The 72,089-nt window shown below is 38.7% G+C and overlaps 3 protein-coding genes across 4 annotated transcripts; 1 reads left to right on the top strand and 2 right to left on the bottom strand.

Moving 5' to 3' along the window:
- Positions 1–33,740: 33,740 nt before the first annotated feature.
- LOC109242259 (putative ripening-related protein 1) lies at positions 33,741–34,624 on the top strand. The gene has a single exon (XM_019409114.1). The coding sequence runs from the start codon at positions 33,837–33,839 to the stop codon at positions 34,404–34,406; it is 570 nt and encodes a 189-aa protein (XP_019264659.1). The 5' UTR covers positions 33,741–33,836; the 3' UTR covers positions 34,407–34,624.
- A 488-nt stretch (positions 34,625–35,112) lies between these two features.
- Positions 35,113–44,193, bottom strand: LOC109242265 (AT-hook motif nuclear-localized protein 5-like). 2 transcript variants are annotated; one of them, XM_019409122.1, is made up of 5 exons: positions 43,146–44,192; positions 42,393–42,460; positions 41,366–41,497; positions 35,785–35,946; positions 35,113–35,688 (listed from the first exon to the last, which is right to left on the bottom strand). In XM_019409122.1, the coding sequence occupies exons 1-5, from the start codon at positions 43,627–43,629 to the stop codon at positions 35,467–35,469; spliced, it is 1,068 nt and encodes a 355-aa protein (XP_019264667.1). In that variant the 5' UTR covers positions 43,630–44,192; the 3' UTR covers positions 35,113–35,466. The 2 variants fall into 2 exon arrangements, with proteins under 2 accessions (XP_019264667.1, XP_019264668.1); XM_019409123.1 differs by lacking the exon at positions 41,366–41,497 and having other exon boundaries at positions 43,146–44,193.
- Positions 44,194–51,384: 7,191 nt separating this feature from the next.
- Positions 51,385–54,931, bottom strand: LOC109242257. Its single transcript, XM_019409113.1, has 2 exons — positions 54,658–54,931; positions 51,385–52,525 (listed from the first exon to the last, which is right to left on the bottom strand). Exons 1-2 carry the CDS (start codon positions 54,854–54,856, stop codon positions 51,555–51,557), a joined length of 1,170 nt encoding a protein of 389 aa, XP_019264658.1. The 5' UTR covers positions 54,857–54,931; the 3' UTR covers positions 51,385–51,554.
- Between the last annotated feature and the right edge of the window lie 17,158 nt (positions 54,932–72,089).

Genomic DNA, 72,089 nt, shown 5'->3' with positions numbered 1-72,089 from the left:
GGAATGATTGTTAGCTTAAGAATAAGGCCTTAGCAACATTCGAGGACGAATGTTTTTAAGGAGGGAAGATTGTAACACTCCTCAAATTTATAAAAATTTCAAGACTCGCTAAATATAGAATTAAAATTTTCTTCTTTTTTTCTTAAATTATACTCATATTATGGATTTAAATCCTTGAGATTGACTTTTGAGCTACTTCTCTATTTATAAATAATTGAATATACAATTAGGATATTAATAATCTTAATATTATTAATTAGTAAAAGTGGGTATCATTAATTATTAGTTAAGTAAAAACAAAATAATAATTTTAATAATAATAATAATAATAAAACATAGAAAAGAAAAGGGGCTTAAAGCCTTGGAAAAGGTAAGAAACCTGTTCATTCAAAAGAGAAAAGGTTTAAAGCCTTAAAAGTAATACAGAACTAAAGTTCTGTTTAGTCACGACAGCAAAACATAGAAAGCGCTAAAAAAACCTTACGAACGGCGGCAGCCTGAAAATTCTCCCGCACGAAAAATTCTAGGGTTCTTTTCAACTTAGTTATTCTTGAACTCAGGTATTTAAAACTCCATATGGTCAGTTATCATACAGCGGTAATTGGTAAGAAGTGAATAGTTAATTCTCTTCTTCTTCTATAGCAACAATAATTTTCATGTTTAGGTGTAAACCTTAAAATTAATTAAAATATACAGATTATTGTAGAATTAATTATTTGAAGGGTATAAATTGGACTGGGATCTACGTATTGGCTCGGAAAGTTTTGAGGTGAGTTGATACAATACTTTACTAAAGTAGTTTAACTCACAAAAGCACGCATACAAGGTGTTTGATGAATTGCTTTAAAGAGTTTATATTTACTTAATTAGAGCTAATGAGTACCTATTAACTTAGAATTGTTCTAACAAAAGTTTAGACGATTTATTATGATATACGTGCATAATTTTTCAGATTTTTGGGTTGTTCTTATATGCTATTTTCATGTTGAAAATTTATGAAAAAGCAAGAATCTTTAGAAATACTTTTACATGTTTATTTCATTCTCTCAGCACCTTGTACAGGTTGGGCGGAGCTTAAAGAAGCAAGCCCCTATCAAAGAAAGCCATTGCGCCTTATGCCATGCTTTACATTTAAGGATACCAGCATGAGCATGTACATGATGTTCTATAAAGAAAAGAACTAGACTTGAAAAGTCACAAGAAGAAGTTTTAGAAAGAAAAGATTTTTGGGAGTATCCTTTATTCTGAGAAGGGGTCATCGTCCAGGCCGAGGGTCCTGACCAAGGCGTTGACCTCCTGAAACTACTTGTGCCAAAGTAGGGAGCACATGAGCCGAGGGTCTCGTTGCTGAGAATTTACTTACCCATGCTAAGGTATGATATATGAGCGCTGAGAACCATGAAGCGAGTGGCACCTCGTGGATTGGGCCTATTCGATCAGGTTGGGATCGAACCCGTGCCGATCACACGGTGACTGAAACAGAACTAAGTCGGGATAGTTGGAACTCCCAAAGTATAAAGTGAAGTATTTTAAAATGAAAAGAATTTCTTTTAGAATATTCATAAACTTCTATTATGCAATTATTTTAGAATTATTCTTATAAGTTTTATGTTTTACATGCATTTACAACCTTTGCTCGTAGTGTATATGTTACTAAAGTTTTCCCCCTGTTGTTGAGACTCATTGAGTACAATGGATGGTACTGACGTTCTCTTTTGGGAACCTATGTTGGTATGCGGTACAACGTAGGAACCGGTTTTGCAGGCGAGCAGGCTACTGGTTAGGACTTCCTTCTCTTCCAGTGCTATTGGTGAGCTCCGCTTTTGTTCGTGGAGTATTCCTTGGAGTTATCTTTATTTAATTATTTCTTTGTTTACTTAGAGAACTGGACAGAAAATCTCATATCCTGAGCAGTGCATCAGTTTATCAGTAGAGGCTTCATAGACATACACGTTGGGTTAAGATTCAGATGTTTTTCATAATAACTTAGTAGTAATTCAATAGTTACTACGAATAAAGTTTTGGAGTTGATTTATTTAAATATTTAAATTAATCAAAAGTATTTGGTTAGAGTATTGCCTTGTTGCGTATAAAGTTTGGAGTTATAATAGATTTGATAAGCAGAGATGGTTCGCTCGGTCATGTTTAGTGATCGAGTGCCGGTCCCGGCTTGTTCAGAAAATGGGTCGTGACAAACTTGGTATCAGAGTCTCAGGTTTACGGAGTCCTAGGGGTCTATGAAGCTGTGTTAGTAGAGTCTTGTTTATGTGTATGAAGCGCGCCATACTTATAAACAGGAGGCTACAAGCATTTAGGAATAGTCTCATTTTTTTTCATACTTTAGATCGTGCAGTAGAGCCTACCTCTAAGAAATTATCTAATGCATTCTGATGTGCCAGAGAATTTCGGCACATTTAATACAAATTTCTTAGATTCTAGCTTGTTTTAAATGCAATTATCTTGTATACTTATGTAATTTTAGTGTTTTTGCAGTGAATGAGGTTTAAGGACATAAGAGCATGAAAACAAAATGAAAAAGCTACAAAAAGACAAGAAAAGAGCAAAATGCATCGCAAATGTAGAAATGCGGACCGCAAATCCAACATGCGGGCCGCAGAATGCACCTGGAAATCGCAAACCACAACAGTTAGATGGCCTAAGTCCAGTGCAAGAAATGCGGTCCAATATGCGATCGCATAACGTATTTGCGGGCCGCATAATGGACCGCAAACTCGTCATGAAGGTTGTTGAAGGTGCAAAATGCGACGCAAAATGCGATCGCATATCTGCAATGCGGACCGCAAAATGTGAATGCGGTGACGGCCTGGAAACTAGGGTTTGAAATGCGATGGCCATGTCAAGAATGCGAACCGCATGTCTGTTATGCGACATATATGCGGTCGCATATTTAACCGAAAAGGGTATTTTTGTCCTGAGTTTTGACCCACTATAAATAAATTTATTGGGGTTTTGTGGGGCATCTTGTCTGATTTTGGGGCTACAATAGAAGGCTTTAATATTCCTCTCTTTTGGAAGCTTTTGAAGGAAGAATCTTGCACTTTGTAAGCTTTATGGCATTAAATATTCTCAACCCTTTGTATTTTAGTATGTGTAGCTAACTTTAAATACTAAGGTTGTGGACCCTAAATGGGTGTTATGTTAATGGGTGTTTACCATTGAATATATATATAATGGTTGGTTGATATTTATTTACTTCTCATTCTTCATTTATTGTTGGTGGTTTTTTTTATATCCGTGGTTTTCGGGTATCGCTTTTGCGAACCCGACTAGCTGTACCCACCGGGTCCCACTGTTTCAAGGCGGGTACACCACGGTTAGTTCCACGGGGCCCTGGAGACGTGGCCGGTTTGTAATGCCTCCAGTGGCCCTGCTGGGGCTCGAACTGGCGACGTGAAGGACTTTGTCCTCAAGCCTTTACCAGCCGAGCTACCCCTCAGGGTTTATTGTTGGTGGTTGAAAATATTAACAAGTGCCATTAAATTCTTGATTTGCTTGGGAAAGTAGGTTAGAATTTGGTAGAAGTAAATATCAAAGACTCAAGGCGTTAAACATTGTTTAATAGAATCGCTTAGGAATAAGTGGATTTTATTTGGCATATATTAATTTTTCTTAATTGCAACTCTTTTATATTTGGAAAAATCATAAAGAGGAAATACTACCCAACTATTGGAAAATATTGGGTAGTCAATTAGAAATCATTTGCATATCAAAAGAACCTTCCATTAGAAATATATCATATTAACACCGATAGCATTACACTTCATTGAAGGGGACACAACCTTGATTTCTTTAATCAAATTAATTACATTCTCAATATCACAATTAGTTATTTCTTCAAATCACAATCATACCATACTCTTGTTACCATTAACCGGATAGAATTATGACATAAGTCGAGTGACACACTAATCGAGTAACCTTTTCACACCTATTCCCTGTGGGATATGACCCCAACCTTGTTGGGTTACTATATTTGACACCGACCGCCTTACACTATTTAATTAAAGTGTAATTTGAGCGTATCATATTTTGGCGCCGTTGCCGGGGAATACGGTTTTGAAATTACTAATTAGTGTGTGCTTTACTTTACGTCTTATTCTATTCCATCACACTTTGCTTGTTTTGGTTGGTGTTGATAGGAAAATATGGCCGAATATGAAGAAGAAATGGAGGCGGAAATGGAAGAAAATCCTTTTGCGGACATAGAGGAGTACATTGAGGATACAAATGCTATTGTACCTCCGGTCGTCGGCACTGCAACTTTCAAGGTGGAACATGGTTTAATCCTTATGCTCAAAGCGGAGGGGTTTTTTCAGGAATTCCACTGATGATGATCCGACACAACATCTTAGAAACTTCTTGGGTGTGTGTGCAATGCACAAGCAAAATAACGTCATTGCTGATGCCCTAAGGTTGAGGTGCTTCAAGTACTCACTAGTTGGGGACGCAAGGAAATGGCTTCAAAATCTGCCACCAAACTCCATTCATTCTTGGCCCGAACTTGTCCGGGCGTTCTTAGCTAAATGGTTCCCGCAAAGTAAGAAATCTGAGCTCCGGGATAAAATCTTCTTTTTCAAGCAAGTACCGGAAGAACATCTACATGAGGCATGGGATCGGTTCAAATTATATTTGGTGAGGTCTCCCAATCATGGTTTTCCGGATTCCATCTTATTGGAAAAATTCTACATGGGTTTAGATCCGATGAACCAATCTATAGCCAAGAATGCAGCTGACGGATCTTTTATGGACAAGACATTCACAAGGGTCACACAGATCCTTGACAAAATGGCACAACATAATTAAGCTTGGCACTCCGAGGACACCATAGGTGGAATTGCATATGGTTCTCCCTCCTTGACCAACCTAATTAAGGAGAATCAAGAGAGAGATCAACTAATCGCAGGGCTTGCCACAAATGTCAATGTGTTGACAAAAATGTTCACGGAAAGTCAAACAAAAAAGGTGAATGTGGTGGAGGATGTGCAACCTATATCAAATGAAGATTTTGAGGAAGCAAACTACATCAACAACCCTAAAGGAGGGTATCAAAGACAACAATACCAAGGTCAAGGACAATAAAATCAATGGAGACCAAACCTGCAAGGGCAAGGCAACCAACAATGGCGAAATAACCAAGGTAGCTCAAATCAAGGAAATTGGAATAACAACAACAACTTCTCAAATCGGAGTTCAAATCCTTATGTTCCTCCAAAGGGTCAATATTCAAATCAAGGTTCCTCAAGTGATTCCAAGTTGGAATGCATGCTTGAACGGGTATTGCAAAATCAAGAGAAGTCCGACACTTCTATGAGGAACATGAACGAGCTTGTTGGCTCTCATACCGCATCCATTCAAAAATTGGAGATGCAAATGAGAGACCTCTCTAAGGAACAAAATCCAAAGCAAAAAGGGAACACTCCCTAGTGACACAATTGTGAACCCAAGGGGTAGTGGGAGTGGCCCAACTTCTCATATCATGGCAATTACTACTCGGAGTGGGAAGATACTACAAGGAGAGGGTGAACAAGCAGTTGAAGTAGAAGAGTCCGAACAAGGGGTTGAGGTTGAAGAGCCAAGTGTTGTCGAAATTGAAAAGATTCCGGAAGAGTTGCAAGTGCAAAAAGAGAACCGGGGAGAGGTAAAGGAAAAGGTAAAAGAGGCACCAAAAACTGTTCCACCTATTCCTAGACCTCCTCCTCCATTCCCTCAAAGACTTGCTAGGAAGGTTGATGATAGCAAACTGGAAAAATTCTATGACATTATCAAGCAATTATTGGTAGCATTTCAAGAGATGCCGGGGTTTGCTAAATATTTGAAAGATTTGATCACAAAGAAGAGAACCACCAAGAATGAAGTGGTGAACGTGACTCACCGGGTTAGTTCCATCATTGCAACATCCACCGTTCAAAAGAAAGAAGATCCGGGAGCTTTCACCATTCCATGTACTATTGGGGCACGTGATTTTGCAAGAGCCCTTTGTGATAATGGGGCTAGCATCAACTTAATGCCTCTTGCCATCTTTAAGCCAGCAGGGTTAGGTATGCCAAGGCCCACAAGTATGAGATTGCAAATGGCCGATCGTTCCATAAAAAGACCGGTGGGAATTGTTGATGATGTGCTTGTTAAGGTGGGAAAGTTTCATTTACCTGCCGATTTCGTAATCTTTGATTGTGCGGTTGACAAAGAGATCCCTATCATTTTGGGGAGACCATTCCTTGCCACGGGAAGAGCACTAATGGATTCGGAATGGAATGAGATCAAATTCTGTGTGAATGATGAAGAGGTTACATTCCAAGCAAGCAAGGGTATAAACTACCACATGAGTATGAAAGCATCTCGGTGATCGATGTTGTTGATGATGCGGTTGAAATGAAAATGGAAGAACAATGCCTCGGCGAGGAATTTGCGGCTATTTTGGTGAACTTCGATGCTGAAGATATAGAAGGATATATGGAATCGGTAAATGCATTGGAGGGGCTTGGGTCTTACACTTATGCTCCAGCAAAGCTCTCTCTCGACTTGGAGAATAGAGCCACTCCTCCCGCAAAGCCTTCTATTATCCAACCACCGCAACTAGAGCTCAAACTGCTTCCACCACACTTGAGGTATAAGTTTCTTGGCTCAAATGATACGTTACCTGTAATTGTTTCTTCTTTGTTGAATGATGTGCAGGTAGAACAATTGTTGGATGTCTTGAAGGAGCATAGGCAAGCTATTGGATGGACAACTGCGGACATCCAGGGGATTCCGCCTAGAATTTGCAAACACAAAATCCAATTGGAGAATGATACTAAACCAAGTGTGGAACACCAACGACGGTTGAACCCATCCATGCAAGAGGTGGTAAAGAAAGAAATCATCAAGTGGTTAGATGTCGGGGTAGTCTACCCCATTGCCGATAGTTCTTGGGTGAGCCCGGTGCAATGTGTGCCGAAAAAGGGAGGCATGACCGTAATTGAAAATGATAAAAATGAGCTCATCCCAACAAGAACGGTGACCGGTTGGAGGGTGTGTATGGATTATCGGAAGCTCAACAGTGCCACATGTAAAGACCATTTCCCTATGCCTTTTATTGATCAAACGCTTGATCGGCTAGCGGGAAGGTCATTCTATTGCTTCCTTGATGGATATTCCGTCTACAACCAAATCAACATAGCATTGGGGGACCAAGAGAAGACAACATTCACTTGTCCTTATGGAACTTTTGCCTTTAGTTGGATGTCGTTTGGTTTGTGCAACGCTCTAGCTACTTTTCAAATATGCATGATGTCCATTTTCTCCGACATGGTGGAGGACTTTCTAGAGGTTTTCATGGACGATTTTTCGGTGGTAGGCGACTCTTTTGAGCATTGTCTTAACAATCTTGGACAAGTGCTCAAGAGATGTGAGGAGACCAACCTTGTGCTCAACTGGGAGAAATGCCATTTCATGGTGGATGAAGGCATTGTGTTGGGGCATAAAATTTTAAAACATGGCATAGAGGTTGACCGGGAAAATATCGAGATTATTTCCAAGCTTCCTCCACCTACTTCCGTTAAAGGTGTCTGAAGTTCCTTAGGGCATGCCGGGTTCTATAGGCGTTTCATCAAGGATTTTTCCAAGATTGCAAATCCTATGTGCAAACTCCTTGAGAAAGATGCCAAATTTGTGTTTGATGAGAAATGCCTCAAAGCCTTTGAGGAATTGAAGCAAAGGCTCACCACGGCACCTATTATTGTCACACCCGATTGGTCTCTTCCTTTCGAGCTCATGTGTGACTCCGCTGGTGTAGCTATTGGAGCAACGCTTGGCCAACATCACAACAAGGTTCTCCACCCGGTCTATTATGCAAGCAAGACACTCAATGGATTGCAAAAGAATTACACAGTGACTGAGCAAGAACTTCTTGCCATTGGTTATGCCTTTGAGAAGTTCCGGGCTTATTTGTTGGGATCCAAGGTGATAGTGTACACAGATCATGCTGCTCTTCATTATCTCATGGCAAAGAAGGATGCAAAGCCTAGTTGATTCGGTGGGTCTTGTTGTTGCAAGAATTTGATTTCGAGGTCAAGGATCGCAATGGAACGCAAAATCAAGTAGCGGATCATTTATCAAGGCTTGAAGAGGCAGGGAGGACAAAGGGAGATCTTGAAATCAACGATGCATTCCTGGATGAACAAATATTGGCACTATCTAGCACTTTTGCTCCGTGGTACGCCGATATTGCTAACTACCTGGTTAGTGACCTTATTTCGGAGGGATTGGAATCCTATCAAAAGAAGAAGTTTTTGAGAGACTGTCGGCAATACTATTGGGAAGAACCATTCTTGTTCCGGGTTTGCGCTGACAATATCATCAGAAGGTGTGTTCCAGAAGAAGAAATTATGCCAATTCTAAAGGCATGCCACAACTCACCGGTTGGGGGTCACCATGGGGGAAATCGAACGACGGCTAAGGTGCTTGAATGTGGTTATTATTGGCCGTCGATCTTTCATGATGCCAATAAAATGGTCAAGTCTTGTGACCAATGCCAAAGGAAAGGATCAATCTCCAAGAGGCATGAGAGGCCAATGCACTTTGTGATGGAGATAGAAATCTTCGACGTATGGGGAATTGATTTTATGGGTCCCTTTGTAAGCTCTTGTGGGATGAAATATATCTTGGTGGTTGTGGACTATGTGTCCAAATGGGTTGAAGCAATTGCCTTACCAAACAATGAGGCAAGGAGTGTGACCACATTCTTAAAGAAAAACATATTCACTCGGTTTGGCACTCCTAGAGCCATTCTTAGTGATGGTGGGTCTCATTTCTGTAACAAGGCTTTCACGGGGCTACTAGAGAAATATGGTGTCAAGCATAAGGTGGCCACACCTTATCATGCCCAATCAAGTGGTCAAGTTGAAGTTTCCAACCGGGAGATAAAGAGCATTCTAGCAAAGACCGTCAATGCAAACAGGACCGATTGGTCAAGGAAGCTAGATGACGCATTGTGGACATACCGCACGGCATACAAAACTCCTATTGGCACTTCTTCTTATCGGTTAGTCTTCGGAAAAGCTTGTCATCTACCCGTAGAACTAGAACAGAAAGCCATGTGGCTCTAAAGAGGTTGAACTTGGACTGGGCTGAAGCTGCAAATTTGAGATTAACACAACTCAATGAGATGGAGGAATTCCGTTTCCATGCATATGAAAGTGCAGCTGTGTATAAAGAAAGGATGAAGTTCGTCCACGACAAAAAGATCTTGAAGAGGGAGTTCAAGTCAGGTGACTTGGTTTTGCTCTTTAACTCAAGGCTCAAATTGTTTTCGGGCAAGCTCAAATCGAAATGGTCCGATCCGTTCAAGGTGGTCAATGTCTCTCCTTTTGGAGCTGTGGAATTAGAATCGGAGGATGGGCTCCGAACCTTCAAATTGAACGGTCAGCGAGTCAAGAACTACTTGGGCACAGATGGAGAAAAACATTTGGTAGAGCAGTTGGCTCTCAAAGATGGTCCATGCCCGACCAATGGGCGAATCCTAAGGAACGCCAACTTCGTCGTGCCGCGACGTTAAATCAAGCGCTTCATGGGAGGCAACCCATGTGTGGTAACACCCTTTTTGGCCTTTAAATTTTTTAATTTTTTGTTAGATAGATTTAATTGAGCAATTTAAAGTGTGTGTTAGAGTGCAAGGGATTCAAAAGATCAAAACATGGGGTAAGATTGCATGAGAAAGGGTAGAAAAATCACCTTGGGAAGTTTGCTACACATATGCGGTCGCATTTTCACTATGCGGACCGTATTTTGGTCGCAAACCCACACAGTGTGTTTGACTAAAATTGGTAATAAAATTGCGACAAGGTGGTGCACTTTGCGGACCGCATTTCCACTATGTGATCGCATAGTGCACCGCATTTTTGACCCTCCAGCAACTCACCTAAATCCATCGCATAACACTTATGCGGTCGCATAGTGTGTTATGCCGTGACTTACCCACCGCAAATCATTCAGGTATACCCCTCGCATCTCTTCATTCAAAACAAAAAGAAACCTTTTTTTTATTTATCAGAAACAAAACAAAACAAAAAAAAATAAGAGAAAGGGAACGGAGAAGGCAAAACGACTAAGTGCATCACGTACGTAAGGCAACCTCTGTGAACTAATCATCCAAGTGTGCTCATAAACCCGTCACTGCTATGTTTTCCTTGTCCCAATTCCATTCTTGCCAACTTTGGTTTTTACATTTGTTCTTGTTTTTGTTTCTCCTATGTTGTTTCATGTTTCTTTTTTGTTTCTTCTTGCGTGTTTTGTAGTTATATGTCTGTTCATAATGTGATTTTGGTTAAGTAGTGTGTTTTGGGGTGCTGGGTAGTACAAATTAGGACCGCCATTGTTGAGGGTTAAGTTCAATCATTGGGAACGATGAAGTTTGCGGCTCGCATAATCAAAATGCGGTCCGCATTTCTGCCGCATAAGTAAACCCTAGCTGGCTAAAGAAGATGACAAAATGCGTTGACTTTGCAACCGCATAATTGATATGCGAACCGCAAAGTCACCGCATGCTGAGACAGTAGACCCAGTCTATTAACATGCTGATTGCGGCCAATTTGCAATCGCAAATCCAACTTTGCGATGGGTTTTGCGATCACATTTTGTGTTTGTTGTTTTCTGAGGAATCAAGTATGCGATGGATATTCGAACTACATAATGGTTATGCGATCGCATAACCAATCGCATACTTAGATCATTTCAGCGGTTTGAAAGTTTGGGACACGTTTGCGATCCGCATAGTGGTTATGCAATCGCAGAACCTGTCGCAGACTTAGAATTTTTTTTATTTTCCTGTTTCCTTTTCATTTTTGCCTACTATGTTGCTCACATTTCACCTCTGTGCAGATATGGCTCCCAAGAAACATACAACCTCTGCTCAAAAAAGGGCCTCCTCCAGTAGTCACGCATCACAAGCAAAACGATCACGAACTGACCCTAATGTTCCACTTCCCTCCCAGTCTGATGAGGAGGAGACCTTGCCCTCAGTTGACCTACAAGATGAGTCAAGAAGGAAAAGCGGAGATGACTTCCAGCTCCGATTTAGGGTTGACGGGTCCAGGGCACTATATAGAGAAGAGCTAACCAAAAGGAAAATCCTGGCCGAAAAACAACTGAAATTGAATGGGATACAAGAGCAGTACCCCCACATATGGGAGAACATCAAAGCAAGACAATGGGAGTGTTTCACGGAGCTGCCTGATGACTATAATGAGACTCTTGTCCGTGAGTTTTATGCCTCGTATGGAGCCTCCAAAACTGCTCACCACAAGCCCAATAGGGTTTTCTGTGACACTGTACTGGTTCAGGGGAAGAGTGTGTTCTGCAGCGGTGAGACAATTAATGAGCTTTACTTCCCTGGCTGGAGACCTAGCACAGCTGAGTATGCTGCCACATGGGCAAATCGGGAAAATGAGCGTAGTTGGATTGCTTCGGTGATAGCAAAGGGGACCCCTGCTTGGCTCAACCCTGTGCACAAAATATACAAGGAGGATCTTACATGAGAGGGTAGATTTTGGCTTAGCTTTGTCACCTCTCGACTGATACCGTCAAGAAATGAGACTAACATAGGCATTGAGAAAGCTCTTCTCATTGCATGTATTATGGCGGGTATCAAAATTGATGTGGGTGCTCTTATCTTCTGAGAGATAGGGATCCGGGAAAAGCAGCACTATACTTCACTTCCATTCCCCTGCTTGATCACAGCCCTCTGTAAGGCTGTGAAGGTCCCTACCATGCCACACACTGATAAGACTGGGAAGGCGCAGGAAGGATGCCATCAGTGATGTTATTGCTCCCCCAGAGGTTCAGGCTCAGGTTCCAGCTGATGTAGAGCCTTCAGAATCCCAAACTCCTGTATCCCCTCAGGCTCCAGTTGCATCCAACTCCACTTCACAGCCCACCTCTCAGCCCACCATTGCTCAGCCTTCTGCTGGCCTGCCAGCCGTCTCGAGGCTTGGTCTCATAGCTCAGCATGCCAATGCTAAGGTAGACCAGCTTTTGAAGAATTACCTAACCTTATCCGACAGGCCTTGACTCCCATACAGTCCTCAGTGACAGCACTCCAACAACAACAAACATCTTACGGGGATCGCCTGCAACAGCTTGAGGTGAGGGTTGAGAAGATAGAGCGGGGTGAGGTTAGTGACTTGCCAAAGCTCCAGGAATAAGTTGCCACTATGAAGACGGAACTCCACAAGATGCAGTCTCTGGAGTTCGATCTATCATCCTTCCTGCCCAAGGGAGGTGAGCAGGGAGCAGACACAGCAGCACCTGGCCTGGATCTTGACTTCTCCACACTGATGACAGATATTGCACCTAAAACTGCCGGAGCTTCCCAGCCTCCAGCTCCTTCTACACATATTGAGATTCCTTCTGAGGAGGATTTCGGGCACTCTACAAAGTTTGAGGGTGAGGAGGGAGACGAGGGAGAGGATGAGGAGGATTCATGGTATGAGGAGGATGAAGGCCCTCAGGAGAAGGGTAAGCAGATTGCTGCTCCTACAGTTGAGGACGAGGAACAAGCAACAATTCAGGTAGCAATAGAACATTCGCTAGAAGACTTGGCCGCCCCTGCAGATCCATCGGCCACTCAGCCATCAGCGGGCGAGGCTATCAGCTCACAGACCCCAGCTCCAGTATTGGGTCAGCCAGAGATCCCTCCTCCATCAGTGGAGGTCACTCCTCAGACCGAGATCTCATCGGTCCCAGCTTCAGCATCATAGGATGACCCCACCATCACTCAGCCGGCTTCCGACTCCCATAGCGCTTAGTGAGCCTCTGGGAGCCCCTAAACTCTATTTTCTTCGTTCTTCTACATTGGGGACAATGCATGCTTTTCAGTTGGGGGTGGTAGCCTTGTATATATTTTTGTGAAATTGGCAACTGTTGTACACGTTTAGGTTTTTGTTGTACATGTTTATGTTTTTGTGCTTTATAAGCAAACTTCTGCATTTATTTGAGTTTTGTGATTCTGTATATATTGGTGTTTGTGGTTTTAGTACATAAGTTATTCTTGTATATAAAAAAAAACAAGTAGATAGTTGCATGTCCATCTTTAGTAATTAGCAATGAATTCCCCTTGGTTTTTCTTCGCCGGGTTCTTTTCCAAGGGTGTAATAGTAGAACCAGGACAGTAGAATGAAGCATGTTGACCGGTTTGGTGTAATCGTCTAGTCTCGAGCATGTGTGTCTGTATATAGCCTATACCCTTCCATTAATATAAAAAAACAAAAAGAGAGATATCAACTGTGTGAACTTGAGGCTCGCTCTATGACTCTATGTCTACCTAGAGTTATACCTGTATATATGATGAAAGCTTTGAGTTGCCAAGTGTTGACTCGAGGGCTTCAAACTATGTGAGCCAAACAGTTCGTGTGACATGTGTGTGATTCTTTGTGTAAATAATTCTTGTGTTTACTTCTTCCATCTAGAACTTGCTCGGTTGGTTTTGATGCTTATAATAATTACATTTTGTTGGAGAAATGACCTTAGGCCGTCTTTGTGATTTTTGGAAAACCAGTTAGCCTTTCAAGCCACCCATTGTACAGATAGTATCACTAGTCACCCCATTTGAGCCTTTAACCTTTTCTTTGGTTACCTCATTACAAACCTTTCCCTTTTTTTAAAATAATTCCCTCTTTTGAACCCGTCCCTCCTTGAACATTGAGAATGAGGCTAAAAGCCTAAGTTGGGGGTGTGGTATCAAGTCGGAAATTGGCAAGGTTGTGCAGTGAGTGTAGGAAAGTGTACCTCAAAATGTGAAACTACTCAAGCTCCAAAAGAAAAATAAAAAAAATAAAAACAAAAGAGAAAAGAAAAAAAATTAGGAGTTGTGAGTATATATACATTAGGAGTCTTGAAGAGAATAAAAGAGGTAGTTGAGGTGGCTAAATGGTGGAAAAGTTGAAGCTAATGAGGGCTATGTGGTTTGAAAAGAAGCAAAGAGCAACAAGAAAGAAAAATGTGAGTAGTGTTCAAGGAGGATGTAGTCACTTGTACCCAAATGCTTATCCGACCCTTTCCTAAACCTACATTACAAGCTTTAAAAAGTCCTTATGGGATCTCCATCTGAACGTTCTTAGAATAAAGGGATGAATTAAAATAAGGGAAAGCCTATGGTATGGTATGTTGTAACACTTGAAACTCTTTTTGAGAGTGAGTGTATTCGTAAATTCGTCCCTTTTTGTTGTCATTGTAAGTAATTGTTAGTTTGGGACTTTCTTTCTAGTAAGGGCACATGAATTGTGAGGTTGGACAGAAGTTGAGCTTTTGAGTCAAATTCAAGTGCACTCAGCTGTGGGTAACATTTTGTCAAATTGGTCGAGGCTCAAAGTTTCACAAGTTGATTAGTTTCTTTGTAAATATTGATGGTTCAGGAAGGGTAAACAATCGAAAATGCATGCTTGTAGTACTAACAACGAACACCGTCCACGGTCACTATTGTTTCATATCTGTTAGATGTAGCCTAGGATAGGATAGTGTTGTTTTAATTGCTTGAGGACAAGCAAGAGTTTAAGTTGGGGGTGTTGATGTGCCGGAGAATTTCGGCACATTTAATACAAATTTCTTAGATTCTAGCTTGTTTTAAATGCAATTATCTTGTATACTTATGTAATTTTAGTGTTTTTGAAGTGAATGAGGTCTAAGGACGTAAGAGCACGAAAACGAAATGAAAAAGCCACAAAAAGACAAGAAAAGAGCAAAATGCATTGCAAATGTAGAAATGCGGACCGCAAATCCAACATGCGGGCCGCAGAATGCACCAGGAAATCGCAAACCACAATAATTAGATGGCCTAAGTCCAGTGCAAGAAATGCGGTCCAATATGAGATCGCATAAAGTGTTTGCGGGCCGCATAGTGGACCGCAAACTCGTCATGAAGGTTGCTGAAGGTGGAAAATACGACGAGAAATGCGATCGCATATTTGCAATGCGGACCGCAAAACGTGAATGCGGTGACGGCCTGGAAACTAGGGTTTGAAATGCGATGGCCATGTCAAGAATGCGAACCGCATGTCTGTTATGCGACAGATATGCGGTCACATATTTAACCGAAAAGGGTATTTTTGTCCGAGTTTTGTCCCGATTTTTAACCCACTATAAATAGATTTATTGGGGTTTTGTGGGGGCATCTTGTCTGATTTTGGGGCTACAATAGAAGGCTTTAATATTCCTCTCTTTTGGAAGCTTTTGAAAGAAGAATCTTACACTTTGTAAGCTTTATGGCATTAAATTTTCTCATCCTTTTGTATTTTAGTATGTGTAGCTAACTTTAAATACTAAGGTTGTGGACCCTAAATGGGTGTTATCTTAATGGGTGTTTACCATTGTATATATATATATAATGGTTGGTTGATATTTATTTACTTCTCATTCTTCATTTATTGTTGGTGGTTGCAAACATTAATAAGTGCCATTAAATTCTTGCTTTGCTTGGGAAAGTGGGTTAGAATTTGGTAGAAGTAAATATCAAAGACTCAAGGCTTTAAACCTTGTTTAATAGAATCGCTTAGGAATAAGTGGATTTTATTTAGCATATATTGATTTTTCTTAATTGCAACTCTTTTATATTTGGAAAAATCATAAAGAGGAAATACTACCCAACTATTAGAAAATATTGGGTAGTCAATTAGAAATTATTTGCATATCAAAAGAACCTTCCATTAGAAATATATCATACTAACACCGATAGCATTACACTTCATTGAAGGGGACACAGCCTTGGTTTCTTTAATCAAATTAATTACATTCTCAATATCACAATTAGTTATTTCTTCAAATCACAATCATATCATACTCTTGTTACCATTAACCGGATAGAATTACGACTTAAATCGAGTGACACACTAATCGAGTAACCTTTTCACACCTATTCCCTGTGGGATTTGACCCCAACCTTGTTGGGTTACTATATTTGACATCGACCGCCTTACACTATTTAATTAAAGTATAATTTGAGTGTATCATATTCTTTGATCCAAAACTTGCAGAAATGGCTCGTACTCGCAACTCTGACACCGACACTCAGGATGCTGCTCAAGAAACTATTGCTACCATTGTGGCTCAAGGTAGAACTAAGAAGGCTTTAACTCAGAAAAGGAAGGGTAGATCCACAAAAGGGGTCCAAGTACCCCGAGTTGAACATGAAGAAAAGGTGGATAATGATGAGCAAGTACCTCAGGATCCAGTGCTGCCCCCAACAGCAGCTCCGGCTCAGACAACAATATCCCCAGAGGTGGGTCAGATGTTTAATATAGTCAACAGTGCTATGGAGATTTTTAAAGCCTTCATGGCCAACTAGAACGAGAGAAGAGATGAGATTCCACCTCAATCAAATAGACAGAACAATTCTGAGTCCTCAAGAGTGAATGAATTTTTGAAGTTGAATCCTCCAGTGTTCCTATCACGATCCGGATTTCCCACCCTCGGGGGTCGTGATGGCGCCTACTCGTAGAAGCTAGGCAAGCCACGAAATGCAGAAATCTTAATTCATTCATTTTAATCCTTTTAACAACTCAAAATAAACAGGCGATTAAAATTTTATTAATTGTGGAAGATGAAATCAAGCGGAAGACTTAGACTAATATAATACCAAAGTAAATGTGAAAATGCCTACATGTGCCTCTACCCAGAAACCGATGCCACAACATCACGGACTGTCTATGAATACTACATCAAATGTCTGAAGAAAAGAGATACAGTCTGCCTCGGATACAAATGAAAACAGAACATATAAGTAGATAGAAGAGACGTCGGGCCTGCGGACGCCTGCAGGACTACCTAGGGATCTCTGGACTGAAGGCTGGATCCAAAGCTACTGCTGCTGACCCAGTACTGCTCCGGTGTCACGACCCCAATCCCGGTCGTGATGGCGCCCAACACTAATGCTAGGCAAGCCCGACCAATTTAAATACTCTCAACCCAGATACGCAGTCCGTTAACAAATAATACGACTAAAATGGAAAATATCAAGGTTCCAATCCGAAACTAATAAAATAGTATGGAAAATAATAACGAATATCCCAACATTCCCCAATAGATCTGGAGTCACGAGTCTAGAGCCTCTAAATGTAACAGAGTAATATATTCATAGTAATAAAAAAAGTCTAGGATAGGAAAAGACAAATGCAATAAAGGGGAGAAGTCGGGTCCTGCGGACGTCAGGCAGCTACCTCAACAACTCCTAAAAAATCCAAGAAGACAGCAAACAGCTCCACTAAGTCTCCGGAGCACCTGAATCTGCACACATGGTGCAGGGAGTAAAGTGAGTACTTCCAACTCAGTGAGTAATAAACATATATAATGGAGAAAGTAAGAAATCCCGAAATATTACAATATAAAGCTATAATCAACGATTCAGCACGTTAAACGATGAAACAACAGCAAGCAATGACAATTAGGGCCAACAACTATAAAATGCATGAATGCAATGCAATGCACATGACCGCTGCGGCGTGCAGCCCGATCCATTTGGGTACCCGCGCTCACTGTGGGGGTTCAGACTCCGGAGGGGCTCCTACAGCCCAAGTGCAATATCATCGTAGCATTCGCTGCGGCGTGCAGCCCGATCCACACTCAGTCCAGATATATATATATGCATGCAAGCCACTCGGGCACAGTCAAAATGTCCATTTTTAGTTTCAATTATTAGGAATTATAGAGCTAAGTGTGTAACCTTTATTTATTTACAAACATTTCAAGGCAGTGTCTAACTCAGGACTGATATCGTGAAATATGCTAAGTATCATGGGAACAGTGATAAGGATCCCTGAAGGATGCAAATGATAGGCACAAGGCCCCAAACATATTCATAAAACCCAAGTAAGATGATTACTACCAATTTCTAGTCAAGAACACAGTACGAACATCAATCGGAACGGACTATGTCAAATCCCCAGTCACAATCGACCCCGCACTCGTCATAGAGTACATGTCTCGCCTCAATATAGCGTCACAATGTGATATACCGGGGTTTCAAACCCTCAGGTCATCATCTACATCTATTACTCACCTCAAGCCGGCCACAAATCTAGCTCGCTATGCCTTTGCCTTTCGAATCAACCTCTTCGCATGCCGAATCTGATTAAAATCACAACGAATACGTTACAATAGGCTAAAGAAACATAACCCAATCGAAAAGACTCGAAAAACACCAAAATTCACGAAGTTGGCAAAACCCGAGCCCCGGGCCCACTTCTCGAAAAATTACGAAATTTACATCACCGGATTCCTCGTCTTGCCACGAGTCCGTACATATAAAATTTACCAAAATCGGAGCTCGTTTGACCCTCCAAATTCCATTTTTACATCACAGCTTTCCAAGCCCTAGCTTGACCCGTTTTTGATGAAATTCTACTGATCTCTATGATAAATTTACCATAAACTCGAGTAATTAAGCCAAGGAACTTACCTCCACTCGATTCTCAGTCAAAACCCTCGAAAATCCTCGCCCAAAGCTCTCCAAGTCGCTTAAAAATGGTGAAAACTACCCCTTGCTCGCGGATGAAATTTAACATTTAAAACCCTTCTGTTACCAGCAAATTTCGCTTCTGCGGTCCCGCTACCGCTTATGCGGGACCGCTTCTGCGGCCAAAAATCCGCTTAAGCGGTTTTCACTTAAAAACCGCCTATTCGCTTATGCGATTCAACCACCGCTTCTGCGGTTCCCTCAAGTCCGCTTCTGCGGTACAGTGTCCGCTTATGCGGACCCGCTGGTGCGAGCCACCTTCCGCTTTTGCGGAATTTCCCTAGCCGGCCAACGATCGCTTCTGCGACCACATACCCACTTCTGCGGTACCGCTTCTGCGGTCCATTTCCGCAGAAGCGGAAACACCAGATGACAGCAAAAATCTGACCTGCAATACACCTCAAAACTCTCGTTTAACCACCCGAATTCACCCCGAGGCCCCCGGGACCTCAACCAAAAACACCCATACATCCTAACACCTCATTCAAACTTGTTCTCATCCTCAAAACACATCAAACAACGCTAAAACCATCAAATCACATCGAATTCAAGCCTAAGTTTCTTAAAAACTTCCGAATTACGCATTCGATCAAAAACCCGACCAAAACACCTCCGAATGACCTGAAATTTTGCACACATATCCAAAATCACCTAACGAAGCTACTGCAACTCTCGGAATTCCATTCCGACCCTCGGATCAAAATCTCACCTACCAACCGGAATTCGCCAAAATTCAACCTTCGCCAATTCAAGCCTAATTCTACACCGGACCTCCAAAATCACTTCCGATCGCACTCCTAAGTCACAATTCACCTCCCGAAGCTAACCGAATCACCGGAATTCACATCCGAGCTTTCTAACTAATAAGTCAACGTTCGGTTGACTTTTCCAAACCAAACCTTCTTTAAAGAGACTAAGTGTTTCATTTGCTATCCAAACCAATTCAATTCAACTCTAACTCACCCATTGCTGATAATAAAACATGAAAGAGCAATAAATGGGGGAAACGGGGCTGTAATACATGAGACGACGGGTTGGGTCGTCACATCCTCCCCAACTTAAACAAACGCTCGTCCTCGAGCGGGTCGAGAAGCATACCTGAGGTCTCAAATAGGTGAGGATATCTGCTCCGCATCTCCTGCTCAGTCTCCCAAGTAGCTTCCTCAACGGGCCGACCTCTCCACTGCACCTTTACCGAAGCTATATCCTTTGATCTCAATTTCCGAACCTGACGACCCAAAATAGCCACTGGCTCCACATCGTAAGTCAAGTCATCATCCAACTGAACCGTGCTGAAGTCTAACACATGGGACGGGTCCCCAACATACTTCCGGAGCATAGAAACGTGAAATACTGGGTGAACTCCCGACAAGCTGGGTGGCAAAGCAAGCATGTAGGCCACCTCCCCAACTCTCCTAAGTATCTCAAAAGGACCAATGAACCGTGGACTCAACTTTCCTTTCTTTCCAAATCTCATAACGCCCTTCATAGGCGAAACCTTCAACAAGACCTTCTCGCCCACCATGTAGGATACGTCTCGAACCTTCCGGTCCGCATAACTCTTCTGACGCGACTGAGCTGTACGAAGTCTCTCCTGGATCACTTTCACCTTCTCTAAGGCATCCTGAACCAACTCTGTCCCCAATAGTCTAGCCTCGCCGGGCTCAAACCAACCAACCGGAGATCTACACCGTCTCCCATATAAGGCCTCATACGGTGCCATCTGAATGCTGGACTGATAGCTGTTGTTGTACGCGAACTCTGCAAGTGGCAAGAACTCAGCCCAAGAACCTCCAAAATCAATAACACAGGCACGCAACATGTCCTCCAATATCTGAATGGTACGCTCGGACTGCCCGTCCGTCTGAGGATGAAATGCGGTGCTCAACTCTACCTGTGTACCCAACTCTCGCTGAAAAGTCCTCCAAAACTGGGAAGTAAACTGAGTACCCCTATCTGAGATGATAGAAACTGGGACCCCATGCAACCTAACAATCTCCCGGATGAAAATCTCTGCCAACCGCTCCGAAGAATAGGTAGTACACACCGGAATGAAGTGCGCGGACTTGGTCAGCCGATCCACAATCACCCAAATCGAATCAAACTTCTTCGAGGTACGAGGGAGACCACTCACAAAATCCATAGTAATCCTCTCCCACTTCCACTCGGGAATATCTATCCGCTGAAGTACACCACCGGGTCTCTGATGCTCATATTTGACCTGCTGACAGTTGAGACACCGAGCTACATAACTCACTATATCTTTCTTCATTCTCCTCCACCAGTAATGCTGCCTCAAATCCTGATACATCTTCGCGGCACCCGGATGAATGGAATACCGCGAGCTGTGGGCCTCCTCTAATATCAACTCCCAAAGCCCATCCACATTGGGCACGCAAATCCGGCCCTGCATCCTCATCACGCCATCATCATCAATAGTCACATCTCTGGCGTCATCGTGCTGAACCCTGTCCTTAAGGACAAGCAAATGTGGATCATCATACTGGTGCTCTCTGATGCGGTCATACAAGGAAGACCGAGAAACTACACAAGCCAACACCCGACTAGGCTCCGAAATATCTAACCTCACCATCCGATTGGCCAAAGCCTGAACATCAACTGCAAAGGGCCTCTCCCCAACTGGAATGTACGCCAAGCTACCCATACTGACCGCCTTCCGGCTTAACGCATCGGCCACTACGTTGGCCTTCCCCGGATGATACAAAATGGTAATATCATAGTCCTTGAGTAACTCAAGCCACCTCCGCTGCCTCAAATTAAGATCCTTCTGTTTGAACAAATGCTGAAGGCTGCGATGATCAGTATATACCTCACAAGATACGCCATATAAGTAGTGCCTCCAAATCTTCAACGCATGAACTATAGCAGCCAACTCCAAATCATGTACGGGGTAGTTCTGCTCATGAGGCTTCAACTGACGAGAAGCATATGCAATAACTCTACCCTCCTGCATCAACACACATCCGATCCCAACTCTCGAAGCATCACAATACACAGTGTAAGAACCTGAGGCTGATGGCAAAACTAACACTGGAGCTGTGGTCAAAGCTGTCTTGAGCTTCTGAAAGCTCTCCTCGCACTCGTCTGACCATACGAATGGTGCACCCTTCTGCGTCAACTTAGTCAAGGGCGAAGCAATAGAGGAAAAACCCTGGACGAACCGGCGATAATAACCTGCCAAACCGAGGAAACTTCGAATCTCCGTGGCTGAGGACGGTCTGGGCCAACTCTGCACCGCCTCTACCTTCTTTGGATCAACTTGAATACCATCACTGGACACCACGTGTCCCAGAAAAGCTACAGACCCAAGCCAAAACTCACATTTGGAGAACTTTGCATAAAGCTTCTCCTCCCTCAACCTCTGTAACACCACTCTCAAGTGCTGAGCATGCTCCTCCTGGCTACGCGAGTACACTAGGATATCATCAATAAAAACGATAACAAATGAATCCAGATACGGCCGAAATACGCTGTTCATCAAGTGCATGAACGCGGCTGGGGCATTAGTCAGCCCAAAAGACATAACCAGGAACTCATAGTGCCCATATCTAGTTCTGAAGGCAGTCTTCATAATATCCGAATCCCTGATCTTCAGCTGGTGATAGCCTGAACGGAGATCAATCTTCGAGAATACCCTTGCCCCCTGGAGCTGGTCAAACAAATCATCAATACGAGGTAGTGGATACTTGTTCTTCACTGTCACCTTGTTCAACTGTCTGTAATCAATGCACATCCTCATTGTGCCATCTTTCTTCTTTACAAATAGAACCGGTGCACCCCACGGTGACACACTAGGACGAATAAACCCCTTATCTAGGAGTTCCTGAAGTTGATCCTTTAGTTCTTTCAACTCTGCTGGTGCCATGCGATACGGAGGAATAGAGATGGGCTTAGTGCCCGGTACCAGATCAATACCAAAATCAATGTCCCTGTCCGGTGGCATGCCCGGCAGGTCTGCTGGAAACACATCAGGGAAGTCCCTCACGACGGGGACGGAGTCAAGACTAGGAGTCTCAGCTCCAATATCTCTCACGAAAGCCAAATAAGATAGACAACCTTTCCCAACCATCCGCTGGGCCTTTAGAAAAGAAATCACCCTGCTGGGAACATAATCAGTCGTACCACGCCACTCAATCCTCGGAATACCCGGAATAGCCAACGTAACTGTCTTAGCATGACAGTCCAGAATAGCATGGTACGGAGATAACCAATCCATACCCAGAATAACATCAAAATCAACCATGCTCAACAGCAATAAGTCAACTCGGGTCTCCAGACCCCCAATAGTCACTAAACAGGATCGGTATACATGATCTACAATGATAGTATCACCCACCGGGGTAGATACGTGAACAGGCAAAGCAAGACAACCTCGGGTAGTACCCAGGTGATGAGCAAAATATGAAGATACATAGGAATAGGTAGATCCGGGATCAAATAAGACAGAGGCATCTCTGTGGCAGACTGAGATAATACCTGTGATAACAGCATCTGAGGCAATGGCGTCCTTCCTGTCTGGAAGAGCATAGAATCGAGCCTGACCACCGCCAGTCCGGCCTCCACCCCTGGGGCGGCCCCTGGCTACCTGACCTCCACCCCTAGCTGACTGGGCGGGTGCTGATGAAACAGGAGCAGAAGATGAGGGCTGATCCCTCTGCTGAGACTGACTACCACGACGCCGAGGACACTGTCTCCTCATATGACCGAACTCACCGCACTCGTAGCAACTACCCGGCGCTGGAGAAGGGGACTGATGGAAACCCCTCACTGCTGAAGAACCCTGGGCTGAAGAGGCAGGTGTAGAGCTCTGAGCTGGAAGGGCACTAAGTGAAGTCTGGCCCTGCTGAAATCCCTGATGACCACGGCCTGAAGAGGCCCCACTGTACTCTGGACGACCTGACTGAGGAGGCCTGAAGGAACGGCCTCTGCCACGCTGGAACTGGCCCCTAGACGGAGCACCACTGAAACTACCTGAACCTCGAGGCCTCTTTGCCTCTCTCTCCTCACGCTCCCGACGGCGAACCGTCTCAATCTCTCGAGCCATGTCAACTACCTCCTCAAACGAGGCACCCATAACCCTCTCTCTGGTCATCAAAATGCGGAGTGAATAGTTGAGGCCATCCACGAACCTCCTAATCCTTTCCCGATCTGTCGGGATCATCCAAGTGGCATGCCGAGCTAGCTGCGTGAATCTCAACTCGTACTGGGTCACAGACATGTCCCCCTGAACCAACCACTCGAACTGACGACGCAGCTCCTCCCTGTGAGACTGCGGTACGTACTTCTCCAGAAAGAGAGTGGAGAACTGCTGCCATGTAAGGGGCGCTGCACCAACCGGCCTACGCCTCTCGAAGTCCTCCCACCAGGTGAATGCAGACCCTGAGAACTGGAAAGTAGTAAAAGCCACACCACTCGACTCTAAGATCCCTGCAGTGCGAAGCATACGCTGACACTTATCCAGAAAACCCTGGGCATCCTCGCCCTCGGCACCACTGAACCTCGGTGGCTGAAGCCTGCCGAATCTCTCAAGGCGACGCTGCTCATCGTCCGGCATAACTGGAGCCTCATAGGCTGCAACTGGTGCAACTGGAGCAACTGGAGCAACTGGAGCAACTGGCGGAGCTATGGCTGCTTCCGGTGTCTGAAGTCCCTGGGTAGCCTGCTCAGGTGTGTGAGCAACAGGGGTCTGATGTCCTCCCCCGGTCTGGGAAGCAGCTGCTGCAGTAGAAGCTGAGACCGCCTGAGCCAGGCCAGTACAAACTGATAGTATCTGTGCCAAGGTCTCCTGGAGACCAGGAATAGCAATAGGCACTGCTGGTGCCTGCACAGGTGCTGCTGGGACATCGACAACTGGAGTCTGGTCCTGAACTGTGGCAGCTGGTGGGTCAGCAGGTGCTGTCTCTGCTGCCCTACCTCGACCACGACCACGACCGCGTCCACGGCCTCTAGTGGGTGGTACTGGTGGTCGACCATCGCGTCCGGTAGCACGAGTTCTCGCCATCTGCGAGAGAATAGAATACAGGAATTTAGTTCTCGAATCACAAAGCCGCACGACAAGAATTTCAAGAATATGGAGTTTTCCTAAAGGTTCTGCAGCCTCTCGAGGAGAAGTACAGGCGTCCCCGTACCGTTCCGCGAGACTCTACTAAACCGGCTCATGACTCGCGAGGCCTAGTAACCTAGGCTCTGATACCAACTTGTCACGACCCCAATCCCGGTCGTGATGGCGCCCAACACTAATGCTAGGCAAGCCCGACCAATTAAATACTCTCAACCCAAATACGCAATCCGTTAACAAATAATACGATTAAAATAGCAAATATCAAGGTTCCAATCCGAATCTAAATAAAATAGTACGGAAAATAATAACGAATATCCAAACATTCCCCAATAGATCTGGAGTCACGAGTCTAGAGCCTCTAGATGTAACAGAGTAATATATCCATAGTAATAAAGAAGTCTAGGATATGGAAAGATAAATGAAATAAAGGGGAGGAGTCGGGTCCTGCGGACGTCAGGCAGCTACCTCGACAACTCCTGAAGATAAAATCCAAGAAGACAGCAAACAGCTCCACTAAGTCTCCGGAGCACCTGAATCTGCACACATGGTGTAGGGAGTAAAGTGAGTACTTCCAACTCAGTGAGTAATAAACATATATAATGGCTGAAAGTAAGAAATTCCGAAATATTACAATATAAAGCTATAATCAGCGATTCAGCACATAAAACGGTGGAACAACAACAATACCAGGACAAGTAAGACAAATAGGTATAAATGCATGAATGCAATGCAATGCACATGACCGCTACGGCGCGCAGCCTGATCCATTTGGGTACCCGCGCTCACTGTGGGGGTTCAGACTCCGGAGGGGCTCCTACAGCCCAAGCGCAATATCATCGTAGCATTCGCTGCAGCGTGCAGCCCGATCCACACTCAGTCCAGATATATATATGCATGCAAGCCACTCGGGCACAGTCAAATTGTTCATTTTTAGTTTCAATTATTAGGAATTATAGAGCTAAGTGTTTAAACCTTTATTTATTTACTAAACATTTCGAGGCAGTGTCTAACTCAGGACTGATATCATGAAATATGCTAAGCATCATGGAAGCAGTGATAAGGATCCCTGAAGGATGCAAATGATAGGCACAAAGCCCCAAACATATTCATAAAATCCAAGTAGGATGATTACCAAACAATTTCTAGTCAAGAACACAGTACGAACATCAATCGGAACGGACTAGGTCACAATCCCCAGTCACAATCGACCCCGCACTCGTCATAGAGTACGTGTCTCGCCTCAATATAGCGTCACAATGTGATATACCAGGGTTTCAAACCCTCAGGTCATCATCTACATCTATTACTCACCTCAAGCCGGCCACAAGTCTAGCTCGCTATGCCTTTGCCTTTCGAATCAACCTCTTCGCACGCCGAATCTGATTAAAACCACAACGAATACATTACAATAGGCTAAAGAAACATAACCCAATCGAAAAGACTCGAAAAACACCAAAATTCACTAAGTTGGCAAAACCCGAGCCCCGGGCCCACTTCTCGAAAAATTACGAAATTTACATCACTGGATTCCTCGTCTCGCCACGAGTCTACACATACCAATTTTACCAAAATCGGAGTTCAAATGCCCTTTCAAAATCCGTTTTTACATCACAACTTTTCAAGCCCTAGCTTGACCCGTTTTTGATGAATTTTCCACAATTTACATGTAATTTCTACCATAAACTCGAATATTTAGACCAAGGAACTTACCTCCAATTGATTCTCAGTCAAAGCCCTCGAAAATTCTCGCTCAAAGCTCTCAAAACCGCTTTAAAATGGTGGAAACCAACTCTTGTTCGCGGATGAAAACAATATAAAAAAAACCCTTCTGTAACAGTTGTTTTCGCTTCTGCGACAATTTCACCGCTTCTGCGGTTTCCGCTTCTGCGGCCTACTCACCGCATCTGCGGTTTTCCTTCAAGTCGCCCAGGACCGCTTCTGCGGTCCCAAAACCGCTTCTGCGGTGACCGCTTTTGCGGAACTTCGTCCGCTTCTGCGGAAAGCCCTGGTCCCTCAAGGACCGCTTCTGCGACCAATACGCCGCATCTGCGGAACCGCTTATGCGGTCCCTTTTCCGCAGATGCGGAAATGACAGAACCAGCAACTTCAAACCTGCAACAAACTCCGAATTCTCCGTTTAACCACCCGAATTCACCCCGAGGCCCCGGGGACTTCAACCAAAAGCACCAATACATCCTAAAACCTCATTTAAACTTGTTCCCATCATCAAACCACATCAAACAACGCTAAAGCCATCAAATCACATCGAATTCAAGCCTAAGTTTCTTAAAAACTTCCGAATTACGCATTCGATCAAAAACCCGACCAAAACACCTCCGAATGACCTGAAATTTTGCACACATATCCAAAATCACCTAACGGAGCTACTGCAACTCTCGGAATTCCATTCCGACCCTCGGATCAAAATCTCACCTATCCACCGGAATTCGCCAAAATGCCAACTTTGCCAATTCAAGCCTAATTCTACTCCGGACCTCCAAAATCACTTCCGATCGCACTCCTAAGTCACAAATCACCTCCCGAAGCTAACCGAATCACCGGAATTCACATCCGAGCTTTCTAACTAGTAAGTCAACGTTCGATTGACTTTTCCAAACCAAACCTTTTTTAAAGAGACTAAGTGTTTCATTTGCTATCCAAACCAATTCAATTCAACTCTAACTCACCCATTGCTGATAATAAAACATGAAAGAGCAATAAATGGGGAAAATGGGGCTGTAATACATGAGACGAAGGGTTGGGTCATCGCATCCGGTATCTGCACAGAGTGCAGAGTGTAGCATCAGCACAACCGACCCCATGTGCTAGTAAGTGCCTGGCCTAACCCCGGCGAGGTAGTGACGAGGCTAGGACCAGACTCCAAATAAACCTGTCCAGTTATATATATATATACAGCGGAAAATAAACTAGAACAAACAATTTAAAGCTGGGAAGGGGAAACATGCTTCGGGGAATAACAGATAAAATAGAATCTCAAGAGAATTATCAAGAAACCAAAAATTCAACTTCTATCAAGGATAAGGAAAACAAAGGCAATTTACACTTCCGGTTCACATCTCGTTGCAGGCGTGCAACCCGATCCCATTCATCATATCTCGTGGTAGGCGTACCACCCGATCCCGTTTCATCATATCTCGTGGTAGGCGTACCACCCGATCGCATTTCATCATATCTCGTGGTAGGCGTACCACCCGATCCCATTTCATCATATCTCGTGGTAGGCGTACCACCCGATCCCATTTCATTATATCTCGTAGTAGGCGTACCACCCGATCCCATTTACAAGCCAACACAAAATCACAAGGAATCCGGCAAGAGAACAAAAGCAATTTAATAACTTCCCGGCAAGGCAACAAAAAAAAAGCAATATAATATCTTCCCGCCAAGGGAGCAACAATATCAAGACAAACATCCCGGCAAGGGAGAATCAGCTATAACCAATCCTAACTCAACTCCTACTAAGCTCAATTAGTATCAACACTCAATCATAAATGAAATCCACGAAAATAAACTAAAAATCTTTGCTCAATATCGAGAATCATCATTTAACGCATCCGTAGTAACATTTAAGAACACAACATCTATCAATTCAAGACTCACTGTCATGCTCGACACCAACATATAGATACTCGTCACCATGCCTATACGTCGTACTCAACAAGAAGCAATTAGCAAATAGGACACAACTCCTAATCCCTCAAGCTAAGGTTAGACCGGACACTTACCTCGAACTTCCACGGCCAACTCAATCCCCAAATACCGCCTTTCCTTTCGAATTTGGCTCCAACACAATCGTATCTATACATAATTGACTTAATAACATCAATAAATGCTAAACAATCCAATTCCAATGCTTAATTATAACTTTCCAATCATTCTTTCCAAAAACCCAAAAATGGACCCCGGGCCCGCTTGGTCGAAACACGAGGTTCGGACCAAAATCCAATCGCCCATTCACCCACGAGCCCGAATATGTAATTTGGTTTGAAATCCGACACCAAAACGAGGTCAAATTCCCAAATAATCAAAAAGCACTAACTCTACCCAATTCCCCAATTTTCTACCATTAAAACCCTAAGATTATTGATTAAAGTTGATGAAAAACATTAGATAATTAAAAGAAATCAGTTAGTGAGTGCTTACTTGTGATTTGGGAAGAAAATCTCTTGAGAAAATCGCCCTAGTTCTTCTATTTTTTTGTGAAAGTTTGAAAGAAAATCGCTGAAGTTATTTTTTTAAAAAGACTCACTGCCCGACTTCCGCATCTGCGGCTCAGGGGTCGCATCTGTGCAATCGCATGTGCGGAAAAATTGTCGCTTCTGCGGAAATGGCTAGGCCCCGCTGGGGCCGCACCTGCGAGAAAGGACCCGCTCCTGCGGAACCGCATCTGCGGAAAATTATCCGCATCTGCGAAGAATTCCGCACCTGCGATTGACTTCTCGCACTTGCGTGTCCACATCTGCGGCCCAAGAACCGCAGGTGCGGTTACACCAGAACAGCTATTTCTGCAACTTTTCTTAAGTCCAAAACTTTCCGAAACACATCCGAAACACACCCAAACCCTCATGGCTCCTAACCAAACACACGTACTTACTCAACAACATCATACAAACTTATCCGTGCAATCAAATCGCCAAAATAACCTCTCAAACAACGAATTAAACCTCAAAATCAAAGAATTTTTCTCAAACTTCATAAAGCATCAAATTTTCCATTTTAAGTCCGAATCACGTCAAACGGATTCCGTTTTTCACCAAATTTCACATAATCATCTTAAATCATATATAAGACCCGTACCGGGCACCGGAACCAAAATACGGGCCCGATACCATCATGTTCTAATCAAATTTCATTTCAAAATCCTTCAAACAATTTCAAAAAACAATTTTCTTTAAAAATTCATTTCTCGGGCTTGGGACCTCGGAATTTGATTCCGGGCATACGCCCAAGTCCCTTATTTTCCTACCGACCCTCCGGGACCATCAAATCACGGGTCCGGGTCCGTTTACCAAAAATGTTGACCGAAGTCAACTTAGATGCATTTTTAAGTCAAAATTTCAATATTTCACAGATTTTTCACATAACAGCTTTCCGGCTACACGTCCGTACTGCGCACGCAAATTGAGGTAAAGATAAAAGAGGTTTTTAAGGCCTCAGAAACACAGAATTTAATTTAAAAGCAAGTGATGACCTTTTGGGTCATCGCAGTTCCATGGTTCTATAGTTGATGAAGATCCAATGTTGTGTCTGGAGGGTGTCAAGAAAGCCCTCCGAGTGATGAAAGCATTTGATGATGAAGCTGTGGAGCTGGCTGCTTACCAGCTTAGAGATGTGGATGGCGCTTGGTTTGATGTGGGAAAAGGAAATAGATGTAGAGGATGGTCCGCCTACTTGGGAAGAATTTGAAGAGGCCTTCATGGCTAACTTTATCCCGGTAGAGGATAGGGAAGCTAAGGCTACAGAGTTCGAACAGCTCAAGCAAGGGAATAAAAGTGTGCAAGAGTACTACATGGAATTCAAAAGGCTAGCTAAGCATGCTCCTCACATGGTTAAGACAGAAAAAGCAAAGATTCACAAGTTTGTTGGCGGTTTGGCTTACCACATTAAGGATACGACACCAGCTGCAGCGGTGGGAATGACAGCTTTATCCTCTGTTGTGGGATTTGCCAAGCACTTAGAAAAAGACAGACAACAAAGGAGAGAAGAAATAGAGCATAACAAGAAAGCCCGGACAGCGGGCAGGTTTAATGGTACATCCAGCGGAGGTGGAAGGGATTCCTCTAATAAGGAGTCATTAGCACCAGCTCAGTCCAGTCATCGGTCTGGTGGTGGGTCTTCCTTCAGACGTACTCAGAGTTATGGAAACCAGTCTCGCTAGAATCAGAATTTTAGGACATCATCCTCACATAGCCAGAGTCATGGTAAGCAACATTCACACCAACAAGGTCTTTGTGGAACATGTAAGCGGCAACATTCAGGTCAGTGCAAGCTCGGGTTTCATGGTTGCTATCATTGTGGAGACATTGGTCATATAAAGGCCAACTGCCCAAAGTTGCAACGTAATTTCAGTGGTGGATCAACTTGTCCTTCTAGTTCCTCAGCTACTGCAGTTGCACCATCCCAGGCTCGCGGTTCTCATAATCAGGCAGGGCATGGGGCAGGCAGGGGTGCAGATCGAGTTACTCAGGGAGGGGGACAACCCCGTTTGTTTGCTACACTTGATCGTCAGAGTGCAGAGGCATCTGCAGAAGTTATTACAAGTATACTTTTAGTCTGCTCACATAATGCTTATGCCATAATGGATCCAGGTTCAATGTTTTCATACGTGACTCCATACTTTGCAATTAACCTCGGACTAGAACCTGAACAACTTAGTGAGCCATTCCTAGTATCTACTCCAGTTGGCGAGTCAGTGAAAGTCACAAGAGTCTATAGAGGTTGTATAGTTTCAGTCCAAGGTCGCAACACCAAGGCCGATCTCATAGAATTAGAAATGGTCGATTTCGATGTGATCATGGGTATGGATTGGTATGCCATGTTAGATTGTCATGCCAAGATAGTCAGGTTCCAATTTCAAAATGAAGAAGTCTTAGAGTGGAAGGGTAGTTCAGCATCGCTTATAGGTAAGATTATTTCTTACCTTAAGGCACAACGAATGATCGGTAAGGGGTGTCTCGCCTATTTGGCTCACATCATTAATCCAGAATCAAAACCACCAGCTCTTCAGTCTGTGCCAGTTGTTAGAGAATTTCTGGAAGTTTTCCCAGATGACCTTCCTGGACTTCCTCCCGAAAGAATCATAGACTTTGGCTATTGGTGAGCTTCGCTTTTGTTCGTGGAGTATTCCTTAGAGTTATCTTTATTTAGTTATTTCTTTGTTTACTTAGAGAACTGGCCAGGAAATCTCATGTCCTGAGCAGTGCGTCAGTTTATCAGTAGAGGCTTCATAGACATAGTCGTTGGGTTAAGATTCAGATGTTTTTGATAATAACTTAGCAGTAATTCAGTAGTTAGTACGAATAAAGTTTTGGAGTTGATTTATTTAAATTAATCATAAGTATTTGGTTAGAGTATTGCCTTGTTGCATATAAAGTTTGGAGTTATAATAGATTTGATAAGCAGGAAGAAGGGAAAAAAAGGAAAAAGTTATAATCAATTTCCTCTAATATAAACCTTATGTGAAAGAAGGAAAAAAAATTCTAGAGATAAAGTTGATTTTAATAAGGTGTGATCCAAAAATGAAAATCTGGGGTCTCAATCTTTAATAAAGTTAAATGCACTTCTCTTTCCAATTTCTTTAATTGGCCATTTTTATTTACTTTTCGTTGCTTAACAGACTGGAAAATTGGAATTAAAAAAATATACAATCCAAATTGCAATTAAAATCCGTGAAACAGAGTTGTCATTTTTCCAAGAAAACAAAAGCAACACAAAGACCGAAATTAGTGTACTAAAATCTTAATAAAGAAATTCAGTGGAGATTTAGAGGAAAATTTAGAATTTTGTCCGTAATCAATTAAACAGCCTAAAGAATTCTTTGTGAATTGTTTTAGAAAAAGTTCCTTATTTGTAATATGGTCCTATCTCTATCGCTATCTACTTTTTATGTCATAAATTATTGGGCAACGTTACATTTTCTAGTCCCTAAGAGGCATATTTATAGGAGACGTAAACAACTTTTCAATCCTTAAATACATTACACACGTCTTCACAAATATACCTAAGTTACTATTAATCAATATATATATTTCTATTTTTATTTATTAATTAATCATTTAAATTATTATGATTAGTGTAGACATCCCATGCAAGTAAATTTTTATCATAGAGTGGGACCTTTGCTAATTTGTACTAGCCCTTTTGGCAAACTTTCAAAATTGGCTTATTTTGAAATATATCTTTTGCCAAAGTGCATTTTAAAAAGAAAAAATGTTTCTCGAGAATAGAAATATGTGTTTGGCTAAATAATTTGATAAATGCTTTTATCAATATTAAAAAAGCAATTTATGTTTGGTCAGATTTTGAAGGTAAACAAACACCTCTAATTGACTTTGATCTGAAAAGGACGTCTTTGACAATTAAAGTGCACTGCTTTTCCATTTCAGTCTTTTTATTTTATTAAACAAACACAATTTATAAAAATGATAAAAGTTGTTAAGGGGGACAGAATCTTCTACATTCTTGGAAAATCTATATTCTTGTAAAATATTACACCCACATGTCTAAACTTCGAAAAATATGGGATCCAACCGGTCCAGCAGAATATATTGGAAGTTCATATACAGGTGCTCAAATCTCCAGTATATTATGCTGGAACTTTCTGCGTGCTGGAGTTCCAGCATAATATGCTGAAAGTTCATACACAGGTGCACCGATCTTCAGTATATTAGGCCGGAACTTTCCATATTGCAGCAAAATAATGACTATTTTTTAATGACTTTGCATACGATGGATATTTTTAAACGACCAATCTAAAAACTGGTTAGTCCGTGCTATTTTTACACTTTTTACCGATTATTCGAGGATCAACCCGACAGCATCCAAGATAGATTCTATGTCCCATTCTTCATTTAAAAACAACATATATCCAAAGAAGAAGAAAAAAAAGAGATGGAAGAAACTAATCTTAATCTCCAAATAAAAATTATAGGGGATTAACATGGATTTAATTGAGGATTTATTTAATATTGGAATTAGCGTCAAAGTTTGTCAATTGTATAATGTTAGTCGAGGAAAATAATGCTACATGAAAAAGAAAAAAAAAAACATAATTTCAAATAAGACTAAATAATTAAGATTTAAAAAAAAATTATTTGGAAAAACGTCAAACATGATTGTATTTTCAGAACTAATGCACATGAACATAGTAAAAAAAAAATTAATATTTCACTACATGTTTAAACAACCTAATTTTACAAAATGTCACGTCTACAAAGCAAACAGTAAAGTTGCAACACTTTTTATTTGTATATTAGCTTTTCTCTAATAAAACCAAAATTTTCTTAGTAGAGTTTACTGACATTGTTATTGTTCTTGTCCCTTCATTTTCTTAGTATTTTTACCCCATTTTTTTCCATGGTTTTGATTTACATGACCAACAGTATTTATTTCCAAGTATAAATTGGGCGGCAAATTTTTCGTATAAATAGCAAAGTAATTATAATTTATATCAGCTTTTCACCACAAAAAACATCTTGTTTACTTCACAACTACTTTAGATTAAACTTAATTTCAACAATGAAAAAGGGAACTTATTTTAGCCTAGTTCATTTTGTTACTTTCTTGATCCTTTATTCCATGGTTTGTACCAACACATTAGTGGAGGCTCAAAAATGCAAGCCAAGTGGAAAAATAAAGGGTAAAAAGGCCCCAAAAGATCAATGTAGCCCTGGTGATGAATGTTGTAAAGAAGGAAAATTTTACACTACATACAAATGTTCACCTCCGATTACAGGTCACACGAAGGCAATTCTTACCGTTAACGACTTTGACAAAGGTGGTGATGGTGGCGGTCCATCAGAATGTAGTGGCACGTATTACCATAACTCTATTCCGGTGGTGGCTCTGTCCACCGGATGGTATAGTAAAGGGAGACGATGTTTTGAAAACATTACCATACATGCAAATGGGAAGAGTGTGAAAGCAATGGTTGTCGATGAATGTGATTCGGGTGAAGGGTGTGATGCTCCACATGCATACCAACCTCCTTGCCCGAATAACATTGTGGATGCTTCTGAAGCAGTATGGAAAGCTTTAGGTGTTCCTAAGAAAGATTGGGGTTGGCTTGACATCTCCTGGTCTGAATAATGAATCTTGATATAAAATCTTCTGGCTTTTAATAAATACCCTGCATATCCCGAGGAACTGACAACAAGTCACAGTTCCCTTCTTCAAATAATACTCTTTCTTTCTCTTGTTTTCTTTTCCATTCAAGTTATCTCCACTTGTGAGATTACACAGGGTTTATTGTTATTGTTGTTGTTATTTTCCATTCAAGTTATCATATGGTAAAGAAGTTTCTACTTGCTTCTCTGTTAAAATATAATGATCAAGTATATACATGCATCTATTTGAACTGAATTTGACAAAATTAATTTGCTTATACTATACTCTTTCCTTGAATCGAGGATCTATCGAAAACAACATTTCTACCTCACAAGGTAGGGGTAAGATCTACGAACACTCTACCCTCCCCAGGCCCCACTTGCGGGGAAACATTGGGTTTGTTGTTGTAATCTGCTTATACTAGTTTCTTTGAGCCAAGAATCATGCAAATCTTTATCAGAATGAACCAAAAAAGGCAGCCCGATGCACAAAGCTCCCACTATGCGTCGAGGAAGCGCCGGACCACAAATCAAATTTCTTGCTTTTCAAGATGTGCCACATGTATATAATATATACCCTGGCAAAACAACTTGCGGTGTTTGCAAGCAAGATAAAACAATGGTTCTAAGAAAATAAGCCATAATATCATAATATCTAAACTTTATGGCATAATTAAATGAAGGATCGATAGAGGCAAAAGATCTCTCATTTGACTTGTTAATTTGTCCCCAGATAAAAAATATTCTAAGTTACTACAGAAAAGAGATCAAAAGCAAATCCACCACTTTTCCTCAGACAATTTGGTCCATCACACTTAACCTTCTACAAATGCAATAATGCATTTTACTTTCGACAGCCATCATCCCCTACCATTACTACTTTAACAGTACCTAAAAAGAAGAATTTTGTTACAGAGTTAGCATAATCCATCATCCTACTAATAGACAGACGGTTAAATCGTCGAGCTGATCTCCTGGCGCGCGTTTCATTTACAAAAGCACATATATACAAAACCGTCATGTGTGCATTGCAGTGAATTGTGTCATCCACGTGTTAGGTCAATCCCAGTCTGGGAATTTCTTACATCCGGCCGGGAACTTGGAGGCCAAACACCCGTGCCAGAACCTGAAGTAGGATCTTGACTCGGAGTAGCAGCAATTGGTGTAGATGACTTTTCAGCAGACTCTTTCTCCTCTTTAATGGGAGTAGTACTTTCTGGTTTGCTCTTTACCTTTGGATCATATACAAAGCTGCATACAACTACCTGCAGCAAATATTATTCATTTCCTTGTTACACAGAAAACAGAAAACAAATACTCACAAAAGATTAAGGAGAGATAAACAAGCATTCAGCAAATACCTGAACAGGGCTGGCAGCTATGAGCCTACCCCCTATAGCACCTCCAATTACATGCCCATCAGGACTACAAACCGAGATACTTATACCACCAGTGCGATTGCGTGGGCCACCATTTTCAGCAACCAAATATGAACCAGACAAGCATAGTATCTCAAAACGGCCCTGCACAGAATAGGAAACATGTAGTTGTCAGGATACATGATTTGTCACAAGCAGAATCACATGCATATATGGCAAAAGGAAAGGAGAGAACCGAAATTTTAGAGGGGAGAGAACACAAAGGGAACAAAGTTGTTATAGACATTTTCCAATCAGTGTCAACATCCATTCACATGATTTATAAGTGTGCGCATGCGTATGAAAATAGATGGTCTAAGTATTGAGACAAAGATTGAGCAACAAGGAAGACACATTAAAAGTGTTTCAACTGGAAAAAAAAACGTGCTACTTTCTCAAGTTTGCATCGACTTTGTCACTATCAACAATTCAGATGGACTTGTTAAATCGCATGTATCACATAGCCAACATGTAATGAAAAGAGAGGATAGGAGAGACAAATAAACCTAAATTAGAAATTGCTACAATTATGTGCATGTTAGTTGGTAAAACCAAACTATTTATTGGAGGTCTCTGGTTCTCCAGTCATGGATACTCCATTAAATTACCATAACTTTTTGAGTATGATCTTTATATTGACTAATATGTCGAAGTACTTGCTAAACTTTTTATATTTGCAGCATCAAATGTTTATATCTCATGCTCATATCCACTCTATTTGTAGTTTTCCATTAAAGAAATGACAATGACTTTCTCCAATCTTTCTTGTTTCTGTAAGTATAATTTTAGCCATTGTAAAGAAGAAGAATAAGCAATCTTGAGAGGACGATATGGCTCTTTTTGATAACCGATGATGGTATGGCTCTTATACTATCATTTTGAGTAGAAATTGATGCAGCACTGAATTTTATTGTAATTTTCTTAGGCATACTACTGAATCCCTATGGATGGATCATTAAAGTGTTAAACACGAAAGTTGATAGATAAGTGACGAATCAAAACAGTATCATGGACCAATAAAGTGTTCTGGCACTTAGATACAGGAGAAATCTTAATCCACTCAATATACTAGATTGAAAAAAGGGGAAATTTTCCACACATTCTAACGATAAAGAAAGAGCAAAAATAAAAGCTTCACATACTTTCTTGAATCATTAAAGAAAGTATAATTCAGGTCTTCAACATTGAAGTGAAATTAAGCATGAAACATGTAGGTTACATGACCAGGTAACATGTTATAGAAGGCCTATAGTTTGGATTTGCATATGTAAGCTAAATTGTTAAATATAAGATGTTATATAACAAAGTAACAATCACAACAAACAACATCAGCAATAAAGAAAAATGATAGATTTTTTCTCACAGGAGATAAGTTTGATACAGAAGACATGTAAAACAATTATAAGTGTTGCCTGAGTTTGTTTTATTGAAATGTTATAGAACATATGTTGTTCTAAACAGGTGAAAGGTCCTCGGAACCAAATCAAGAATCGATCACGAACAATTCAATACTTTATTTTTATTTTAGACAAGCTTATGAAAATGTCTCTACCAATCGCATATTGTCAGTCACATTCAGTATTCCAAAAGAACCACCTGCTAATAACTTTTAAAATCGCAGTGTATTATCTGATCTCTCCTAATCGCAAAATCAGTTGATATTAACTGTTACAGTATTTTCAAAAGAAGCTTGAAGCTCCTAAGTAACAGCCACGAAGCAAAGAGCCCCAACTGCCTCCCTTTTGCTCTTTCTTTCCCCTAAATAAAGGAAGTGGCAATGTTCCAAATAAAGCAGCTCTTGAGATGGGAGAATAAAGAGGCAATAATATAAAAGCTAGCCGTCAGACAAACCATGCATCAGCATCTCAGCAGTTATTAACTAGAAAATATGCAGCACCTTCCACAGTTAGTGGCGGATCAAGGAATCCAAGTTAATGGGTGCTCTTGTATGTTACCGTTATGGGTGTTCATGGTTCGGTTTTTCCCTAAAAAGAAACCAAACCAAGTAAGTCGGTTTTCCAAATATTGGAACCAAACTAAACCAATTGAGTCGGTTTTTTATCGATTCGGTTTATGTCGGTTATTTATCGGGTTTTTTCTTAAATATGAGACATACACTACCAAACGCATATTCCAGCGACTACATTTTCAAAATCTATTATTTTCAAGATATATTGATGATAATTGAATCAAATGGTGATGAAGAATTTAAGTACTCAATTAAAAATCAATTATTTTTAACATGAAATAAATTCTTGTACTTAGTAAAAGAAAACTACCAATCAAACTAGAATGTAAAGCCAAAGAATTAAATTATTATAATAGCAAAGAACTAGACTAAGAATTAGAATTATCTTAATTATAAGCTTGGTCCAAACCTAACGATAACTTCTTCAAACACGGGCTTGGGTATAGTAGAGTAGAATAACATATGGACTGACCTGTTTATATATGGCTTCTAACATTTTGACCACTTGTGAATTCTATAGAGCTCAAGTATTTAATGGTAAGTAGGTAATGCCAACAACACTGAAGTCCAATTTACAGAAAATAGGATCATATTTTAATCAAAATGTCATTTGAACAAAGTGATCTAGTAATTACAGATTGCTATTTTAAATTAGAGATGCACATTAAAGCAAATACAACCATACTTGCATGAGAAATATTAGTCCTCGTATACAAGACATGATTAAAGCATTTGAAACTAATAAAGTATCAAGCACCATTAACTAAATCAAAGAAGGGAATGAACGAGAAGTAACAAAATAACATATATACTAAAAAGATATTAGCAGCATTCGACAAAATGAGTACTTTATGCACTTACTGTGCATTTGAGATTGAAAGCATTAGTAGAAGTCCACTGTTCATGGCCCAGGAAAAAAAAGGGGAGGGGGGTGAAGAGACGAGAACTGCCAATTTACAAAACCTACACAACTGCAATTGAACTTAATTTTCACAGAGTGCCAATTTGGATACCAATTTTTTCTTCTCCACTTGTGCAACTTTACCTAGGCGTGCCAACCTCAACTTTATCAGCATATGGTCCGAAATGTCGCTTCCTAGAATAGTTGGTGTTACACGTCCAAATAAAGTGTAAAATTTCAAAGTGCAGATTATCTTATCAAGTTTAGATAATCTTTGTGGTTATTTTGTATCTCCATATGTAAAGGGGCTGAAATCTAAAATACCGGGGCTAGCCGTAAAACTGATGAAGTTACTTATCTGCTCTTTTGTATTTGGAGATCTGATGTTTCTCTCTGATGGGCGGGTTAGATTAGCATCCCCGATCATAAGTCATGATGTATCATATAACTTATTATGTGACTCGGGATGTGGTGTCAATTGTAATGGTTCTAAATCTAGACCATACGTTAGATCTCCATAAACTCCATGAAATTTGAACTTAACCGATAGATATTTAACCAGCTGAATATTTGCCAATATATATTTGTCAATCCTCTAGTGTTTTCTTTGTGATATCTAAAAGATTTATCACAGTTGATGCGTTCTTTGTCCCATAGTAACACCAAGTTTTCATGTTTTGTGCTAGTTTTCCATTTGATATGCGTTTCGCACTCTTGCAGTATTACCAAGTGAGGTTTGTGCATCCGTAGTTACGCTTCTATAGCCTCTTTTCTAAATGTATTTTTCCCATAACTGTGATTGACATTCCACGAAACAATTTCCAAGTAATCTTCGTTGAAATGTTCAATGAACTTGAAGCGCTCATTCTGTTATGCTTCTCCCTTTTTATTCTTCTTAATTTTAATATGTATTTTAGTTTATAAAATTACTTATTATATATATATATATATATATATATATATATATATATATATATATATATATATATATATATATGTGTGTGTGTGTGTGTGTGTGTGTGTGTGTGTTATATTTTTCAGTTTAATTGATTTTTAATGTGTGTTTCAGTTTATAAAATTAATTATTTTATATATGTTACATTTTCAGTGTATTTGATTAATTTTATATGTATTTCAGTTTAGAAAATTAATTATTATATATATGTTATATTTTCAGTTTGATTAATTTTAAAATGCATTTCAGTTTAGAAAATCAATTTTATATATATATAATATATATATATATATATATATATATATATATATTATATTAAATTTAAAGTAGTTTAATTTTTTTTAATGTGTATTTCAGTTTATAATTTAATTATTATATATATTATATGTATTTTAAGAATTGCGCTTCGCTTTTGAAGCGAGGCAAGCCCCTGTTACTTTTTTGCGCTTCGCGCTCTCAAAAACACTGGGTAGTGTATGTCTCATATATAAGAAAAAACGGCTAGATAACCGAAAAAACCGAAAAATTGACAAAAACCGACTAACCAAATCGAAAAAAACCGACTCAATTGATTTGGTTTGGCTCCAATATTTGAAAAACCGACTTACTTGGTTTGGATTCTTTTTAGGGAAAAACCGACCCAAACCGAACTATGAACACCCCTACCAGCTATGCAGCCACAACCAGGATTAATGTTAGAAGCCGGTTTGGTTCGGTTAGTTTTTGATTAAAACCAAAACCAAACCAAATTTGATCGGTTTTTAAAATTCAAAACCAAAACCAAACAAAACCTAAAAAGTATCGGGTTTTTTGGTCGATTTGGTTCGGTTTTTCGGATTCTTATAAACACCCCTAGTTACCGTAAATCTAACACTTGTCACAAAATCACAGTAAAAGTATGTAATCTATTAGTTTGGCCAATTTTAGATTCACTCGATTTAATTAATTTTCGTTTATATGTTCATTAAAAGGTTAAAATTATTGTAAGAAAAGCTCAGCATAGTTATTAACCTACTCAAAAAAGAAATGTGAATATGATGGATAAAAGAATACTTAGGTATCAAATTGTCGACCTACTTTCAGAACGGTTTACTTATAAGTTTGATAATATTAGTTGATTTTGTTCCTATTTATGCAAACAAAATTGTTTAGAGGTGAAAAAAAAAAGGAGAAAGCAAGATAAATTTATTTTGGCTAAATTCAGCTTAAAATAGGAGAAATAAGAATTTTAAAGCGAGAGAGGGCGCTAAACGGAAAGAAGGATTAAGTGGATCGAACCGTCGATGTTTGAGCAAAAAACCTATGTTTAGGCCAAAGCACCCAAAGCTCCTCCAAGCCAATGGGTGCTAACTCATTCTGTATGTCAAAATCTTAAGAAATTTCTACATAACTAATAAAGTTTTTACCGAAGTTTGTGGGTGCTTCAGCACCCATAAGTATGCATGTGGATCCGCCCATGTCCACAGTTTCAACAAGCTTTGATCAAAACATACAGAACATCATTTTTTCACTATGTTTCAAACTCTCAATAACGTGCCTAATGGTATTACTCGGCTCTTCACTTTCCATAATCTCAATTAGGATCTCGAAGGTAGAATATTTTATGTAAAATCCCAGTCAAGGACTCTCAACAACTCACTTGCTGGTATTATCGGCTCTCCAAGTCCAAGTGAATACAAAATATTAAACAAAGTCGAACCTCATAAGTAACAGTGGCACCAGAACTGGCAGGGGGGCGTAATGTTATAGCTGAAACTGCGCCATTAGCTGATAAGATACATAAAGCCCTAGGCCTCTGCTGTGCAAATGCCAACAATTTTGCCGCAACATCCTGTAAAATTTAGGGAGAGTATATTTCTAAGTGCATTTCGCACCAAGAAAAATAAAATACAGGTTATAAAATTTGGTGACAATAGAATGTTTAAGCACATGTATGGTTTAAGATCCAACATCGGTCAATCATATTTTTCCACATCTGAAAGCTCTTCCTCTGGACAAACATTGTGGGATAACCTACCCAACAATGTCAACACTGTTTCTATTTTGGTTACCAAACGTGCGTTTTTGCTGGTTTGCATCATCCAGTGTTATCAAAGGCGAAAAGCGCAAAAAAGCTCTAAGGTCCGTTGGGGCTTTAAGCGCAAAGCGCAAATAAAGCGTGAGCTTTAATGAAAAAAGGCGCAACGGGAGAACAAGTAAAAATACGCATAGTAGTCCAAGACTAATCACTATAAGCATGAATAACAAATATATGGACAAAGAAATTGGAAAAAAAATTCATGATAAAGTGAAATATCAGCTGTTTAAGGTCGCCATTTCAAGATTACACTCATTGGCAAGAAAAAGTATGCGTTAGAGCTTTGATGCGACACTAAAGTGCCCACAAAGCGAGGCGAAGCGCTCAATGTGCTTTGAGCCTTGCTTTAGGGCTTAAGCGCGCCTTTGACAATACTGGCATCATCTCGACTCGAGTTCCCGCCATAGGAATGAGTGAGAAGGAAAATACACAGCATTCACTGTAATTTTGTTTGTCAGGTAATGAAAATCACATACCAACATCAGACATCAATTCACTTTAATCCATAACCCGGATTTATTGTTCGAAAGACTTATACTCGGATCAAATAAAGGCAAACATGATAAAAACACTTCAGTCATACACTAAAGACAAACTTAGTAGTATTAGCTCCGAAAAAGATTATACATACAAAATGTGTAAGCAATACCTCTCCTACACCAATGTGTATAACATGAGGAGTAAAAGCCAATCCAGCCGAACTACTCATCCATTCACCTGCAGTATAGCAATTTAATCTTCAGAGACTACGACCAAATAAATAAGACATCTTGCAAGTTACTACTCCAATTGAGATATAAATTAACCAACAAATTAGAATTACCGGGGAGAACTTTCCACCCTACCCCCAACACCTTCAATATCATTATTATGCGATATGCAGCCACCAACATGATGCCGAGTGTAACCATTTAAGCAAATCAGTTCGAGTTAAGCCACAATAGGACAAGTTTGTCTAACTAAATGAGTGCAGGTGTATCTGATAAAACATAATTTGAGTCTGAATAAATTATTTTTTCTCTTCTAAATGTGAACAAGATTCAGGCTGTTAGCCCTGATTATCAGTGACAGGCAGCACCATATATATTAATTAGACATAACTAAAAACTCAAAACTAGAAGCACATGAATAAAATTGTAATTCACTTCCTAACAATGTAGGGCAAATGTCATTTACCACACATCCATAAATGTAGCATCACTACAATAAGTATGACATGTAACTGAAACAAACAAAGAAATCCCTTGTATGTGTGAACTAAAAGGCACGATTTCAGCTGTAAACAAACTTTATACTTTCAAAAATGTAATACTTCTAGATTAGCCAACAACTTAAACAACCGCCCCTCGGGTTACACATCGATGAAATGCCATAACGCATTAATGTTCAAATCATAACTCACCAACAGCAGCTAATTGTTGCTTCCACCCACTACCAGGAGGCCGGCCCCGTATTCGCTTCGGCCCAGGAGTAATGGACCCACCACTTGAAGGGTTACTAGACAAAGGAGACAATGCTAAAGACATGTTTGTCCCATCAGGACCATATTTCCTAGGCCTGCCTCTTTTCTTTTTCACTGGATCACTACCACTAGGTGAAACACTAGAGGCCATACTAATGTTAATTCCATGACCAAAATTAGGTGATGGATTCTCAACTTGGTAAGTTGAGTTCACATTACCAGTACTACTACTCCCTATATTGGACTGAACTGCAATATTAGCATTTGTTAGGGACTTAAAACCAGGTGATACAGGTACACCACTGGGTGTCCCAGTTCCACTAGCAGCACCAGGACTTGGCCCTGAACCAGAACCACTAATCCCTCTGTTAAGATAGTAATTAGCTGCAGAACCAGATAGTGTCATTCCTTCTCTTACATCCATGCATTTACTCACTAAATTTTACACCCCACAAGGAAAAAAACTGAGTCTTGATCCTTCTATTTACTAAAGATTGTAACTTTTTGAAGTTTAATTAACCAAAAGACAAAAACCAACAACAGAAACCTAATTAAACCAAGAAAAAAAACTTTTTTAAAGAATTGCTAACAAGGGTTTAAGATGGGTTTTTCAGGAAGTTGAGGAAAAAGCTAAAGATAACAAAAAAATGAAATCTTGGAGTGAGGGAAAAAGTAAAGGTTGAATTTTGAAGGAATAAAACTACTAAAGATCATACATTTAAGCTTTACTTAGAAGAATGCTTAATATTTGTAGCTCTAAAAGCCCACCCCACATAGTAATTTTGAGTGAAAAAGATGAAAAAAACTGTGCTAAGGCACATCAAACAGGAAAAGTGAAAAGGAAAAAAGAAAACCCTAGATTTGAAATGAGAGAGAAAGAGAGGAGTGATTGAACTGAACTGAGTTTTTTGGGGAAAGAGGAAGAGGAGGGTGAAGACAAAAGCAAAGTGAAATAGTAGTAGAAAATTTTCAGCTTTTGAATTAAAGTAAACAGAAGCCACCTTTCTTCATTGAAGTATAATATAATAATAGGATTATTTATCTTTAATATTTGAGGGGTTTGGAAAGGGTTTAAGAAGTCAGGAATGATGTAAGGGTTTGTTTGATTTGTCACATCTGAAAAATATTTTTAATTCAGCATTATATCAAAAATCATTCTAATTAATTGGGTTGATAACGATGCGTGTTATAATTGATTTTATTGAGTTATATAAGGAGTATATCATGTTAATTGATCTTTTTTCCGTTATTAGATAGCTGGACAGACCTATTTTTAAGGTGATTGTCGCTACTGTATTCATGAATACATAGCGGGAATACATGTTAATACAGTTGCGTATAGCCGAACTGTCCTGTTTTTAAGGCGTTGTTTGCTACTGCATTCATGAATACAGCAGCGCGAATACAATGAATACCATAATAACTGAATGATAGTTATAGGAAGTAATTATGTATATGGTAGCTACAAATATTCAAATTAACATGCCCGACTAATTTGCATTTGTATAAATGACCATTTTGGAGCCACTTTTTAAATATTGTCACTGTTAGCCCGTGAATTAAATTTGTCTGCAAACACAAATATTCATCCAGCAAATAGCAATTTTGAATGGCAAAATTTAGCTCATTGAGCTACGAGGTATAAAATTTAAATAGTGAACTCAAAAATGATCATATGGCGCAAATACCTCAACGTTTCATATCGAAATATTCTTTATTCTCAATATAAAAATCATAGTATAAATTTGTACTGTTAATACAAGGAGTGATTTTTTATTTTAACTTTTATCTCTATATAATTAAACTTACAATATATACAATTACTATTTCATATGGAATAACAAAGTCATGTCCTAAATATAGTATCATGTTTAATTGTTCACATATGTTTATTTATTTTATGAGCCATTATTCATTATATAGTAATATATGAATTTCTACAATTAATGTATAGTTTCATTAAAAAAAAAAAAAGTTCCTAAAAGTTACGAGTACTTTTTTTTTTTTTTTTTGTGGAGATTTTGGGGTACAGTTGGTGCACCTAAAGTACCAAAATGTCTCTATCAGATTACTATTATTAGTACATCTAATTTCTTAGGGAAAGGCTTTTTGCCCTTTTCTTTCTTAGTTTTCTCTTTTATTCAAGGCCTGTTCTGTATTGTCTGATGAATTTAATGAGAGACCTTTGTGACCTTTGCTTTTTAAGCTTTTGGACATTAAAGTGTGACTAAAGAGAAAGACAACAGAGTGATTAAATAGAGGAAATAGAAAATGAGAGAGTCAAAGTTTTTTTGTAAAAGACAAACATAGTCAAACAAGGAGGGAAATTAAATTTTAGTGGCTAGTGGGAGGAATATGTAAGAGTTCAAATTTATCCTTCATGCCCCTTAATTTCCACAATCTGACATGAATGGTGTCTCAAAGTTTAATAATAGCATGTTTGACCATGCCTCTAAAATTAACTTATTTTAAAAAGTGTTTATAAAAAGTAGTAATTTGTATTAGCTGATTAATTTGAATAGCATTTTTGAGCAGCAATTAGTATTTTGGCCAAACTTTAAAAAGTACTTCTAAGAGCCCGTTTAGCCAAACTACCAAAATCTGCTTATTTAAAAAATATTTTTATTCAAAAGTGCTTTTTGAAAAGGTACTTTTGCAAAATAGCAATTTATATTTGGCCAATTCGTTTGAGTTGTGCTTTTTGAAGCTCATTACCAAAAAAGGACAGTAAAAATTCAATTTGGAGTTAGTATTATTTAGAAAATAAAAATAATTTAAATATTTGCTATAAAAGAATTCAATTAAAATATAAAATGTAAGTAAAAATATAAATTAAAAACTTCAGTTAATATAAAATATAGTAGTTATTCCATAGCAATAGCATTGAGTGTTTGGATTACTTATTATTTATATGATAATTTAAATATATCAAAATACATCATTCGATATAAATTTAAAATCTACTCTAAGGAATACGAAAAAGAGAATAAAATTTTGATTAAAATTAAAAAGAGAAGAAATGTATAGTAGAAATTTTAAAAAAAAAAAGGAAAAGGAAACTAAAAATGGTAAATTAATGAGGGATGCTTTGAACAATATAAAACTATTATAAGGTTATTTTGTCTTGAACAAATTAATTTTCTGCTTTTTGGAAGAAGCTAGAATTTGTAGTTTCTCCCCAACAGTAGAAAAATTACTTCTGCTGCTACTCAAAAGTACTTTTTTATTTTGGCCAAACACCTAAAATTTTCCAAAAAGTTTTTTTTTACCAAAAAAAGAACTTTTCATCTCCCGGAGGCTTGGCCAAACAAGCTCTAAGTATATTTTTCAAAAGTGCTTTTAAAAAAAAGTATTTTTGAAAAGAAATTACTTTTTTCTGTTTCTACTCAAAAATATTTTTTTTCCTTCTAAAAGCTTGACCAAATAATTTAGTTTTTGAAAAAAAATATTTTTGACCAAGAAAATACTTTTGGCTAAAAAGAGCAGTTTGGCCGAACAGATTTCATTAACATGCAAGAAGTTTTATGAACTCAAATTTAATCTTCTTGATACCTTTTCTATTGTTTTGTTTGTAAAAGAATACAAAAGCAATATAATTTTTTCTTATATGTACGAACAAATATTAACTAATATTCAGAATTTTCAAAAATTTATATGCATCATTTTCCCACTTAAAAACTCTAATTTTAAATGTATAAGTTATTCACATTTCACCACATTCAAAATAGACAAAATTACAGAATAATGCACTCTATAAGTTGACCTTGCGCTATTTTAGACAAGTTACAAGTTTACAAATGTGTAGTCAAATATCAATAAGATCTTTTCTTTTCCCATTTCCTCTAATTATAACAACCTCATTTATTCCTACATACCCCTATTGTAGCTCTCTCCTCATTTTTCACCCATAAATATTTAATTTAATTAATAAAAAATAATCATATGCAAACAAAATTGAAAACAAAAATCAACACTCATTCGTGCCTTCTTCCATAACCAATACTTCTCTGATTTTTTTTTTTTTTGATTTTGTATATCTTCAGGTTTATACATACCTATCACACTACAAAACGCAAAAACATACGCGAGAAATCTAAAATCTCATCTCCTTTAATGCTAATCTTGTTAAATTTTGATTATGATTTTGTGAGAAATTTGGAGTGGGTATTGTTTGAACTTATTAGAAATAGTCTAAGTAGGTTGTATACAAAGTTTGAAGTTATTTGCTGGAGATTTGGAGTAGTTTTATACAAGAATTGCAAGCGAAAATCGTACAAAAATTTCGTCAGAGATGCTTATACACTTTTATACAAAGAGGTACATTATGTATATAGCTGTATAAAAGTGTATAAAGATGTATAATCACAGAGTGAAAATATTCTCGATACACTATGTATATAGGTGTAGAAGAAGAAGAAGAAGAAGAAGAAGAAGAAGAAGAAGAAGAAGAAAAAAATGCGAGAAATTCACCAGATACCTGTAAATAATGTATCAACCTTGTATATAATAGTGCATAAGTGGTGTTTATATCTATTATACACTATTTATACAATATTATACATTACTATACAAATGAATCCTATCAATGGAGCTTCACGTGTTCTTCTTCTTCCTTGGGCAGCCTCTGAAATTTAACTCAAACATAGCCTATATCTACTCCAAATCACTTGAAATTTAAGTTTTGAACCTAACTTGATGATTCCAATCAATTGGGACAAAACCCATTCCAAACAACTAACAAATCGGAAAACTCAATTTCTGAAATGAATCTTCGAACCACCTGTAATAGTGACTTTTATTTTTCAAATCCTTAGTTAACCATTGGAATCCGGAAAAGAATTGAAGGAGAATAACAATAGATGAGAAATTTTGTGGTGCAAAGACTGACATGGGAAGAAGAAGAAGAAGAAAAAGAACGAAGAAAAAGGGGTGGGCTAACTGGTGAAAAGTAATTTTCAGATTATGTACAATTTGGACTACACCGGATAAGGGCTTCAAACGTAGGCCATTTTCTGATGGGTTGTTGGGGCAAGTGACAAGGGATGTATTCTCCCTTCGAAATACTGTTTGCATCCTATCATGTAGTGGCATGCATATTTAGCAATTTTAGAATCACTGGGGGTGGGGATGGGGGATGGGGGTGGGGGGAGGATTTTGTGTCATTTCTCAACTGCACATGAGAAACTAATAATAATACATATAAAATCTATTAGAGAGAAAGATCACGATATTTGATACTCGCTTCTAAAAATACTTCAAATGTATTATGTATTAAACTTTAATCATCCCTTAATTACCTGTCGTCCTAATCACCGTGCGCAAACCCTATCTCGAAGTATTGGCGTTATGGTGTGGAAAAATCATACTCTCCACGAAGCTTAATAAATAAGCAAAACTTTTGAAATTTGTAATTTAAAACAATTTATAAAAAACTGTGCAGCTAAAAATTACCTCATTAAGGAAAAATAAAAAATTAAAATTAAATTGTTGCTGAATATATAAATATATCATTCTTTTTCAGAACCGATAAAAACGAAAATTGTGTCACGCGAAATGAGAGAGAGAGAGAGAGAGTATTTGTCTTAAGTAGAGGTGTTATAATGGCCATATATGTATTATTGTAGATTTGAGTAAGATGGACAACAGTAGATTCCAACAGTAGAACATTTTCTTTAAAAAGGGTCTGCAGGTTTCTACTTTTTGTGATAGCTAAATGAAGAAAATTACAACTCTAAATTATGAAATTGTTTGACAACTTGCATTCTTCTCAGTCATCTCAAGCTGGCCATGCTAGAAAAGTGCACCGTTTATTTAATTTGATAGACATGGGTAATCATTGAATCTTCTACTTGATTCCCTTAAAAAACGCTGACAGAGATAAACAAAAAAAAAAAAGAGAATAAACAACTAGGTGTAACCAATAAGGATTGTGATAGAGTTATAAGTACTCCTTCGTCCTTAACCAGAGATCTCGAGTTTCGAGTCCCTGTATATGAAGTCGCATTTGTTAGGGAACGTTTAACCCCCAATGTGGGACTTCACCACGCGAATCCGAATTTAGACGGCCCCAATATGAACACCGAACACCGGGTGAGAAATCAAAGAAAAAAGAAACTAGGTGTGGTTAGAATTATCCGGTATATGCACCGACGGGACATCAGAATCAAACTAGACCGTTACATAGAATTTGACTATACTACTCCCTCCGGTCTACAATAAGTGACCAATTTGATTTTGGCACACCCATTAAGGAAATACTAAATTCTAGACGAAAATAGTTAGTGTGACTAAACTACCCTTCATTAAATGTTGCACCATAGTTATAGTAGTACTTACTTCTCTTATTTAATATGAGGAGCAAATGATTTGTTTAGATATACGCACCTAAGGGTAATTTTGAAAAAACTAATTGATTTTTTTTTCTTCTATATAAATGGACACTTATTTTGGAACAAAATAAAAAAGTAAATTGATCACTTATTTAGCTGAGAACAAAACAAAATGGAAGAAGTACTTCATTTTGTTTTGGCACTAATTGCTTATTTATTTTTTGAATAGGTGAATCTAATGAATGACATTTCTTATGGGGAGAGTGCACAAAATGTTGGCATCCTCCTGTTTTAACCAAGCAAATGAAAACCCCTTTGTTTTCCTTCAAGCTATAACATGTTCAAAAGAAAGAAGCCACACCATTTCATATAAGACACAGAAAGCCAATAAGTATTGCAGTTTTGTTCATAAAAAGCGGGATTAATAACGTTGAAAATAATGCCAACTACCTACTACATGTGAAAATACATTAATCAAGTGAAAATCCACTACACCGTTAATGCATAGAAATTAAATCAATCAAGAAAATACTAATTGTCCTTGACAAATGACTTAGCTCAACTTTGACAAATGACTATGCGTACGTACGTACTATCCTCTCGAGATCCCACGTATGAGATTAAACTAGATTTGTTGTTGTTGTGTATCTTACCTGAGTGGCAAAAGTAGTTTTGCATCACTTGTCTCTCTTAAGTTAGCTTGGACAAATATTTGGTTAAAACTTGAAAAAATAATTTTTGAAAAATAATTTTTGGAAGTTGAAATTGTGTTTGGACATGCATTTTATTTAAAAAAAATTTGAAGTTTTGTGAGTGAAAGAAAAAGTTTCACCCAAAAGCTACCCTAAACTTAGATTTTGAGAACTTGAAAATAAAATTCAATTTTTTTTCAAAAAACAGATTACATCTATGAGAAAACAATGTTTTCAAAAAAAATTTGAAAAAAAGTTGCCAAAAACTATGGCCAAACATATAGTGGACAAGTAAAAATGAACGGGGAAGTATAACACATGAATAGCTGCAACACATCTGCACATTTTCAAGCCAAATTGTATGCACAAGAGGGAAGAAATTTTCAGCCAGTTTATCATTTTCAACTATGTAAAGTCAATTAAGTCCAGCTTTATTCCGTCACTGGTGTCAACTAAATATGTTAGATGTAGTATTAAAACACAGATTTAGTTTCAAAATGTGCATTACACGACCTATTCGAATCCATTCATGATTTAGACAATTGAAAAATTGCTCTATGTCAAACAAGTTCCATAAACAGAAGTTAGAGATCAACAAACAAACTTCGTATTTAGTAAGTGGGCGTTTGGACAAAAGAATTGTAAAATTAGGGAAGAAAGTGATTTTTTTTTTCTAAGTTGAAAATGATATTTGAAAATTAGAGTTGTATTTGGATAAGAATACAATATGAAGTTATTTTTGAATTTTTGTGAGTATTTATAAGTGAAATTTTGGAAAACAACCGAAAATTTTCGAAATTCAAATTCAAGTGAAATTTGAAATTTTTATAGCCTAATTTCGAAAAAAAGTGAAACAATTTTCGTAAAAAAAAAAACCTTTCTTATGACCAAACGAGTCCTAAATCTCCTTATCATGTCGTTGGATTTGATGAGCTATCTGAACCATAACAACAACAACAACAACAATTACGGCTCAGTCCTAATTCCCAAACAAGTTGGAGAGATATCTGAACCATAACTAAAAATAAAAAAATCACCCTTAGCACGTAAGTATGAATGAGCTAGATGGGAAAACTGTCCTAAAACAACAGCATGGGCTAAGAGTAGACAGGGGCAGAGGGAGAACATTAGCTGCGGGTTCAGATGAACCCTGTAACTTCTGCTTAAACATTGTATTTGTATTAAAAATTTCATAAAATGTGTATAAATATAAAATTGCGAATCCAATAACTAAGACAAACTATAAGTTCGGTATGAATTCAAAACCCATAAACTTCAAACTCTACCTCCACCTCTGAGAGTAGAGGAAACATCTCGATACGTTAGAACTATTGAAATGCCTCCATCAAGGGCATGTTTTGAAGCTGCTGAATTTCGAGTGCCCGATTACTAATCATACCGCTTAGCTCTTGATTCACCAGTGTTTCCACATTAAGCTGACTTTCCTTTGTTGCAATTTCAACCTTAAGGTTCTCCCATTCAGTTTTCATAAATACCAGATTCCTTTTCTCATTTTCAATCAGTTCCGCAAGCCTATTCTTCTCATCGTTGAGATTTTTTGTCTCGACAATAGAATTTACTGCATCTTTAATCTCATCAAGTCGAGCTCGTAACCAGTTGACATTCACCTTCATTTTCTCAGCATCCTTGACTACCAAGTAATAGGAGTTCAAGAGATTACAATCAACATCAGTCAAATGTTTCTTTTGGAGTTCTTGGACAACTTTACATATAACTGCTAAAACAGAACTCAGCATTTGGCCTGACTCCAGAGGACAATCCTTTGTAATGTCACCGTGTTTTTCTTGGATGGCTAGAAAAGTTGGTTCAAGACTTGGATTCAAGCTAATTGTTTCTTTCACCAATGTTGTGCTTTCTTCTTGGTTTGCTTTTACTTCTTTAAAAGCAACCGCTACTTGTTGAAGGAAATTCGCATCAATGCTGCAGGTTTGCTGATTACTTAAATCAGCTTCTTTCTTTGTTTTGTGATCCAACCGAGCACCATTAATTGTGCGCAGTTCTTCTTGTATCGAGGGACTATCAATTGTCCCTCGAATGCCAGTAGTATGAGGAGGAGGACCTTCACCATTACCTCCTCGAATACTATCAGGTGCAACATCTTCAATTTCCGCCTTTACTTCTGTCGTTAATCCTGGTTGTGGCTGCATAGCTGGTGAAGTATTAATTTGCCCTGACTGACTTTTTTCCACAGGACTTCTCTTACATACTTTGGCTTTATTTGATGCTTCGGACTGATGAATTGATGATCTTAATGATGTTGGACGATCTTGAACACCAGCTGCATGAGGTTAACACATGAAAAAGACCAAATTAAGAGTAACCTAATCACCAAACCAACGAGTTGAAACAAGAACAATGGAGTCGTCAAAAGAGGAGGAGGTCCTCATATGAAGTCACATGGAAAATTATATCCATACCAACATATATCTTTGATTATGCGCATTAGTTATATGCGGATCTACCTCCTCTGAAGACTTCGAAAGAATGTATATATAAACACGCCACTAGATGTACATGCTTGATTGTGCTTGGGGTGACAAATAGCAGCAGGACTCCGAGCCCCGAACCAAATCCATATTATAGTTTCAGCTGAGGCGGCTTATTATACCATGTTATATGATTGATTATGCAGAAAACAAGGAACTTACAAAACTGTAACACCAAATGTTACTTTCTTCTTTTTGGTTCTTTCTTTCTTTCTTTCTTTCTTTCTTTCTTTCTTTCTTTCTTACACCAAGTGTTACTTGACAAGGAAACGATATACTGCCAAATTCAGGCAATACAAGAAAGAACTAGCAAAATAATTCTGTAACACACAGCTAAAAGTTTACAAACAACTAGCTCGACTGATACTTAAAGCTATTGCAATGAACTAAAGCAGAATATGATTGTTCTTCCAACTTCTTTAGTTTCAAGTTTATAGTTTTCTTTCTTACTAGCTTGGTTACAAAGAATGGGTAATCCAGGATTTCCAGGTAACGGGTGCAACCATTGCTTTAGCGACCGGTCACATAGTTTAAGTAACACATATATCCAGTTGAATCCATGGTGTGGGATATTACTGGGTATGTTATTGTTGTTGTTGTTGTATATATATATCCAGTCGAATGCCGATTTAAACAGTTCAATTTTCCATTAGTAAGTAGACAAAATGAACTCCAACAAAGTATCCTTAAGAATCTGTTATTAGAGTAAGTGATAACATAGATTGATAATTTCTGGGCTTAAATCAATTTTAAACATCAACATTCTCTCTTTCATCTCATCTTCTATTTTTTTTTTTCCAGTATTATTTTAAAATTTCATACTCTTTTCAACTAAGATAGCTCCACCCCTGCTCTTCTCTTCCACGAGTGGCTTAACATACTAACCAGTTTTTTATGGCATTACTTTTAATATTTTTTAGTACAATAAAAAAAAAAATCCAGCCTCCATGCCCTTTATTAGGGGCGTTCAAATCGATTTTTTTTTTTTTGTTCAGATCCATTAAAAAACCTTATTAGGTTTGGTATAAAAATCCGAATAAAACCGACATATAAATATATAGTTATTATACATACTTTAAGACTTTATATAGAATTTTCTTTAAAAATAATATTTAGAAATATTTGTGATCCTCTCATGGATATATTATTTAATAAAACTATGAAGGGAATCTATTTTTATTTACTTTAAATAATGATTTGCATCATCACTTTCTTATCAAGTGTTATTGAAATGAGCCAGTCCCTTTGTTCTTCCATATTCATATGTCAGGATCTATTAAACTCTTATCTCTTTTGCGAATTTGAGATGCTATCTTATCGGTAATTTAAAAATTAAACATAATAAATCATTATTTAGGTTTCATATATTTGATTAACCTTGAAACCGTATATCAATAAAGAATTATTGTTAGACGACTAAGAAGTATGTGTTACTAAAACAACACCAGAGCATTTTAATAAATCATATATTTGTCATTTTTTTGATTTTACTAAATATATATTCACTCATCAAAAGTTTATGGATAATTTTAACAAAATAAAACTGAAATAATATTGATATCACAAAAAAATCGAAACCATCCGAAAAAACCGACAAAATCAAACCAATCCAAATCGGAATAGTTGGTTTTGATAAAACCGAACTAAGCCGTCTCATGTCTTTATAACCTTCCAACCCGTCAAATGATGTCAAATAATAAACAAAACGAAGCCATGAAGTCAAACTTTGACTAAAACATTGTCATTTTGAAAATAAAACCTTTTTCTTTTTATAAGGGTGGTGTTCGAGACAGATTATTTTGCCAGATACCAAGTCAGAATAAAATACTTTAGTCGACATTAAATAATAAAAAAAAACTAAAACCTTTAAATGGTAAATAGCGGGATCGGCCCGGCGGGGGGGGGGGGTTAAGGGGTTGCTCACCCGATGCTGAAGTTGGTCTCGGTTTCTGTGAAGCACCACGATGATGAACATGGGTCGGGTCGGGTGGAGGTCTTTTCCTTGACCCACCACCCGAAAGTTCAGCAGAGGTGACAGAAGACATTGGCGGTGATGGAGTGGTGGAGGTGGCGATAGCGGCGGCGCGTGCGATACTTTGAGGAGTCTTTGGAGGTATCCTCATGATGAACAAAAGGTGTAAATTCGGTAAATGCAGTGTTTGTATTCTTACACACTTTTCATTTCTTAAAGTTCTAACGTAATTTATAGCAAAATTTCTTACACAATTTTCACTTTCACTTACTAAGGTACTAAAATGCTTACCATAAATCAAAATTTTGACACAATCTCTATCAAATTACTTTTTCAATCAGTAATTCATTATTTTAATATTCTTATTATATTATCATTCAAAAACAGGATATCTCAAGATTACAGTCCTAAGAGCAGACCTGCATCGCCTTCTATATGGGATAAGTTATACCAAAATTTTGATATAAAAATATCGGTTTTAGCTAATATCTCCGACCAAACACGGGATAAATATAATTCTGAATTATATTCCGCGATAACCTACTTAATCTCTCGAAGCAAATGGCCCATAATGATATATACCAGTGTTTTAAAAGGCATGGCCGAGAGATAAGGTGTTTTATCCAACACGAGCGACGCGAAAGCCCCGAGGCGCACGACGTAAGCCCCATGGGTATTTACGTTTTAATATTGATAAATTTTTTAAAAATAATTATATAATAAAAATACATTAAGATTATAAAAAATTCAACAAAAAAATTATAAAATTAGTAGGAAAAATGTATATATCTATTATAAACATGTTAACATGTGCGTGAGAAAATATAATTCTTTTACTTGAAAAAGTGAAAGAGGTAAAAATGCATTACACCTATAATTAACATGACTATGATAGAACATACTAATTAGCGTTATAAAAATGATATTCTAGTTCCTAATAATTCAAAGAATAAAAATAAAACATAAAGTTATTGTTTAAAAATATAAAACTAGATAATAATTTAATTACTTATTATATAATACCAATTGCTAGAATAGAGTCATCAAAACAATATATAAACTAGAGAGGTACCAACATAAATTCTAAATTTAAAACTAACTTGAAAAAAATAAATAATTTTTTTTATAAAGAAAATGAAGCATAAAGAAGGAAAATGCAAGCGTTGAGTTAGCGTAAGAATTGGAGGACAGAACTAAGTCGATTTGTAGTTTGACTTTCAAACAAAGGTTTTGTTACTTAGTAGTAAACGACAAAGAGTAAAGATTATGAAATTGGGATATACATTAGAAAACCCTTTGGCTTTTGAGTTTTTTAGTTTGAAAATTTACTATGAGTTAATTTTTGGATGTTTAAGTTAAACAATAAAGATTTATTAAGTAATTTTGGCTCAAATTTAAAATAAATTCTCGGGGCTCATGCCCCAAATGAACGCCTAGAACGTTAAGGCTTACGCATAGGTGAACGCCCAAAATATCAGAACGCCCCATGATACTTACGCCACGTCAATACGTCTCGGTGCGTTCTTTGTATGTTGTGCCAGTTCGCCCAAAAAATACCTTTTAATACTGATATATACTTCAATATCTTATAGTACTTCATATCAAATTAAATCTGTCACATAAAATTCTGGCTGATTTTCTCACAATCTTAATGATCTAAAATCTATATATAATAAAAAGAGAGGTAATGCCATTATATTAAGTCAAGTGGCAGCATAATAAAAATTCACGTGGATATCCATATTATCCATAACTTCTTGAATATGATCACTTTTGAGAGAATTCCTAGTTTTTTTAACTTGAAGAATCCCCAGTTTGAGGCTTTACAAACGTAAAAGTTAAACTCATTAGTTATTCATTTTCTCAATGGATAATATGGTTTTTATCCATATTTGACCTGTTTTTAAAATATTTATTATCCAACCCATTTTTTAATGGATGCTATGGATGGATAACTATTAATTCTTTTAACTATTTTGCCACTACTAATGTAACCTGACTTCAGTGGACAATCCTTTATAATATCTGTTGGATATAAGGTTTGGGTCGTGGGTCGCCCATGTGGACTGACCCGACCCATTTTAAAAGAGATAAAACCTAAGGAGGTTACACGTAGGTTTTATTACTCCTAAAAAAACTACCGCACGTTTTCTTTTGAGAGACGTGAGAACGTGGAGTGGTGGTTTTCATCGGTAGTTCTTCCCATCTCCTTTTCTCTATATATTTCTCTTCAGTACAGAGATTCTAGAGGTGCAAAAATTAAAAAGGAAGAACACAGTGAACTTTAGGCATTTAGTTTGTGAACAAAAACTCTGTTTCCTGGAGATTCAGAATACAATTTGGGGCAATTCTTTTGGTGTTGAGTTCAACGGTTTCCGCTGCATCAATAAGGTACACAATTCGTTGTTCTCTCCCCTCGGTTTAGTCTAACAATGGTATCAGAGCGTATGATTTATTTGATTCCTAGGCTGTGACCGAAAAGATTGGATGAATAAATTTACATAGAACAAGTGTTGCGGTGATAGGTGATCAAATTTTTTGAGAAAATGATGGCACTTACGGTCCTAATTATGAGATTCGTTTTGCGGTGATATTTGTTTATGATATTCTGAGTATTGTTTATTCTCTGAAACACCCAATTTTTTTTTTTTTAAAATAGACGTGTGCTTTGGTGGTGTTACCAACTGTGACTGGAGAGGTTAGTATTGTCGTACTTCTTACTTTTTTTTTTCTGCACTTGCTTATACCGTAAGTAATAATCTGATAAAAAGATCCCGAGTTTCATGCAACTTTTCATTAGAATTTCGAATCAGTGGCTATTGAAGCCTCGCTCCCTATAAAGCCTTGAAAGTTGTATATTGCACACTTCTACTTGATCACTTAATAACAATGGTGTTTGTTAATTTGGTTTCAATTTGAATTAAACAAATAGTACATAAAGCTTGAATTTTTTTTATTTTTTGTCTTCTGAATGCTAAGAAAATGATCTATAAGAAATATCAGTATGGATGTTTCGTTTAAAGGCAATAACCCTCAAATATTGTATAAAATGGTACTGGCTCTTCCTTTTTTTTTAAAAAAAAAAAAATCAATGATGTTTCTCTTTTGAGTTCCAGTGATTAAGCTATATATATAATTGAAGTTGATTAGCTTAAACAATGGAACGCCCTATATTCTGAGAAAGACATTGTCTGTTTCAGTAAATGGAAAATTAGTGTAGTCATAATCCTTCGATAGATATCCTTCTACAAGTAATTGTGATATATGTTGTCACATTGAGTGGTTGTAGCCATTCTTATTATTTCCTTGGTCCTATTTCAGATATGGCTGAACAGGGACAAGTTCGAATCACTCCAAGTGGGAGTTCTCGAAGACAAGGAAGGGGACAATGTAGAAGGGTACGTCGTCGCAGGACTTATTTCTATAATGATTCAGACTTGGAGCCTGAAGTCATCAGGAATATTCCAAGGGCGAGACAAAATGAGTTAAGGGATCGAAGGGCTGAACGAAGGGAAAGAGAAAAGAAATTTAGGGAGTTTAAGGAATTTAAGATGGGCCCTGATGTTTCCGTTCCTGAACATGTACACCTTTTTAAGATAAAAAGAGTTGAATTGGCTAATTACGTAGAAATTACTGATTGGGAAGCATTAGCTATTTTGGCGGACTCTCTTCGAGAGCCTTGGGGTGAAATTTTAACTGAGATTTATTATGATGTTTGGCCCAGTGCACCTTTTAGCGTATATGAGCAAGAGTTAATGTTCGATTGGTATATGGATGTCCTAGCAAACATGTAAATTGTTATTATATGTTTTATTTTAATGAAATTTATATTATGTTATTTGTCTCACCAGTTACATACATTGTTTATTATATCTTTTTGTAATGGATTGAGACTTGAAATATGTACACACTAAGAAGTGATTTTAATATTAGTTAAAAATATTTAGAAATAGATGATGAATGAAAACGTAGTGACCGTTCGATTCTATACTAAATGTAGAATTAATATTATAATTAATTTTCTTGAGTGTGTAATCACATGCATAAATTAACTGAAGTATATATTGATGAGTTAAACTTGTAATATTGTCTCTAATAACAGACATTGCATCAAAAAGTATCATTGCTGACTTGAACAAGGGTGACAAACTGAATGGTGAAGATTACGATATCCGGAGTTATAAGATGTGGTATGTACTCGAAGAGCAAGATGCTCTTGAAAGTATTAACCATGTTATGAGTCACCCAGAGGAGGGTAACACTGCCCAATACAGGAGGGATCTGGAAACTTACAATGTTTGGAAAAGAAAGATTCCACTGTATGTGGAATTATTATAAGTTCAGTAGCTGATGATCTCATCCACGAATGTGAGCAATATCCTACTGCTCAAGCCATGTGGGCACATTTAAGGGAGGCATATGGGGTTACGACTGTGACTCGCCTCCGACAGTTGACAATCAAGTTTGACATGTACAAAAAACGTCATGATCACGGTGTTAAGAAACATCTAAGGGTGATGTCAAATATGATTGCTCAACTCAAAAGTGTTGGCCATGTTCTCTCTGATGAGCAGCAGGTTCAGGCAGTGATTCGGTCTCTTCCCAATAATTTGGAACATTTGAAGGTTAACTTGACCCACAATGATAGCATCAAAACTTTTGCTGATGTTGCCCATCATGTGGAGCTTGAAGACGAGCGACTTGGTGCTGCTAAAGCTGTACCTAATGCCTTTGTGGCAGAATCAAGTGGTACAAAGAGATCAAGCTTCAAGCGCAAGAGAAACTGGAAAAATGACGGAAAGGGTAAGGAGACGGGAGAAGGACCCTCCAAGAAAAGAAACAAGCCAAATTCCAAGAAAGGAAAATGGTTCTACGAGAAGAAAGACAAGAGCAAGATGAAGTGTTACAATTGCCAAGTCCCAGGGCATTTTGCTCGTGAGTGCACTGAGCCGAAAAAGGTAGCATTTCAAAGCGCATCTCTTAGTGCTATATATGTTTCTAGCACTGTTTTACTAACTGAATCTTATCCTGTGTGGATTGTAGACTCAGGGGCCACCGACCATGTGAGCCGCGATAGAGAAGCGTTTATAGAGTTTCATCGAGTTCCACCTGGATCAAAGCATGTATATGTGGGAAACAATGCAAAGCTTGAAGTCAAAGGGATAGGCACTTGCAGAATGGACATGCGTGGTGGCCGATCTTTGATGTTGCATGACGTCCTATATGTTCCAGAGATTCGACGAAACTTAGTATCTGTGTCTGTTCTTCTAGATTTAGATTTCAATTTGAACTTTAGTCGCAGTGGTCTTATAATTACTCAAGACAATGTTTTTTATGGTTTTGGACATCCTTATGATGGTTTTATTGTGTTAGATTGTAATCCTTCTACGTATAAGTATTATGTTGACCGTTGTGTTATGGCATGTTATTCTAGTAATAATGATGTTGATGTTATTACATGGCATGCAAGATTAGGTCACATAGGGCAGGATCCAATGAATAGATTGGCTAAGGAAGGATATCTAGGTCCTTTCTCTAAAATTGAAATGCCAACTTGTGAAAATTGTCTTGCTGGAAAGATTACACGTAAACCATTTGGAAAGGCTAAGAGAGCTGGTTTTCCACTGCAATTAATCCATTCTGATATCTGTGGTCCAATGAATGTGAGGACTAGGTCTGGTGCTTTATATTTCATTATGTTCATTGATGATTTCACACGCTTTGGTTATGTCTATCTGATCTCTCATAAATCTGAAGCACTTGAATGCTTTAAGAAATATATGAATGAAGTTGAGAATCAATTAGACAAAAGGATTAAGACCTTAAGAACCGATAGAGGGCGTGAATATCTTTCAAAAGAATTTGAAGGATTGTGCAATGAAAAGAGAATCACCAAACAGTTAACTATTCCATACACACCTCAACAAAATGGTGTATCAGAAAGAAGGAATAGAACACTACTGGACATGATAAGGTCCATGATGGCGCAGGCAAATTTACCTATCTCCTTTTGGGGAGATGCGTTATTGACTGCAACTTACATATTGAACAAAGTGCCTTCTAAATCAGTTTCTTCCACTCCTTATGAGCTATGGACTGGTCATTAACCAAACTTAAAGGATTTACGACCTTGGGGTTGTGCTGCATACGTAAAAGATTCTTTTAGCAAGTTTGGTAAATTAGGTCCAAAAGGCAAGAAATGTATCTTTATAAGATATTCAGAACACTCCAAAGGGTATGTGTTCATTGGTGAATTAGAGGATGGAAGTGTTACTGAGATTGAATCGCGAGATGTCACATTTTTGGAAAATGATTTTCCAAAGAAGGTCGAGGTAAAGAATGGAGAGCCTCTTTATGAAATGTTGAACTCAGATAGTCAGCAAGTGTCTTCTGACATAGTTGATAATCAAATCGATCAAGATCTTATTCTTGATCCAAATGGGAGTGGGAGTGGGAGTGGGAACTCTCAATCCCAAAATCCTTTTGACGAACCTGAATTTCAACTACGAAAGAGTGCCAGGAAAAATATACCCAAACGTACTTATGAAATTGAAGATTATATTTTCTTGGTATCTCCCACAGAAATGGATAAGCGAAAGTCTGTGACTGAGGCCTTATCGAGCCCTGGAAAAGATGAGTGGATGAAAGCAATGAAAGAAGAATTAGAGTCCATGAAAACCAACAAAGTCTGGGATCTAGTTGACCTTCCGCCTGGGCGTAGAGCCATTGAGAACAAATGGCTTCTCAAAGTTAAACGCAAAGTGGATGGGTCAATAGAAAGATACAAGGCACGATTGGTGGCAAAAGGCTTTACTCAAGAAGATGGAATAGATTATGAGGAAACATTTTCACCAGTTGTGAAGTTTACCTCAATTCGCTTACTTTTGGCTATTGTTGCACGTTTGGATTTGGAATTACATCAAATGGACGTGAAGACAGCTTTTCTCAATGGAGAATTGAACGAAGAAATCTACATGGAACAACCTGTAGGCTTCATCATTAAAGGCGAAGAAAAGAAGGTCTGTAAATTGAAAAGATCTATTTATGGTCTGAAGCAATCTTCAAGGCAATGGTATTTGAGATTTCACAAGGAAATGATCTCATATGATTTCACCATGATCAATGAAGAGCATTGCATTTATGTGAAGAAGTCCAATGGGATATTTGTAATTCTTTCTCTTTATGTGGACGATATTTTATTAGCCGGAAACAAATTGGAGTATGTGAAAACTATCAAGTCATGGCTTTCAAAGTCATTTGACATGAAAGATATAGGCGAGGCAGACTATATCCTTGGAGTTAAGATCCAAAGAGACCGTCCCAAAAAGTTATTGAGTCTATCTCAAGAAACTTATATAAAGAAAATTTTGGAACGTTTTCGCATGAATGGTTGCAAATCCATGGATACTCCTATAGCGAGAGGTGAAACTTTAAGACTTGAAATGTGTCCAGGACTGAAAATGAAAAGGAAGACATGTCTCGAGTTCCATATTCAAGTGTTGTCGGAAGCTTGATGTACGCTATGATGTGTACTCGCCCAGACATTTGTTATGCCGTAGGTCTGGTTAGCAGGTATCAATCCAATCCTGGAAGAGATCATTGGAAAGCTGTGAAGAGAATTTTCAGATACCTGAAGGGAACTGCAAATTATTCACTATGTTATAGTGGAAATGATTTATACTTGAGAGGATATACAGATGCTGATTGCGCTGGTGATCGGAATGATAGAAAATCAACATCCGATTATGCCTTCTTACTTAATGGTGGTGCTATATCATGAAAAAGTAAGAAACAAACCTGTACAGCCCTTTCAACAATGGAAGCTGAGTTCGTAGCTTGTGCGTCTACAGTACAAGAAGCTGTTTGGTTGAAGAGGTTCTTTGAGCATTTGGATATTGCGAAGAACTCTCAGGGTGCCATGACTCTATATCATGATAGTCAAGCGGCTATTGCACATACAAAAGATCCAAAGTATCATAGCAAGACCAAACATATTGACATCAAGTATAACTTTGTAAGAGACATGGTAGCAAGTGGAGAGATAAATTTACAATACATTCCTACGCGAAGCATGATAGCTGATCATTTTACAAAGGCGATATCTAGAGACCTATTTGAGAAACATGTTATGGCTCTAAGTTTGCGAAGGACATGAACATATTTATGTATTGTGAAATGACTTTAGTATTATAATATGCTCATCAATATTTAACTCTTGATTTTGTGCTTATATCTCGTATGCATGTGATTAATATTTTGTTGATAAAGTGTGTCGAACAAGTCGCGAGATTGGCTCTCTCACACGAGCAATCGCCTCTTACGTTAAGAATCGTGAAGAGATGAGACCTTATAGAACCTTGGATAATGCGAGGTTATATTTACTTGTAAAGGTCGATCTTGATAACTAATCAGACTTATGAATTTCAATATTCGATTATGACTTGTTTTGTAAGCCAGACGCAAGTTTCTCTAAGAAGATGGTTTGAGGATTATTGAAGTGAGAAACTCGGGTTAGACATTTGGAGGTGTCTAGACCAAGATCTGTACGGTGTTGAATGATTAAAAGAATAAGACACACGTGCCAATATAAGGCGAGAACACCGTAACATGTGTTTCATATCACGTGTGCTATCGACCAATGGGATAATGGAAGAATGAATCCCTGCTTCTTCATTGTGTGAGATCCCAAAGAAGTTACATTAACTTTTATTGGAATACTCTTTGACCTTTTACTGTTTCTTGAAGTGCCAATCAGTATTGCTACTTTAGCATGTTACTAATAGCCATGAGTGATTCGGCAATGCAGTGCATGCCTAGGAAAGAAGTTGATTTGGAATGGAAAGATTCGAGTAGAAAGGGAAGACAAATAAATAATTTTTTTTAATTTAACTTGTATTCATAGGTCGACCATTACACTTACCATGAGGGTATCAAATGTAATTATGAATATAAAGTTAAACATGAACTCGAGTTCACCTCTTTCGAGGATGAGGGATTAAATAACTAGCTACTGGAGTAGCAGGTGATGTCTGGGGTATTGCGAGTAACAAGATCCTCATGTTAGTAGTAAATCCCTTCCGCATGTGATCGGATTTCTACATAGAGCTGTTAAACAACCTTAAAGGGATTAAGAATATTATGGCTCTTAATGCTCGCAGGTCGCACAAACTATTTGCCGGTATGAATTATGTGTGTTGCTTTCACGGTAGTTACTAGTTTGGATCTAGTCCACCTGTGCAAAGTGGGAGATGTTGGATATAAGGTTTGGGTCATGGGTCGCCCATGTGGACTGACCCGACCCGTTTTAAAAGAGATAAAACCTAAGGAGGTTACACGTAGGTTTTATTACTCCTTAAAAAAACTACCGCACGTTTTCTTTTGAGAGACGTGAGAACGTGGAGTGGTGGTTTTCATCGGTGGTTCTCCCCATCTCCTTTTCTATATATATTTCTCTTCAGTACATAGATTCTAGAGGTGCAAAAATTAAAAAGGAAGAACACAGTGAACTTTAGGCATTTAGTTTGTGAACAAAAACTCTGTTTCCTGGAGATTCAGAATACAATTTGGGACAATTCTTTTGGTGGTGAGTTTAATGGTTTCCGCTGCATTAATAAGGTACACAATTCGTTGTTCTCTCCCCTCGGTTTAGTCTAACAATATCTCCATGTTTTTTGACAATGGCTAGAAAGAATATTGGTTCAAGAATTGGGTTGATGCTAACTGATTCTTTACCCAATCTTGTACTTTCTTCTTGGTTTGCTTTTACTTCCTGATCAAATGCAACCACTATTTGTCGAAGGAAACTGATATCAATACTACAAATTGGCTTATTACTCAGATCAGCATTTTTCGCTGTTTTGGGATCATATCGAGGGACCAATACTTGTCCCTTGAATGATAGTAGTATGAGAAGAAGAACTTCGACTAGAAGCAGATTTAGGATTTCTAGTACATGAGCGTGTTTACCCTAAAAATCGAGTAACAATTAAACTTGTAATGTGATTTTAAGGATATGTGATTTTACTTAATATCAATTGATTAATCTAGAGATAAGTGATAAAATTGACAAGGGTATAAAACAAACCGATGTTTGAACAACGTCCTCGAGCTAATGAACCCTCGAGAGTAGTAAAGCAAGAACAATTAAAGAACAATAAATTGATGAACAATAGAGAAAAATTATATTGCCTTGATCTGTATGAATGTAAGGTGTTTACAAATGATGGGGACCCCTCTTTATATACTAGAGGAATCCTAATTGTGGTACAATACTAATTACGAAAGTAAATCCCATGATTGATACAAATAACCGCCCTTGATTTGATCTGCTCCGAGATTTCCGCTGTGATCTCCGACCGGTTACAGATATTTCGCCTTTCCGTTATTGCATTTCACTCGAAGTCTGTCATACTTAGTCTCGATTGCTGCTGGCCTCGGTCTCGATGGACACTTCGATATTTGGACTCGGTGCCTCGTCTTTGAGCTCGGGTCTGATTCATTACGAGGTTACCCCCGATGCAGCTCCTTTGTTTCGATCAAATAGCAAAATCGGGTAGGCCCGATTTTGACCGCATATAGTGTGCACTACTAAAAAATAAGAAAAATATATATCTAGTGGGAATTGATCCCTATACCTCTTGGACAGTAGCTCAACATTCAATCAAGTGCATCATTCAATCTTTTTGAAGCATGAATGTCAATGGTTAATATTATACCAATTTCAGAACAAATGTACATAAAATATCTAATTTTACGGAGAGACTATGGGTTCACGTGCCCCATAATTAAGCCTATAAATCTGCCCCTTCCTTCAAGCATAGTATTTGCTTTAATATTATCAGGTGTAGCATCTTTAGTTTTTGTCTTCACTTCTGAAGTTAATCCTGATGTGATTCTGTAACTTCAGTTGATGCTTCAGACTGACGATACTGTTAAATTTCACGCACTATAACTTTTGTGATTAAGTACACACAGGGGCATCTCAAGCATATGCGGGCCTAAAGTCATTAATATGAGGCCTTTAATTTCTAAAAGAAAATCATAAGACATATTTTTAAGATACAAAGTTTTTAATAATCTTTTTTATAATTGATTTTTTCTAATAATTTCCTTAATTGATAATATAGCGAACCTATTTAATCTTTCTTGAGATATTGTTGATCTTAGATAAGATTTTAGAGAGCAATAAAAGTATACAACTACTTGAAAGCATAAAAGTATTGTTGATACCTTGAACTAATCAAATATTGGAGAAAAAAAATGAGCAATGAAATCTTGGAGAAAGAATGTGAGTAAGAATATTAATGAGAAAGAAAAAAATATGTAGGGGTTTCTGAAATATGAATAGATTAGGGAAAGAAAGATTGATTTGGACAAATTAAGAAGGGAGAGTAAAATTTTGACACCTAATCTAAAGAAAAAAGTAAAAAATTGAAACGTTGAAAAAATTATTTATCTACCCATTTTTAAGTAAGTCAAAATATTACTTTATTTATATATCTAAAGAGATTTTTTTATATTAAAAATTCTACTTTTATACTAAAATTACTAAATATTATTTTTAAAATACTTATAAACCTATTATTTTTGAAAAAATGTGGGCCCCCAAATTTTGGGGGCCTAAGGCACAAGCCGTAATTCATAACTTTAGAGCCGACCTTGAGTACCAGAGGGCACTAGAAAATTCATTTTGTAACACACGGCTAAAGAATTTTACAAACAACTAGCTTGACTAATACTTAAGTTTATTGCAATGAGCTAAAGCAGCATAATATTGTTGTTCTTCAGCTCCGTCAGTCAAACACAAGCAAAGGCGGATCCAGGATTTAAATCCTATATGTTCAATTTTATAAGATTTTAACAATGTACACATTATATATTTTTAAAAATTATGAGTTCATATCTAATTTTTTTCAATTTTAATGAATTTTTATTTCGCGTTGAAAGTTATGAATTCAATTTAACCCGTCGGTTGAATACTACATCCGCCCCTGAACATAAGGGACGATAATGAAAACAACAACAATTACTACTACTCCATCTCAGTCTCCAAACGAGTTGGAATCGTCTATATGATCCGTATTGACCTGTTTCTCCTCAAGCAACGACGTGGCCAATATGTTTTCAATATTTATAAATTAATAACTAGCCAAAATTTAAATTTTATTTTTCACTGCTAAACAAATGATCAATCATTACTGTAGTATTTTCTTTTTTTACAATACAACTTAATATAATTGTATGATGTAAAATAATGTCAAATAAATATTGCGCCTGTCGCACGGGACTTGCCTAGTGCGGTTTACATTCCCTGTGTGGTTTGCAGGCTATTACACAGTGGGGTGTTTACCCAGTGCGCACAGAGCGCTCACCCGAAGGGCAAAAAATGTAGCGGCTGCGAGTTTTCCTGGGGTTCAAAAAAAAAAAAAAGGAGACCATGAAGTCAAACTTTGACTAAAACACTGTTACAACCTTTTGCATGCGAAAAAAATTAGTACTGTTGCTCATCCAATCTTGAAAATGGTCTCTTTTTCCGTGAAGAACGGCGACGACGGACAGGGTCGGGTCGAGGTCCAGGTCATATTATGGTGGTGGAGGCCTTTTTCTTGACCCACAACTTGTAATGTAGCCACATCGATCAGCAGAGCTAGAAGACATAACTTGGCCCTCTTCATGCCTGCATTACATTCGCCGGAAAAGCTGGAGTGGTTGTGGTGGCGGCGGCGCATGGAAAACATCAAACATTCTTTGTATTTTCATGGTGTAAAAACCAGGTGAAGTGTCTAAAGCAGCTATTTTTGTACCAGTGGCAACATAATAATAATAAGGGAAAATCCAATTTGTCCCTTTACTTTAGTAAATTGTCCACGTTTATTCCTAATTTTACTATCCATCTAAATGTGTCACTACCGTTAAGAAAGTAGACAAAAATATTTCAAACCCTAACGGATGTCCATTGTGGCAAGGGACCCCCTCAATTAAAAATGCCACGTAATTATCTTTTTCATTCCAAATATTTATCCTTTTCCTTTTCTCTTTCTTCTTTCTCTTTTTCCCTACCATCAGAATTCCTCCACTTTCTCTCTTGCACTCCACAAATAGTTAGTAATGAAATTTTTCCGGGAAAAATAGAGTTGGCACCGCTGCAAATTATTGACATACCCGGGGTGTAGAGTCTGTATACATAAACACCACTTTAAGTCCATCTCCACCATAAACACCTCCCAGACCTACACTTTCTCAATACACAGATCTGCCACCTCTTTTTCACCTATTAATTGCCATCACCACAACACAACCATGTGGCAACACCCCAAAATTTTAGAACTTTTTGCAAACAACCATAGCTAGACCAGAATAAGCTTCAATCTATCTGTATACGGTCAAAATCGGAATGACCTTTTTTCGATAGATCGAGGCTGGAAACGTGGTAGGTTAAGGTTTGGCTTCGATTTTTATCTATGGCGCGGGGTTAAGTTAAGCTCGGGACCTTGAGGTCGATTAAGATCGAGACCAAATAAGATGGAGATCGAAGCTAAGTCGAGTAACAGAAAACCTAGATATCCGGGATCGGCCCAGGATCGTGGCTAGAATCTCGGCACGAATCAAGTCTAGAGTGATTGTTTAGCCAATCACGGGATTTCCTTCCATATTTAGAGTTGTCCCTTAAATAGAATTCCTCAACTATATAAAGGGGGTTCAAATCATTTTTGTAATCATCACATTCACGCATAACAAAGCAATACAACACATTTTACTCTCTTAAGCTCTGTTGTTCAGTTCATACTTTTTAAGCATACGCTGTTGGTTTGAGTGCAGCCTAGCTCGAAGGCAATAACCGCTTGTTACATTGGTTTGTTTTATTTTTCAGTTAATTTCTAGCATTAATTCTCTTATTTCTCAGTTTGTGCCAAGTAAAATCACATATCCTTAAAATCACTTATAAGTTTAATTATTATCCAATTTTAAGGGTAAACAGTTTGGCACCCACTGTGGGGCTAAAGATAATAGTGATTGCCCGGTATACTTTTCATAACACACACTATTTTACGCTTGTTCTTTGAAGTATCTTTGATTCCAGGATCGACATGTCAAACTCTCAAGTGGCAGCCACACACAGAGACAATGGCCTTGGTCTCCATGGCGAGAACGACAACATAGCCGCCCAGGAAACGGAGTACCTCCAATCAACCCCGATGGAGCCCCGACCGTGGATCCAATCGATGTCAACTCCCATATTGCCATTAATGAGAATTTTGTCGCAGATCCTGAGAGTAGCGTCCGCAGAGATGCTCGAACAACTGATCAGAATGCACAGGGCATTGAAGAAGGTGGGATTAGCCTTCGAATGATATTCGAAATGTTGCAGACTCAACAAGCTGCAATAGCGCAACTCCAAAATCAGAATCGTGCACCAAGCAGGATCGAGCTCGAGCCATCACAAGAAATTGTTCATAGAGCCAAATCAGTGCCAAAGAGATCGAATGGGGGAGAATCGGTGACCAATCCTACCATCGTAAAAATGCTCGAAGATCTGACAAATCGAATCGAGACAGGGGAAAAGAAGATCGAGGAAAATGACAAAAAGGTGGAAACTCATAACTCCAGGGTCGACCAAATCCCGGGGGCACCACCGATATTGAAAAGGCTACATTCCAAAAAGTTTGTACAAAAATGTTTCCCCCCGAGTGCGGCTCCGAAGCCAATCCCTAAGAAGTTCCGTATGATCGAGATCCCAAAGTATAACAGGAAAACAGAGCCAAACGAGCATGTCACTTCATACATGTGCACCATAAAGGGAAATGACCTGAAAGATGACGAGATTGAGTCCGTTTGCTGAAGAAGTTCGGGGAAACTCTATCGAAGGGTACAATGATATGGTACCATAATTTACCACCTAATTCTACTGACTCGTTTGCTATGCTTGCAGATTCTTTTGTCAAAGCAAACGCCGGAGCTATTAAGGTCGCTACAAGAAAGTCGGACCTTTTCAAGGTAATACAGAAAGACAACGAAATGCTCAAGGAATTCGTATCTCGATTCCAAATGAAACGAATGGATTTGCCACCGGTCATCGACGATTGGGCAGTTCAAGCTTTCACTCAAGGTCTCAAAGATCGGAGTTACATAGCTTCATAACAATTAAAGCAAAATTTTATCGAATATCAGCTGTCACTTGGGCCGATGTGCATAATCGATACCAGTCAAAGATTAGGGTTGAGGACGACCAGTTGGGTGCTCCTTCCGGGTCCGTTTATCTGAACAGGCATGTCGACAGAGTTAAAAGGGATATTGACCGGGAACCACGGTCGAACAGAGATCGATATCAACCATACAATGGAGATCTGAGGAATGGCGTACCCAGATGCAACTCCATTCGGAATGAAAAAAAGAAAGGACCGAGGACAGAGCTCCCGGGCCTCATGAGCAAGAGTGGTTTCGATAGGGATGTTGGGCCCAAAGAAGCACCTTGGCTGTTGGAATATAACTTTAACGTAGATGCATCCACCATTGTCTCGTCCATCGGACGTATCAAAGATACAAGATGGCCTCGACCTCTACAAACCGATCCGGACCAGAGAAATCAGAACCAAATATGCAAGTATCATGGTACCCATGGTCATAAAATAGAAGACTATAGGCATCTAAGGGAGGAAGTTGCCCGATTATTCAACGAGGGGCACCTTCGAGAATTCTTAAGTGATCCGGCCAAGAATCACTTCATAAATAGAGATTCGAACAGACAGAACAAGCAAGGAGAGCCACAACACATGATTTATATGATCGTCGTATGGGTCGATATTTCCCAAGGACCAGTATTTAAACGCACTAAGGTGACGATCACAAGGGAGAAACGAACACGGGACTACTTACAGACCTTGTCTTTCAATGACGAGGATGCAGAAGGGATCGAACAACCTCATAACAACGCACTGGTAATATCTGTCCTTATGAATAGAATTTAAGTTAAACATGTTTTAATTGATCCAGGTAGCTCGGCCAATATTATTCGATCGAGGGTCGTAGAACAGCTCAGCCTGCAAGACCAAATAGCGCCCGCAGCCGAGTACTTAACAGCTTTAATATGGCGAGCGAAACCACCAAAGGTGAGATTACTTTTCCAGTGAACGTGACTGGGATCATCCAGGAAACAAAGTTTCATGTAATCGAAGTTGACATGAGATACAACGCCTTGCTCGGAAGGCCTTGCATCAATAACATGAGGGCAGTACCCTCAAACCTTCACCAAGTTCTGAAGTTCCCGAAATTGGAGGGAGTCAAAATAATGTACGGGGAGCAACCCACTGCCAAGGAGATGTTTGCAATCGATGAGGTGATACCGGTATCGGCACTTTCATCAGCAAAGGGATCGAATTCAATGGGAAAGTAGGAAGTCAAATAGCAACCACAGTCACCAGCCTCGGCCCAACCGAAGGAGCATGGAACTTTCGAGGATGATGACTATATGATACCCCAATCCTTCATAATCCCCGATGATTCTGACGCCACAAAATCAACGGTTGAAGAGCTGGAACAAATCATACTGATCGAGCATCTGCCTGATCGAAAGGTATACCTGGGCACGGTGTTAACTCTCGAGCTCAGCAAAAAAAACTTATTCAATTCCTTAAAGCTAATATGGATTGTTTTGCCTGGTCCTATCTCGATATGACAGGGATCCCACCGGATTTCACTACTCATAAATTAAACTTGGATCCGAAGTTCCACCCAGTGAAACAAAAAAGGAGGCCTCAGTCCGAGGTAAAACACGCTTTCATCAAAGATGAGGTAACCAAACTTCTCAAAATAGGATCCATTCGGGAAGTAAAGAATCCCGAACGGTTAGCAAATGTAGTAGTAGTCCCTAAGAAGGGAAACAAACTTAGAATGTGTGTAGATTATAAAGACCTGAATAAAGCATGCCCCAAGGATTCTTTTCCCTTGCCTAACATCTATTGTATGATCGATGCCACGGCCGTTCACGAGACTCTCAGTTTTCACTATGCCTACTTCGGATACAACCAAATATAGATGAACCCGGAGGACCAGGAAAAGACCTTGTTTATCACTAAGTATGGCAGCTAATGTTATAAAGTAATGCCGTTTGGACTAAAAAATGCTAACGCAACCTATCAATGCCTAGAAAATCGAACGTTCGAACAACAAATAGGGAAATCTATGAGGTCCTCGGACAGGAGTCACTGATTCTTCTTACTGCTTAGGAAGAAGAACAATTTTGTCACCAAAATGTCAGCAGGCCTTGGAGGAACTAAAGTGGTACTTATCGAGCCCGTCGTTGCTTCATACCCCGAAAATGGACGAACAACTTTACTTGTACTTGGCACTCTCGGAGATAGTGGTAAGTATAGCTGTTGGCCCAAGTA

This window comes from Nicotiana attenuata, unplaced genomic scaffold, assembly GCF_001879085.1.
Source record: "Nicotiana attenuata strain UT unplaced genomic scaffold, NIATTr2, whole genome shotgun sequence".
NCBI classification, from domain to species: domain Eukaryota; kingdom Viridiplantae; phylum Streptophyta; class Magnoliopsida; order Solanales; family Solanaceae; genus Nicotiana; species Nicotiana attenuata.
Note: the sequence above shows the minus strand (reverse complement) of the source record. Positions and strands in the feature narration are given on the sequence as shown.

Excerpts from the sequence above, each read along its gene's own strand:
- LOC109242259 (XM_019409114.1), top strand. The coding sequence starts at position 33,837 with ATGAAAAAGGGAACTTATTTTAGCCTAGTTCATTTTGTTACTTTCTTG.
- LOC109242265 (XM_019409122.1), bottom strand. The coding sequence starts at position 43,629 with ATGGATGTAAGAGAAGGAATGACACTATCTGGTTCTGCAGCTAATTAC. Across the intron at positions 42,461-43,145 it reads GCAACAATTAGCTGCTGTTG|GTGAATGGATGAGTAGTTCG; the intron begins GTGAGTTATGAT and ends GCTATACTGCAG. Across the intron at positions 41,498-42,392 it reads TACACATTGGTGTAGGAGAG|GATGTTGCGGCAAAATTGTT; the intron begins GTATTGCTTACA and ends TAAATTTTACAG.
- LOC109242257 (XM_019409113.1), bottom strand. The coding sequence starts at position 54,856 with ATGAGGATACCTCCAAAGACTCCTCAAAGTATCGCACGCGCCGCCGCT. Across the intron at positions 52,526-54,657 it reads GAGACCAACTTCAGCATCGG|CTGGTGTTCAAGATCGTCCA; the intron begins GTGAGCAACCCC and ends AACCTCATGCAG.